Source organism: Ostrea edulis, chromosome 6 (genome assembly GCF_947568905.1).
Source record: "Ostrea edulis chromosome 6, xbOstEdul1.1, whole genome shotgun sequence".
In the NCBI taxonomy this organism is placed as follows: domain Eukaryota; kingdom Metazoa; phylum Mollusca; class Bivalvia; order Ostreida; family Ostreidae; genus Ostrea; species Ostrea edulis.
Window position 1 is genome coordinate 26079878 of NC_079169.1, and position 72089 is coordinate 26151966.

General features: G+C 36.1%; 2 protein-coding genes across 3 annotated transcripts; both read right to left on the bottom strand.

Annotated features, from left to right (window-relative positions):
* Nucleotides 1-1821: 1821 nt before the first annotated feature.
* On the bottom strand, nucleotides 1822-39282 carry LOC125683012 (uncharacterized). The gene is made up of 8 exons (XM_048923673.2): nucleotides 39171-39282; nucleotides 36804-37040; nucleotides 31860-32090; nucleotides 17428-17493; nucleotides 16952-17149; nucleotides 13172-13390; nucleotides 5336-5521; nucleotides 1822-3595 (listed from the first exon to the last, which is right to left on the bottom strand). The coding sequence occupies exons 1-8, from the start codon at nucleotides 39238-39240 to the stop codon at nucleotides 3321-3323; spliced, it is 1482 nt and encodes a 493-aa protein (XP_048779630.2). The 5' UTR covers nucleotides 39241-39282; the 3' UTR covers nucleotides 1822-3320.
* Nucleotides 39283-53419: 14137 nt separating this feature from the next.
* On the bottom strand, nucleotides 53420-70598 carry LOC130047378 (uncharacterized). 2 transcript variants are annotated; one of them, XM_056142186.1, is made up of 8 exons: nucleotides 70457-70598; nucleotides 66444-66680; nucleotides 65287-65517; nucleotides 63050-63118; nucleotides 60413-60613; nucleotides 56003-56221; nucleotides 53953-54135; nucleotides 53420-53876 (listed from the first exon to the last, which is right to left on the bottom strand). In XM_056142186.1, the coding sequence occupies exons 1-8, from the start codon at nucleotides 70512-70514 to the stop codon at nucleotides 53584-53586; spliced, it is 1491 nt and encodes a 496-aa protein (XP_055998161.1). In that variant the 5' UTR covers nucleotides 70515-70598; the 3' UTR covers nucleotides 53420-53583. The 2 variants fall into 2 exon arrangements, with proteins under 2 accessions (XP_055998161.1, XP_055998162.1); XM_056142187.1 differs by lacking the exon at nucleotides 53953-54135 and having other exon boundaries at nucleotides 70457-70592.
* Between the last annotated feature and the right edge of the window lie 1491 nt (nucleotides 70599-72089).

Consider the following 72089-nt stretch of genomic DNA (forward strand, 5'->3'; position numbering starts at 1 on the left):
AATAACGTATTCAAAACTTTTAGTGAAACAGAGTAAAGTTTTGTGCAAATATGATGCAGACCTAATTGTCTTTTGACACAAGGTAAAATTTAATTAAGTGTGGCATCGTGTATACTTGGTCTTTTATATGAAAGATGTCCATAATGGTGGTAATCAACTTCTCTATAACATTGCAATTCCCCAGACCATTCTAGGCCTACCTTGTTCACGAGGGCCAGTATTGATTTGAAACTTGTGTCACGATATTTTTTTTATTAAATGACCCCATTACTTTCCCCCGACACAAATCAGCTCACAAAGGTTACACTTAACTGTGTAGAAAACGTTAGATTGACAGAAACTACGTCCGGTGAGATTATTAATTAAAGAACTAGTGATCAATATATTACAGGTTTCACAATTTTTCACAGACTGTTTTGAGATGGACCACATGTGGTACGAAAAGGAATCATCAAATATGTGTTTTCATGAAACATGGCAATCTCTGGTTTTGGTATTTGACTTTTCATTTGTATCCCAAACCGACTGTACATATGACAGATCTTTGATCTTTCGAAAGATAATCTGAGGGACACCAACCATTCTGTTGGAGCCTTTGCCCCTTACAGACTCCACAGAGTGACACATTCCTATACTGGGCGACGTGTCAGCCAAAATTGTCTAGTTATTGTTTATATTCAAGGAAGAATACATATCGAGCGATAAGTATCCTCGGGGACAGAGTGTCCACCAGCAGAGATACTGGCACAATGGTTGAATGAAAAGGTGAAGATAGCGAACAGTGATCAATCTCATAACTCCTTTTAAGAATACAAAATTAAGAGTGGAGCAAACACAGACCTGTTGAAAATATCAAAGGTGGGATCAGGTGCCTAAAAGAAGCACTAGGCATTCCCTGTCGACAGGTCACACCTGCCGTAAGCCCTATAGGTAAACAGATTAATCCGTAGTCAAAATCAGTGTGCCAAGCACGGCCTAACAATCGGTATAAGACACGTCACACAGGGATAAGCCCGTTTGGGCCTGTATTCTGTGATACCATAAATAGAGTTATTTGTGATTTGACCCAGTGACAGGATGTTCTGGTAAATTCGATCATTATTACGACTATAGAGTTTGCGAAAAGCTGACTTTAAACGAGATTGTTAAAACCCTTGCACCATCAAGTTGTTTGTCAGTAGCCTGCCTCGATTTAAAAACTGACTATACACAGAAACAAGCTGTATCTGATGTTGAAGTGCCCGTCGTTGTTATCGTTAACAGGGGCAGATCAAGGAATTGTGGTTACGGGGGGCGCCACTTTATGAGGTGCTGGGTCCAGGTCGAAGCCCTGGTGGGGGTCCAGGGGGCGAAGCCCTCGGAAGCTCCTGGATTTTACAGATTTTATGGCGCTTGAAATATTTCTCCAATAATGTCATTTGTACTATTTTCTATCATTTTAATAAGGTGAAATTAATAAAACCACCCAAATTTTAAGGGTTTTTTGGAAAAAATTAGGTTCTCCCAATAAAGTAATTCAAGAAATCAAAGGATTTTGTCATTTATTTCTCCGAGAGTGGACGAAATTATTGCTTCTTTTATCGTTTAGTACATTTTCCGAAACAAGATACCGCAATTTACCTTAAATTTGAAAATTTTAGGGGGCGCCCCCTCTAAATCCGCCACTGGTTAAAGCTGTACGTGTATATGTGGTCCGTATATCCCCTCTGATGAAATTTAAGATGTTATTTCATGCAAATATTGCTATGCCTAATAAAGTTTTGAACTTTCTCCTAATCGCAAATCTGAAAACGCTTTGCCAAGAAAAGAAATAATTTCATAAAAAAATATTTAATTTTGGGTACACAATGAAATACAAATATAACATATTCAGGCAAAATGTAAACATGGCAAGTTGTCGTTATTTCGATGAAGAAATAAATTGCATTTTGCGGACAAAGTGTTACGTGATCTCTTTCCCTCTATTGTAATGTAAAACTTATACGGTACCAACTTTGATGCACCAGATGCACATTTCGACAAATAATGTCTCTTCAGTGATGCTCAACCGAAATGTTTGAAATCCGAAATAACTATGAAGTTTTAGAGCTAAATATAGCCAAAACCAGCTATAAGTATTAGATTAGTCATGCCGGTGTCAAAACTGGTACAAGATGTAGATTGAAGGTGACACATAAACATGTAAAGTTTATTATACCTTTTGACACAGCTAATAACTTTTCACCTCCATAGCAACTAGGCCAATCACAACCGTAATTGACACAAAGCATCATTGGCAAAAGAAAATTATTTTTCCTGTTCCAAGGGAAGATGATTTAGAAATAGTGAGAATATGGTGAATACAGACTTTCATAGAGTGTATGAAACGGTGTAAAAACAACCAAACATTTAATATTTTTCGTCAATAGAGACGGCTGTCATGTAAAAAAAAAAATAACTGTTTGACCACGTGATATTTTAAACTGTGAAATGACATTGTGCATAACATACGTTGTACAGCAGATAGTTTATGGAAGTCTATATCTTGGTTATATAGATTTGTTAAGTATGAGAATTGTTTATGGAAGTAGATTCTTGGTTATATAGATTTGTTCAGTATGAGAATTGTTTATGGAAGTAGATTCTTGGTTATATAGATTTGTTCAGTATGAGAATTGTTTGTGGAAGTAGATATCTGGGTTATATAGATTTGTTAAGTATGAGAATTGTTTGTGGAAGTAGATATCTTGGTTATATAGATTTGTTCAGTATGAGAATTGTTTGTGGAAGTAGATATCTTGGTTATATAGATTTGTTCAGTATGAGAATTGTTTGTGGAAGTAGATATCTGGGTTATATAGATTTGTTAAGTATGAGAATTGTTTATGGAAGTAGATATCTTGGTTATATAGGTTTGTTAAGTATTAGAATTGTTTATGGAAGTAGATATCTTGGTTATATAGATTTGTTAAGTATGAGAATTGTTTATGGAAGTAGATTCTTGGTTATATAGATTTGTTAAGTATGAGAATTGTTTGTGGAAGTAGATATCTTGGTTATATAGATTTGTTAAGTATGAGAATTGTTTGTGGAAGTAGATATCTTGGTTATATAGATTTGTTAAGTATGAGAATTGTTTATGGAAGTAGATATCTTGGTTATATAGATTTGTTAAGTATGAGAATTGTTTGTGGAAGTAGATATCTTAGTTATATAGATTTGTTAAGTATGAGAATTGTTTATGGAAGTATATATCTTGGTTATATAGATTTGTTAAGTATGAGAATTGTTTATGGAAGTAGATATCTTGGTTATATAGATTTGTTAAGTATTAGAATTGTTTATGACCCGTACCGGACTTGTCTGTAGATCATTGGCAAGTCACTACATACAATCGTCACTAACACAAATGTGATCATTCCCACTCCTAGGATGGACCCCACCCCCTTCGCAGATGGCCTCTCGTCCTTGGCACTGGTCTTTGCTCTCACTGCTGAGGAAAGCTGTTTTTGGTTGACTTCCAACTCCTTCTTCATTTCTGCGATTCTGTTTTGAAGGACTTCTGGATCGTGGATGAAGTTTTGTGATCTAATCCTGTCACATGGGCACATGCAAGCTGTTATGAGTAAAAAAAAGTAAGACTTTTTAAGATCATCTATACTCTTAAATGAATCGGAGCAACACTGAGTGTACATTTAAGCCATTCAAGACATAGTATAATAGGTGCCTTGACGAGGGAACGTATTGTGAACGTGTGTTGCTAGGTCCTGCATGTGCTCAATGACTTCAACGAGCACAGCTCTCTTTCGATGTACAAATCAAAAACCCAATGCCCAAGAGACAAGTAACCCTATTGATATCTATTGTAACAAGTTCAAATAAAATATGACGACCCAGAGTGGAATTCGAAGGGTAGTCCCCTCAGTTTGAATCTCTTGACAACTACATGTACTCCGAAAACAGAACTATCTGGACCTGACTGACAAATACTGGTTCGATCGCCGGTGTCACATCGCTCAGATTGAACAAGAGGAAAACCAGAGAATCGGGAGACCTTGGTTTAAATGTTTGCTTTACCCCTTTCCCTGGCATTTGTTGTGGTTGACCTGTCCCATTCCCAGAAAAGGAGGAAAAAATCGATATCCTCAGAGTGTAAAGGCAATAAAGTAATGTCCAAGGCACAATGTGAACGATGTCAAGACTGTGTGTAGGTGATATTATACTTTCTCTCCCTTTCTGTCTTTCTCCCCTCTCATCCTCCATTCTATTGCTCCCTCTGTATTTTTTCCTCTTGTTTATCAGAATGTTATCTAGAAATGAAACCTCAGAAAGCATATAATAAAGACATCCTTTCGAAATCGACCGTTCTCATTTACATGCAACCTTTCATTATGTACAACGAAAACAATACTACGAAAGCTGATTTGTGTCGAGAAAAACAAAGTGACTTTTCTTATGAAAGATGAAGATAACGAACAGTGATCAATCTCATAACTCCTATAAGCAACACAAAATACAAGTAGATAGTTGGGACAAACACGGACCCCTGGACACACCAGAGGAAGGATCAGGTGCCTAGGATGAGTAAGCATCCCCTGTCGACCGGTCACACTCGCCGTGAACCCAATATCCTGATCAGGTAAACGGAGTTATCCGTAGTCAAAATCAGTGTACCAAGAACGGTCTAACAATCGGTATGAGACACGTCAGACAGCATTTGAGTCAATGATAGGTTGTATTGGCAAACTAGATCGTTATAACAACTATAGAATTTGCGAAATGCTGACTTTAATTGAGACTGTTGAAACCCCTGTACCATCAACTTGTTTGTCAGTAGCTTTCCTCGATTTAAAAACTGACCATACGCAGAACAAGCTCTTGCGTATCAAATCAGTTCAGAGATATAAACACCATATGCAGGTGATAATAGAATATTGCTGCATGAATATGGAAAGTTGACTACGGAGAAGCTGAAATCATCCCGTTTGTCATAAAGTTGAGTTGTTAGTTTGCAGTAAATATCTACTTTCAATAAAATATCTAAGTATGAAGCAGAAGTGGACGACCCTGTGGTGCCTTTTATTTCGAGCTCACATGGATATATCGAATCGACATATGGATGAAAGTTGCCAAATAATGAATTGGCGGCCACCAGATAAAATTCTTTTCTGTCAAGACAACAACAGGCTTTCAAACATTTTCACCGAATGACGTTAAACAATATACAATAAATCAATCACTCAATGACATCTTTAATGAAATGCAAATAGACGTATGCACACTGAAAAGAACATGATAAACACTTGATGGGGAAGTCCCTGTAAGGCCAACTAGCATAATATGACCAAATACTTACGTTTACAGACAGGCTGTTCTCCTGTCCAATCACCACTCCCGTTACAAACTCTGGTTAGATTTCCAAGAACGTGTCGATGGTTTTCTTTACATGTGTATGATACAATATAGTCCTCAAAATATACCGTGGAGGAATTTGTTGTACGGGTAGTAGTGCTGTTCTCATGAGGGGGATCTTGACAGGTAACTGTTCAAAAATAAATGTATTTTTATAACATTTTCTATTTGATATCATATTGTCATATTTCACACATTGTATTAGAAGGAATAACTGCATAGGAGGAATTTATGGAAAATAGTTTTCCAAAGTCAGGTTGTTTTTGTATTTGCTATTGTTTTTTGTAGTTTATTCAACATTTTAAAGACTGGGGTGTTATTCAACTTTTCGTCGAGGAAATGAATATTTTTATTCTACTACGGAGCTGTTTGTGTAACATGTACAAAGTACATCTTTCCATTAGGAGATGTACGCCATTACAGATGAGGTCAACACATAAAACCCTCAATAAACCTCTTGAAGCAACAGCGTTGGTTTTTTTCCCTTTACGTCATGGAGTTTATTGGAAATTTAGCATTGGTATACCGTGGTAGAATAAACAATATATGGACATCATTTCATAAACAATTTATGCAAAGTTTAAGGTTACACTTCAGACAAAATGTAATCACTTCACCACATTATATCACATCGTATGTTGTATACGTAAGAAAAATGTTCGCCTGATATCCTTTAGCTGTCTAAGTAACAGAACTTCCTATTTTCTTTTCCTAGAGAAAATATGGGTAAATGTATGATGTTGGTTAAAAATATTTTTTTTGTCTTCTTTAATATAAATTTTTCAATATTTATGCTACATCCCTGCGTCATAAAAATGCTAATTCGGGCATATATAACATTTCGTCTAGTTCCATGACTACTCAGTTTAAATATCAAAGTTGATATAGCTTGAAGAACCTTACATTAACGTGTTCAAAGGCTGTTTGTTTCATGTTTTACAGTGCATCATTACAAACGTAGAAAACTTTTTGTTTCCATTATCAAAGAGAACACATTCTCTCATTCATTTTTGGTACTTTTCTATTTCTTAAATAGAGACGAACTTTTGACGTTACTATAAAATACATTAAAGAATTGGTTAAAATTTATAGAAGCATGAGACTGGTGCAAAATAAAATGATTTGAAAAAATTTCCCCAGCCCTAACAGCATGCATCATGTTGATTTAAAAAAACAACCCATCTTGTTAAATAAAAGTTGGTTTCCCATACTAATGACAGGTCCGTGGTTCATTTCACTTGTATAGTATAAACTTCTCTATCAAAAAAGAATATTCATTATTACAATTTACTAAATCCAGGTATATTGATTATTACAATATTCAAAACATCAAACAGTCTTGGTGTGTTTTGGGTGCCCGGATACGTTTAGATATTGTTTGCAAATTGCTATTTTGCTCTCACGCTCAGAGTCACTTTCACATTTATTTTTCGCTAACTGCGTCTGAATCAATAAGTCTTCCTCATTTGACTGAACAGTGTGATATCAAGTCTATGGACAATTAGACAACCTTCACTTTATCATGTTTATAAGATTACGATGGTTCGTGTACTTGTCTAATTTTGACACTATCTGCTTATCAATAAAATTAATTTCAAACACCAGTTGTAGTCCTCAAATGTTTTGGAAGGTTAGAATAGATCCTCAGTACCCCTTCCTTGTCGTAAGAGGCGACTACATGGGGTAGTCCTTCGGATGAGCCTGCAAAAACCGAAGTCTCGTGTCACAGCAGGCGTGGCACGGTAAAGATCCCTCCCTCCTCAAAGATCGTAAGCGCCGAGCATAGGTCCAATATTTGTAGCCCTTCACTGGCAATGGTGTCGTCTCCATATGAGTGAAAGTTTTTCAAGCGGGACATTAATCATACAATCAATCAATGTTTCTTTTTTAGAGGGGGGGGGAGTTGCAAGAGGCCGTTTTTCCTTATCCGATTTCAAGGTTTCCAGGTGACCAACACATTTCTTTGAGGATCCTCAGATCTTTCTGTTGAATTCTGTAATACTATCTGGATGTGGTTATTTTTCCTCTGGCAAATGAAAGGTGAAGATAACGAACAGTGATCAATCTCTTAACTCCTATAAGCAATATAAAATAGAGAGTTGGACAAACACGGACCCCTGGCTATATCAGAGGTGGGATCAGGTGCCTAGGAGGAGTAAGCATCCCCTGTCGACCAGTCACACCCGCCGTGAGCCCTATATCTTGATCAGGTAAACGGCGTTATCCGTAGTCAAAATTATTGTGTCAATAAGAGTACCGCAAACGGTACAACATACGCCCATCGGACAGTGAAATTCAACCTGGAAGCAGATTGTGCACTCTGAATTGATACAACACACATTCTGAATAGAAAAGCCTTAAAGTAGGTCATGGTTCACCAATCTTTCTGACATGTGAACTGATTATATATTTCTCTGAGAGTGAGGTTGTGACAAAATGTCAGTGCAATATCTATCTATGATGATAAAAAGTCCAGGAAACCATTTGATCTACTTTAAACCCTAAAGTAGGTCATGGTGTACCAATTAAATTGAAATGTTTGATTGATTGTATATTGTTTAACGTCCCTCTCGAGAATATTTCACTCATATGGAGACGTCACCAATGCCGGTGAAGAGCTGCAAAATTTGGGCATTGAGCAGGGAGGGATCTTTAATGTGCCACACCTGCTGTGACATGGGACCTCGGTTTTTGCGGTCTCATCCGAAGGACCGCCCCATTTAGTTACCTCTTACGACAAACAAGAGGTACTAAGGACCTATTCTTACCTGGGTCCCCAAGGGATTGAAATGTTTGAAATGTGAAATGGTTGAAATGTGAACTGATTATGTATTTCTCTGAAAGGGAGGTTGTGACTAAATTTCAGAGCAATACATGTGACCATACAAAAAAAAATAATCTGGAAAACCGTTTGACCTAGGTACGTCTACCCCTAAAGTACTATAGGTCATAGTGCGCCAATCCAGCTGAAATGCTAACTGCACTTGTCTTCCTCCGAGAAATATATAAATATCAGGGCAATATCTGTATCCGTAATGAAAAAAAAGCCCGGAAAACTGCCTGACCTATTTTCAATCCAAAAGTTTTTTGATAAGGTAAGCGGAGTAATCCGTAATCAAAATCAATATGTAATGATCGGTCTAACAAGTGGTATGAAATATCATAATATTCAAAATTAAGGATTATCTCCCTCATGCATAGCTCTTATCCTTAGACGAATTTGACTCCACTTTTTTGGCACACTGTTTTCCCCTATAATAGCTCTAAAACTTCATTGTTATTTCGGATTTCAAACATTGTGGTTGAGCATCACTGAAGAGACATTATTTGTCGAAATTCGCATCTGGTGAATCAAAATTGGTACCATGTAAGTTTTACAATACGCCAGACATCATTCGATTTAAGGGGACCGAATGCAGTTATTTCTGCCCCAGAGATTTTTATGAAATTTTTATCATTGATGAGTTGTACTTTCGACATTTTATTAAGAAAATAAAAAATGATTTTGCCCGTACAGTATTGTGTAGGGGTCGACTCAAAGTATCGACCCCTTTATTATGGGACCTAATGGGATTTTCTTCTATAATAAAGAAGTTTTTAATATTTTTCCTATTTTTGCCCTAGAGTTTTCAATCTTTTCAATATATGTGAAAGTCCTCGACATATTTGACAATATAATGAAATAAAATCAACATGTCCCCGTTTAGAAAGACCAAGGGACCATCTCAAAGTTTCCTCCCTGAGACATTTTTGGCTCTCATAAAACACTATTAGGCAAAATTTTGAAGACGAAACCCTATAATTTTGTTTGTAACTTCCTCAATTCATAGGGACTTACCAAATCTATCAAAATAATCCATTGGGTGTGTATCATTGTGGAAAATGAAATCAGAAAATTGATTAGGGAACGTTTCAAAGTTTTCATTTGAGAATCTACTTAAAGTTGTAACTTCTGCATACATGTATATCAACAATGCTATATTAATGAATAAGTCATTTGTTTCATTGATTAGATAATTTCATATTTAAATTCCTTTTGTTTTGCAATGACTGATAAAATAAGAATATTATGGTGTATACGGTTCAAACGGACTATCTCAACGTTTAATTTCCTTTTCAGCCACCTAGTTTTCTTTGTATTATTCATCATTATTGGGCCAAATTTGTTGGATGAAAGCGCGTATCATTTTGTTTCCAATTTACTCAACTCATAGGAACTTACTTATGCTCTTTTAAAAATCTATTTTTTTCAGATTTAATTCGTATTAACTTACGTTTAATGCGAATTAAATTCTTCATGTGAACGAGGCATAAATTAATTCGAATTAAATAGCGTTCACACGGCGGTAATATTTAATGCGAAGTAAACTAATGCGCATTAAATTCGTATGCATCTCTGTTAACGGGTGCGCGAAATAATAGAATAGACTATGTTATTGAAAATTATTTTTATAGATATTTTACTGAATATTGTGTAGATACAGAATTCTTTGTTCAAAACGTTATATAGGCCTACATGTAGTATACTACATGTTTACAATTTACATACATAACTGATCTACACATAAAGAGTTTTTTGTCGTATTTATTTATATGCTCCCAAGAAATTGTTATTTCCTCTGACAACCAGCATTCAATCTAGACAATATATTGTTTCTTCATGGGCCCAATTTTAAAACTTCGGAACGTCTTTTTCACCATTCCGCTGACTATTGTTGTGATGTAATTTTTAATTACTAATACGTATTATTAGTCTACTATGACGTCATATGGTATAAAAATTAACATTATATATCTTTATACATATAACCATGATAACGATATTGTTAAGTACGTGGATCGAATAACATGAACAGCTAGGGGAAAATATACATGTATATAGATGAGTATGATGACACATATTATCAATGATCTGACTTTATCTTTGCATGGGACAAAGGTCGACATCGAACTTTTTTCTATAAATAATTTCTTTTTGTAATGATCCCCATGTGTTCAAACCACCGGGAAATATTGTCTGACGTCGACTGCTCTGGTCTTCTCAAGTTGTAAAACCACTTTTTAAAAAAAAATTCTTATCATCGTTAGAATTTACTATATTTGAACATGAATGAACAGTCTTTTAGTTTATTTATTTAAAAAAACCCATGGTATTTGTTAAAATATCTACAGTACTGTAGAGTTCACTTTTTACGACTTCATGAAAGTGAAACGATGCGCGTTAACTGCACAGAATGCGAAAATTCGAACTGTACTCGGCCTCGTTAACGGCAGGTTTTATTTGTAAAGTATATCGTTATAACGACCATAGAACTTGCGAAATGCTGATGAGACTGTTGCAAACAACTTGATTCAAAATGTGATCATATGCAGAACGTGCTCTTGCGCATTGAATAAGTTGAGAGACATAACTATATGCAGATGATAATGGAAAGTTGACGATGAAGAAGCTGAAGTCATGGCGTCGGTGGCCGAGTGGTTAGACCGTCAGACTCTCAACCGAAAGGTCGTGGGTTCGAGTCCTGGGCGCGGCAGGGCTGACGTTGTGTCCTTGGGAAAGGCACTTTACATGAATTTCCTCACTCCGACCAAGTGTAAAAGGGGTACCTGGCTATAGACAGTGAAAGATATTGTTAGAATCTTAGTGCTCTAGCGCTTGTAATGACATCTTGCACTGTATGCTTCCTAGGAGGCTGAGAAAGTTCTAGATTGATATAACGTCTGCCGGGGTAATAATGTACATTGATCATTGTAAAGCGCTTTGAGCAGCATACGCTGGATAAGGCGCTATATAAAACCAATCATTATTAATATGTTTTACGGCGTGACCATGTTTGAGGGCGAAGCAAACAAGTTTTGGCATTAGTATCTATATCCAAAACAGAACAAAAACAATCCGAAGTTAGCACGAGGACGGAACTGTATCAAAGCGTCCTAATTTTGGATATTTGATCCGCCTATATATTGAACGCGGGAAATATAACGCAATTGATGTAAACAGTACATTGTGACGTCATATTCAACGTCGTTATTTAGCAAATTTACAAACATAGCGTTTGAACCACAACAACAAACATGGCGTTAATCGTGGAGTGATTATATATGATTAAGAAAATAAGAGTTACATGCTTTTACGAATTTTATGTAACATCTCAGAACGACGTGAACTAGGGTAGACGAGATTCAAAATGGAGAAATACATGTCCACGCGCTAATATTCGAATCGACGCCATTAGTACCAAAATTTTCAAGTTCCATAGGTATGGTATAGTTTTTCATTATTTTCCTATATTCTCCTTTTAAACATGTATATACGTGTTACCTATAGGGAGAGCTTCGCTCTCACGGCCCTTCGGGCTAGGAGAACTAGGACGGGCCGTGAGAGGGCTTCGCCCTCTATTATTATTATACCGTTTGTCAAAAAGTTGAGTTGTAAGCTTGACGTTAACATCTTTATTCAATAAAATATTCGTGTTTGAAGCATATATGGAAGACTTTGTGATGTCTTATGTTTCGAGTTCAATAGATGAAACGTCGTCGAAATATCTAAATGTCGAGTTAAAGGTCACAAAAAGATCTTGCTTCTTCTTGCCTCGGAAGAGTATAAAAACAGGTTAACTAATAAAGGACACAATTGGTGTCCATGGGAATTCCAACAGACTGTTGGAAGACCTGATCATCAAAGACTATGTAGATACTGTCATTGAGGAACTCCAGCATTTTAAAAATATCAATTTCAGAGCACTTGTGTGTAGAATAAGTGGTATTTAAAAGTGGTATTTTTGGATGACTGATCACAATATATGAATGAGAGGCTAAGAAATGTGATCAATCTCATAACTCCCACAACGAATGCAAAATAAATAGTTGGGCAAACACGGACCCCTGGACATATCAGATGCGGGATCAGGTGACTAGGAGGAGTAAGTTTCCCCTGTTGACCGGTCACACCCGCGGTGAGCCGTATGTCTTGATTAGGTAAACGGAGTTATTCGTAGTCAAAATGGGTGTGCCAAGAACGGCCTAACAATCGCTAAGAAACACGTCAAACAGCATTTGACCCAATGATACACTGTAGGTTGTACGAGCAAACTAGATGATTATAACGAACATAAAATTTGCGAAATGCTGACTTTAAACGAGATTGTTGAAACCCTTATAACATCAACTTGTTTGTTAGTAGCTGCCTCAATTTAAAAACTGAACATACACAGAACAATCTCTTGCGTATCGAATTAGTTAAGGGAAAGAAACACTATATGCAAATGATAATGATAGGGCTAATTTTCGCACTCTTATTAATCTTCTGACATATTGAGATAATGTAAAAAAAAAAGTTTGCATATTATCAAGATTACCCCAATATAACAATCCATTTCACATGCACGTATATATTATGTTACTGGTTGTCAATTGTTGTTACCTTTCTCAATTTTTGTTTTTGCCTCTCCGATTATTCTTTGTCAATGTATGCTTTTCCACTAAATGTCTCATGGTCACTTACAAAAAAAAAAAAAAAAAAAAAAAATCAACGTCCCATTACTCGAAAAGATGGAAAAATCCTTGTCCCCTGCATTTTGCACCTGTCCTTTTAGTCCACATATTCTGACTAGTCCTTACATGGAATGATTTATGACATCTTTGAATTTGACTTCAGTGGAACCTTAGACTGTTGCAGAGCATTACAAATGAACATTTTCTAAACAAATGAACATTTTTCAACGAATGATTTTAACCTAGCCATGTAATTATTGTTAATGTGAATTTTAAATGTTCTAACCATTGCATACAGGATCTTCACCCGACCAACTTCCCAGCTCCAAACACTGACGCGTTAGATTCCCGCTGGTTAGAATGTAGTGTTCATCACAGTCGTAAACACGTGACTTTAGGAAAGCAGTAAATGGATTACTGGCGTTTGGTTGGTATTCTACTCCCAAATCTTCGACGACACCATTTTTGAAAAAAGCGTTTGCATAGATTTCATTTAAACATCTACCTACAAAATAGAATACATTCTGCATCAAACAAGCACCTATTTGAAACAAATTTCACTGAATGAAATTCCTTTAGATTGTCTTTTGCAAAATGTTATTGAATAAAGAATTTGATTTCACACAATTAAATTAAAACCAACTTTAGGAACAATTTTATTTGGGTAATTGAAATTTTTGCAACCATTTATACAGATGCATAATATAATATATGTTTAAATAAAGACGGACGTTTCGGATTTGGTATGCTTAACCGGTTACAATGGCTCTGTTAAGGCCCTTTTATACTGAGCGCAAAGACGACCGCGTTCGCATTGGATTGCTTAACTTAATTTTGAATGATGTTGTTTATACTGACGGCGAACGCGAACGCGGCCGAATTCATGTTCGCGCGGAATACCGCGGAGATAGCCTCCAGAGAGAATTTTTGGGAAAAGACCGCGCGAACAATTTTCATTAGCCAATCAGAATGTGAGGTCAAAAGTCATACTCGTCTGTGACAATTCAGGCTTCATCATGCCAGGTGACAGAAAAGAACAACTCATTCTCTTAATCGAGGAACATCCAATTATTTATGATAAAAGCCGAAAGGATTTCAAAGATATTGAGAAGAAGAAGCTCGCCATGGCCAAAACATAAATGACCTCGTGTCATCTGCGAATTTCCACGAGTATCACTGCTTTCAATACGAACAATGAATCGCGCGGAAAGTCGCGTGAAAACTCGCAGTGGTCGCGTTCGCGTTCGTGTTCGCGCTCAGTATAAAAGGGCCTTAACGGCACGTTTGGTTGCCTTGGCGCGTTCGGTCGCCCGGCGACGATACGAGCGGCAAGTTTGGTCGCCAATGACCATTCGTGCCGCACGTTTAGTCGCCAGCGACCAAACTTGCCGCACGTATCGTCGCCCGGCGACCGAAAGTGCCGTGTGGTCGTCAATTTTAGGCCATACCCGAGCACGAATGGTCGCCACTAACTTTGATTTTATTTTGCATGTTCATGTGTGTGTGTGTTCATTTGTGCGTTTTTGTGTGTATTTGAGTGACGATGTGAGTGTCTGTGCGCGTGTATGTTTGCATGTATGTGTGTATGCTTTTATACTTTTAACTTTTATAAGGCACTTTATGAAAGAATTTTTATCAGATATCTCATATATTTTATAAGATATCTTATAAAACATATAAGTGAGTGACACCTGTGACCTAGATTGTTCTAAAATTCGTATTTAGAACACAGTTGTGATTCTCTCTATTATTGAATTTGGTGTGAAAGAAAGAGAGATATTACAGGGGGGGGGGGATTGGAGGGGCAGCGCGGGGATAGCTTTGACATGTTGAGAGTAGGCGTCTATAGAGGAATACTACAGTTTTGTGGGTATATCCATGCCATATTTTGTGTACTTTCTCCGCTTGTAGGCATACACTTTTAAGCCACACTCCTCCTGGGCACCTGATCACACCTCTGGTATATCCAGGGGTCCGTGTTTGCCCAACTCTCTATTTTGTATTGCTTATAGGATATATGAGATTGATCAATGTTCGTTATCTTCACCTTTCATTTATGAAATGCAAGATTAGGCCTATTCTCTGCACACCTGAAGCATGTCGAAGGCTTAAAGAGCTGTTTCGAATCGGAATAGGATGTGCTGTGATTTTTAAAGGGGACGTCCAATAGCATCTGGTTGCGAATCGAAGGCTACTAGAAAGCGCCACATCTCTCTTAGCTATTACCCAACAATTCAAAAGACTCGTTGTTCTGTTTGATCAAACCGGAAGAAATTGAAGAAGAATTCGGAAAAGAAGGAGGAGGAGGAGTATTATAAGGGAGAAAGAGAAGGAAGGGGAATAGGTGCTGGAGGAGGAGGAGAGGGAAAAGAAAAGCAAAGTTAGGACTGGGGGCATGGATGGCGACCATTGGTACTCGGGTGTGGCCTAAAATTGACAAACAATCGTGTCCACCCTCACAACACGTTCGGTCGCCCGGTTACAATACGTGTGGCACGAATGGTCGCCGGCGACCAAACATGCGGCATGAATGGTCGTTGGCGATCAAACGTGCCGAGGCGACCAAACGTGCCGTAACATGGCTCAGTGATGAGAATTTTCGTTTCGTGTCTGGGAGCCTTGACAGCGTCCAACTTAAGACATAAAATAAGTAGTGATTGCTCCCTCTCCAGACTCACAGCATTTAAAATTAATAATTGCTGGTCTTTCGGATGAGACCTTAAAAAACGGAGATCCTGTGTCGCGACAGGCGTTAGCACGATAAAGAACCTTCACTGCTACGACCCAGAGCGATAATCATTATGATACATATAGGTTTAAATTTGTGGCACTTCATCTCCAACAGCTGACGTCTCAATCTGAATGAAAAATTCTTGAAGGGACGTAAAACAAACTGGGCGCCACCAGATAACTGAAAAACTGTTGAGTGTGGCGGAAAACATCAATCAACCAAAGTCCGTCTTTCTGTTACAATTTTTTGTTTGGGATATATTGTTGTTTTTCTTGAACGGATTTATTTCAAAATTTTGTATGCTATTGTCCATTATTTGTGTGTCACAGTTTTGAATTTATAACATTGTTGTGGATGCATCAAAATCTTGTTTGAGCTATACGTGTAACCTTACTCCCTTTGTATGGAAAAAATTCACTCTCTCTATAGCCTCAATCTAATTAAGATTAGATCCTATGATCCGCTCATCATCACATAGTGTAGCGATAGTAGATGAGCGGATCATAGGATCTGATTTTGATTAGATTGTTTATAGCCCGAGTGTGGAGTTAGTGAATCGGCGTCATGTCGCCATGGTTTAAATAACAAGAACGTATGGATTATGCCCTGGATTCTCTTGCCTTGAAGTGACTTCAAAGTTCAGTATGTCGTTCAAGAAAGACAAATGCTTGGGTCAAGGTAATATTACTAAGTTCAAGGTCAAAGAACTGATATTTTGAAATTATTCAAACTGTAACTTCTATTACGTCCTCTGTTTGGAATGACTTCAATTTACATATGATAATTTCCAGGGGTTGCCATGATTTTGAACCATGGTCTTGATGTTGAGGTTACTTCGCGATGCTGTTGGAATTGTGACTGGAAAATAACTGGATACAGCACTAACCCCTGAAAAATGACTCCAAACTAAACGTGTGTCATGACCTTAACCCAGTGACATAATGGCATGTCACCCATGTCAAGGTTGTTGGTGTAAGATCATGCTCGATCTAGAACTTGAAACAACCATATCTTCACGTGTTTGTTGACAATCAGTTCATCGGCGATGGAAATTACATCTGATTCTACTGCGTTAATTGTCGTGTGTAGTCTTGCCAACTCTATCTATGAATTATTGAATTGATTCCGAACATTTTGTCTGTCTAATCAAGGAAAACAGCCAATTTGTGTATACACTGAAGAGCAATGATTACCAGAACTGATTAATAGCCTACATAACTACAGAGCATGAAATAAATGGCTGTCTAATAATCACAGGTCTGATGAAACGAGTCAAATTTTACATGTGGGTAGTAACTCAGTTCCTGCTCTTGTCTTATTGTGTTTATACCTTACCCTGGCAATAGAAACTCAGTGATATGTTTTGCATGAATTTGGGATCAATTGTGCATTGTTGTTTTCCGTCACAGTCCAATAGCATTGTAAAATTTTCGTGTTCCACTAAATCCGACATATTCATGATGGATAGGTAGGCGTCATCACAAGTGAGTGCCAGGGATCCTTTGTCAAAGACCACACTGGTGTTCCAAAGAACTGCGAAAAAATATCATTAACAGTTGATTATCACATAGTTAATTACAATGCAAAAACTGTATGGCATAGATCCAGAAAAAACAGGATGCACTATTAAGAAATATTTACTATATGACTTTAAAATTTGAGGAAAATGATACCGATTCGTATGAGATATTGAGAATTCAAAGGTAAAATATTCATGTATTCTGTTTTGAAAGAAAACTTTGTAAGTCGAAGTTGGCTTTTGATCAAAATTTTACACGAATCGTTGAACTCACATTAAAGTAAATACATACCGGTGGGATTTCCGTCAATGGAGGTATTGGTGCAAGCACACCCACTGATGTCATCTTCAACGCAGCCTGAAAAATATATAGGCATATCAATATTGACGACTGTTTAAATAATCATGTTATACGCACTGCTAATAATTCTTTCCCCAGAGGCTTATTACGCAAACTTCAACTCGGTCAACACTCGGAAAATAGTTGCTGCATCACGTGACAATTAAATAATGTCATGGGTCAGAATGTATCCATATCCAGCAAATATCAATACATGTAATAGAATTTCAAAGATTCGACAATTTATTTATATTTAAGTGAAAACAATACTAATTTATATAGTAATCAATGTTCACGAAACAATGTCCTTTGTTTACTGCTAAGCCGAATTCACACACGAGAATAATCCTATTCAAATAGTGCTGTCGAAATCGGCCGTGAAGTCTAACCCCAGTAATGTAATATCCAAACCAATTTTGCAGACTCCTTTCTACCACATTCATACTAAAACAAATTTCTAGAAAATTTTATTTTTCGACAGTAAGACAATTTGAGTGAACAGATTACGTAACCTTTTCATTGAACTCTCCTAAATATTGTTTTAAGAGCTTGTCTACGAGAAAACCATGCAAAATGTGATGGAGGCAAGGTTGTCAGATTAACAACATATTTTGAGTGTAATAAAGTACATCAATATCAAATACTTTGGCATATTTTTTTCGGGGGTGTAGTCATTGGATAGGGATTTGCAGCCATGTTACTAAAAATAGCACTTTTGTTCTGACAAAAGGGTTAAATTATGTATATTTTACCCTTTCTATTTAAAAATTCTAACAGGTTATTGAAAATAGATTTTTAAAAATTGACACAGTTTATAAAACAACTGGATATGCATATTCATATTGTTTAGTGGGAATCTAAAATTTTACTTCCGTTTAAGTGCACAAAGGTAACAAATTTGGCACGATTCCAGATTTTGATAAATTGCAGAAAATGATAACTTTTGAATCAACTAGTAGTCAAAAAGTAACGCTTTGATTTATTCAAAATTACTTTCATCTTATAGAGAAGAAGTATATTTACGATATTTCAAAAATCTGTCTTTGGACTCTCGATTATAGTAAATATATTAACACTTCAATTTGGGCATTTTTTTTCTGCTTGTAGAGCTTTTATTCTGGTAGCCACCTAAACCTGTTTGCCATGCATGGTCCTTGTTATCTTACTAAGTCTTATATAATTTTATGATTTCACATCAGATGACCAGAAGTATGTATCAACCATTTTTTGTTGCTATGGGTCCTGGTTGCCATGGTGACAAATTGCAAAATTTGAAAAAATAATGTTTCTAAAAAAAAAATAATATGCATCGTATGAATAGTTCTAATTTAACAAAATTGATATTTGTGTACTTTTAAAATGCAATTAAAATTTCATGCCAATTTATATGCTATATATAATAAATTCTTTATTTAGACAGGATAGCACGATTAGTACAAATGACTAGTTTACATTGTGGTCCTACAGAGACTTAAATATACCACAAGCAATTGGATCATATTTCTTCATAGATTTGCTTTTCCCATGGATACAATAAGGATAAATCTATTTTTTAAAAATTTGACTGGTTATTGAAAACATTCTGAACTAATCAAACTCAATCGCAAATACTAAGCCAGACAGCAATGTAACTTTTGAAAAGTTGTATGAGAGTCACAATATTGATATTCTAAAACATATAAAATTGTTGCCATAGTAACATTTAGACCAATTTAAAGACTGACGTGCTTTAAGTTCAAAGGGAAAACTTGTGTGAAGACAGAACTTAATAAATATCTACAGTATAATACCCCAAATCTTTATCTTTTTCCTCGGGACAGTTAACACGTCATATGAAGTTGTCAGGTACAATATATTAGATAAAAAGTACTTTGTGGTTAGGAATTTTTAGATGTCATCAAACTTTAACAAATGAAGTACCCAGAAAAAAATTGAGCAGCAACCCTTAAACAATGAAAATAACATGCTTAATATGTACATAAAAAGAAGAGTTGTCAGATGACTGTACCTAACCGCTTGTTCAAAAGGTTAAAAGTTTTTGAAAAATAGGTCAAAGTCCAAGGTCGACGTTGACAGTTCTGGTAACAAAAGAATTAATGACATCTATGTTTGAAACATCAAAGATCTATCACTCTTGGTTCAAAAGATATAACCAAGATAAAGTTTTTGAACAGTACCTCAAAGTTCAAGGCAGAGGTCGTTAGGTCAAACCAAAACAAAGGTCTCTTCATGGGGCATCTATATCTGTAAAATATCAAAGCCTTATCCCGATTGGTTCAAAAGACATAGCCCAGGTTGAAGTTTAAAAAAAAAATAGGTCAAGGTCACAAGGTCGAAAGTCTTGGTACCACATCAAAGATCTCTTCATGGGGAATCAATAAGGGATATATTAAAACCCTACCCCCTTGGTTTAGAAGATATAACCCAGGTTAAAATGTTTCCTTAAAGTGGCGCCGACGCCAACACTGGGGTCATTACAATACATGTAGCTCTCCGGATAGTCGTCCCGGTGAGCTAAAAGGAATGTGTATGTTCTTTTCTTGTCTTTCTTTTGTTTTTTATTCTTACATGTAGCGTATTATTCTACATTCTAAATCCATGCGAAAGGGTTCGAAGCAGCCATATTCAATACCGGAAATTAATGATTATAAACATTATTTTGAGAGGAGAGGGTTGGTAATGGTAAAATGCTCTTAGATAGTGAATGATCTTGTTAAAATCATAAAATAATCAATAATGTTGAATATATCTAAATACAGAAATATTCTTTGCATTCGCACTCCACTTCCAACACCATTACACGTACAATGAAATATAGCTTAAATACCAACTGACAGTAATCACATAAATTGCACCGAAGATGAAAGTCAGATAATAATAACGTCCGAATTCGCACTAAAGTAAAGAAATTCGCTTGTAATAATTGGAAATATAATTTGTAATGAAATGTATTGTTTATACCTGACCCGGCTGGTATAGTCTGTCCTGTCTAAACACATACAGTGTAGCTAGGTGGAGAGGCCCCGTAGTTGGCACTCATCACCAGGGCGGAGGGTGTGGGTGGGTGGCAAATTTTTTATAGAACCTACCAACCTCCCTAAAAATTACTTTTAACACAACCCGAAGCTCAAAATCCTTGATAATGATAATAATGGGGGGGGGGTCCAAGGATTTAATTCATCAGTTCAAGCTTCCATTTCAATTGTTTATTGATTGCCATAAAAAAAGTAGAGGGGGTGGGGTGCTGATTTAGCTAAAGAGACCTGATCGAAATAATCTTCGGTTTCCCTGTCAGTTAAATGATTTTTCCAAATTTTTCCCGATCAATTTCTCATGATGAACAAAGTATAGTGACGATCCAAACTCTACCTACATCAATGACTTTAAGAAACTACATTAGCATATACATATACGTAATACCATCAGTTTACAATATCTATATATTTGTTGTTGGTAAAATAGAGAAAGGTGTAAATTTTCGCATGTTGAATCGTAACCTATGATTAAGCATCAAGTATGTCATATTGTTACATTGAGCACTGAAGAAGAAAGATACCGAGCAAACTGTTACAATATACATTCTTTGAGTTCACTTTATGCATTTTTATTTCACACTTTTCTTATTTTGTCCTGTCCTCATTACTTAGTGCATATATATAACTAATAACAAATTTTTGTCATCAATCATGATGGTAAATACATTTTGCAAATTCGGGGAGGGGGGGGGTGGCTGCACTAGATCCTCACATGCTCCATCTGGACTGACTATAGATGCATATTTTCTTGATTTCCTCCATATAACATCTAAGCATTCTCGGTTAATGCATAATTATCAAGGAAAGAACGCTTTCAATTCTTCAATGACAAAATGTCTGACCACTGTACTAGTTTGCAGTATAACAGGACGAAGTACCGGATACTTTTTAAACCCTGCCAATATTTAGAAATTTCTGGATTACATTCACAGATACTGTTATGTCTTTCACTGATATCACATAAACATGATGTACAAATTCTCAAATCCCATTTCAAGTTGAAATCATAACATTCCATAATATTGCTATCATTTTGTACCTTCTACGTATGAAGAGTGCATCAAAGGGGAGGTAATTCCAGCAACAGGTCTATTTCATTAAAAGACCCCCTTTTTCATATAAAATAGTAGATTACTGGGATTTATTTATCAGATAATGTTAAATCTACCAATAAAATTAAATTTCCAAACAATTTATGCATCTAATATCACAAATTTTAAATCTTTAATCTTTTAAAAGATAATTTTAAATGCTTAAAAATATTCATTTTTGTCAGTTTTTAAATTTTAATTGCAAATGAACGGCCAAAAGTCCAAAGTACAATTTTTTATATTTTACAGACAAGGATTTTATATCAAAGTATTATACACTTTTAAAGAAATTTAAGCATTACTTTTGCAGCAACACCTATTTCAAAATTGACCATATAACACAAAATGAAAAAAGTTTGGCACAATGCCAAATTACAGGCTCCATGTAATCTCTATATGGACACTTATGATGTCAAACATGATTTCTCCATAAGTGGTTTACATGGAAATATCATAAAAAAAATCCATTCTTTTCATAAGCCTTCAGAATTTATTTGCATTTTTGAAAAAATAAAACCCTAATATTTAAGGATTTTTCTTGTGTTCAAAGACTAGTCCACGTGTAAATACAGAATGCGCTGTTACTAAAAATAGAAACGACCTATCAATAAATTGACCTCAAATTATAATTATTCCAACCATATACTCCAATGATATAAATGATTAGAAATGATATTGATGACCACCATTTCCTTCATTTTTATATATTTGCATGGTTTTCTCGTAGACAAGCTCTTAAAAATAGAGCGACTGGAATCTTGTCTAGGTCACCTGTTTCCATATCTAGTACACACGTACAACACAACACCTCCTTCAAAAGTTTAAATGACAATGACTGACTTAATTCTTCAAAATGCAAGACCTGAATGCAATTTCACCAAATCAAAGCAACAAAAATGCAACAGATATAAAGTATATAATAGCATGCCTTATATGACTAAAAATAACCACTCTAAAGCGCTGCACACAATAAAAATGATACAGCATGTTATAAAAGTAGTAAAAGGAAATTACAATAGCATTAATACAAATGATTTTAAAACAATGCTAGCAAAACATCAATAAAGTGAAGTAAAATTACTAAAATTTAAAACGTGCTGTGCATTAAGAAAGTTCCACGCCGTACAATCAAATGATATAAAATACAATTGTTGAAATAAACATACGAATGTACACTTGAAAAAGTCATGTTAGAACAGATGATAATGAAACCATTAAATAAATATTGCATGTAATTGAGGGTAACATTGAAAATTTTCACTCCGAGAAAACCATTGTCAACCGAGGTGTAGCAATGGTTTCTCGAGGGGTGAACATTTTCAATGTTACCCTCAGCTACATGCAATATTTGTTTTATTATACTGAATGTTACATATTGTATATAAACAACAAAGCAGAAAGACTTACGTCTGTTGACATTTGATCACTGTCATACAATATTTCGTATATCAATGCGGGTATTTGTGTTTATTAAAACGCTCAAACGACGTCGTCTAACAATCTACGGCGAACCGTACGCGCATAAATTGGATGCATGTGATAATTTTTTATATCACCCGTTGTCACCTAAATATTCTACAGTAACATAACAAAAGTAACTTTCTGCAAGGTTCACAGTTAAGTTTGCTTTAACCATTATGTCGAAGAACGCACACATGATTCGGAGATGTTCGTCCTTGTGTCGCTGTAAATAGTAGCATCATCGTTGTAGGCTTCACATCCTTGGAGGTCATGACGAAGGGAGTCAATCATCCTATGGAAGGTAATTTGGGCATTACTTTGAACTAGAACAGTCCATTGAGAGTCGCAAATGCAGAATTTTGTTTGCTCTTTCAATTAAAAGCCAGTAACCTTCAGAATGTCGAATTTACTGGCAAATTTTCCGATTTTGTATATAAAGTCATCAATTCTAGGAATCGGATATGAGTCTCTTTTTGTGACAAAATTCACTTTTCTAAGGTCAGTACACAATCCGTAAGTATCATCAGGTTTTTGGTACGAGAATTCCGATTACTTTAACTTTGTTCAGTAATATCATAAACAGCATATGCTGCACGTCCGTTCTTCAATATTGCAGTTGTAGTGGATTCAGACGATAAGCAAAGTGTCACTCACTCACTCGTATTAAGCCGCATTGGTCTTTTTTGGAACATCCAGAGAGATTGAAGGATAATCAGTCATCAAATGTTGAACTTGTTCTTTATGGTGAATATTCAAATGTCCTAGCTTGGCATCAAAATTGGCTATACTTTTGGTGTTCTTCAAACAGACATTCTGAATGAAACCCTTTTCACTAATCTCCATACTGTTGTCATTTTGAGTTTAGTCTTGAAATGTCTAAAATTGGCCAAAATAGAAACTGATTTCGGTCACATTGATCAAAATATATGCATTTTTACGCAGCCTGGTTTCTTAACTACATAATTCACATAACTAAGATTGCTTTCAATTTCGTAAGAGTCATAATATCTGGTCTGTAAAGGATGACCAGGAACAGGCATATATACAAGAACCTTATCACGTGGTTTAAAATATTGTTTCTGACATCTTTATCATACCATACTTTCATTTTGTTATGAGAACTGTTGAGATTGTCATGTGCCAATTTACAAGTATTGTAAAGTTTCTCTTTGAAATTAGATATAGCATGTATAGTCTAAAAGGTTAACATGGCTAGTTTCAGTCAACCACTTTTCCGTTAACAATTTCAAAGGACCTCTAACCATATGACCAAACACAGGTTCAAAGGAAATGAGTCCAACATCTTCCTGAACTGCTTCTCGTGCAGGAAAAAAAGGTTAACCCCTTCATCCATATCATTATCATACTGGTAACAATAGTCCTCATCATAGTTTTAAGGGTCTGATAAAAGCGTTCGAGTGTCTTCTGAACCTCGGGATGACAATGGATTTATACTACCAAACACTTACCTCATGCACTATCTGTTGAAACAACTTCACCTAAAATTCGAGGCTTGATCTGATTGAATTGCCTTAGGTCCTCCCACAAAGTTGAAAAACTGCTTAACAACGGTCTTTGCCTTAATATTTCTAAGAGGTATGTTTTCTGAGAATCGAGTGGACATATACATAAAAGTAGGTAATTACCGGTTCCTCACCCAGTCTTAGTCAAAGGTCCTACATATTCCACAAATATTCCACTAAAATGTTATTAAAAAGCTGGAATGGGTAAGAGGGGAAGGCGGGATCTTCTGATCAGGTTTACCTGTCATCTGACAAACACGACACGAATCGCAAAATTCATAAACACCCTTTCTCAACTTGGGTGAATAGGAATTACTCAAATTCCTGTTGCAAGTCTCCTGACATCTAAGTGACTTTCCATGAGTGTGTTGTGAGCCTAAGGGGTGAGATCAAGAGATCGATGTCGGGGGAGGGGGATAAAAACTCCCGTAAGTTTCTGTCACACGACTTCGATTACACTTTTGTGGGGAAAAAAAACATAAGTCAAGTGACTATTCAAATTTTTTTTAAATATTTTTACATTTTAATGAGCATTTAATGGTTTTAATGTGCACTTTCATTTGTTAATAAACAGTAGAACAGAGTGTTATTTATACTCGTATGCTTTTACTTATCACTCAGTTAATTTCAACATTCATCATATTTAGTTTTAAGGGGTGGGGGTGTCTTGGTTAAAACTATGTGAATTTAGTTTTTTGTCCGACACTGAACCTTTAATCTCGCCCCTAAGTCATGACGTCCCCATGAACTATTACTGGGACCTCTATCTGGTGAACTACTACTGGGACCACTGTCTGATGAACTACTACTGGGTCCACTATCTGATGAACTACTACTGGGTCCACTATCTGGTGAAATACTACTGGGACCACTATCTGGTGAACTACTACTGGGACCACTGTCTGATGAACTACTACTGGGTCCACTATCTGATGAACTACTACTGGGTCCACTATCTGGTGAACTACTACTGGGACCACTGTCTGATGAACTACTACTGGGACCACTGTCTGATGAACTACTACTGGGACCACTGTCTGATGAACTACTACTGGGACCACTATCTGATGAACTACTACTGAAACCACTATCTGATGAACTACTACTGGGTCCACTATCTGATGAACTACTACTGGGACCACTATCTGATGAACTATTACTGGGACCACTATCTGATGAACTACTACTGGGACCACTATCTGATGAACTACTACTGTCTGATGAACTACTACTGGGACCACTATCTAATGAACTACTACTGGGACCACTGTCTGATGAACTACTACTGTCTGATGAACTACTACTGGGACCACTATCTGATGAACTACTACTGGGACCACTATCTGATGAACTACTACTGGGACCACTATCTGATGAACTACTACTGGGACCACTATCTGGTGAACTACTACTGGGACCACTATCTGATGAACTACTACTGGGACCACTATCTGATGAACTACTACTGGGACCACTATCTGATGAACTACTACTGGGTCCACTATCTGATGAACTACTACTGGGACCACTGTCTGGTGAACTACTACTGGGACCACTATCTGATGAACTACTACTGTCTGATGAACTACTACCGGGACCACTGTCTGATGAACTACTACTGGGACCACTATCTGATGAACTACTACTGGGACCACTATCTGATGAACTACTACTGGGACCACTGTCTGGTGAACTACTACTGGGACCACTATCTGGTGAACTACTACTGGGACCACTATCTGATGAACTACTACTGGGTCCACTATCTGATGAACTACTACTGTCTGATGAACTACTACTGTCTGATGAACTACTACTGGGACCACTATCTGGTGAACTACTACTGGGACCACTATCTGATGAACTACTACTGGGTCCACTATCTGATGAACTACTACTGTCTGATGAACTACTACTGTCTGATGAACTACTACTGGGACCACTGTCTGATGAACTACTACTGGGACCACTGTCTGATGAACTACTACTGGGACCACTATCTGATGAACTACTACTGGGTCCACTATCTGGTGAAATACTACTGGGACCACTATCTGGTGAACTACTACTGAAACCACTATCTGATGAACTACTACTGGGTCCACTATCTGATGAACTACTACTGGGACCACTATCTGATGAACTATTACTGGGACCACTATCTGATGAACTACTACTGGGACCACTATCTGATGAACTACTACTGTCTGATGAACTACTACTGGGACCACTATCTGATGAACTACTACTGGGACCACTGTCTGATGAACTACTACTGTCTGATGAACTACTACTGGGACCACTGTCTGATGAACTACTACTGGGACCACTATCTGATGAACTACTACTGGGACCACTATCTGATGAACTACTACTGGGACCACTATCTGATGAACTACTACTGGGACCACTATCTGGTGAACTACTACTGGGACCACTATCTGATGAACTACTACTGGGACCACTATCTGATGAACTACTACTGGGACCACTATCTGATGAACTACTACTGGGTCCACTATCTGATGAACTACTACTGGGACCACTGTCTGGTTAACTACTACTGGGACCACTATCTGATGAACTACTACTGTCTGGTGAAATACTACTGGGACCACTGTCTGATGAACTACTACTGGGACCACTGTCTGATGAACTACTACTGGGACCACTGTCTGATGAACTACTACTGGGACCACTGTCTGATGAACTACTACTGGGACCACTATCTGATGAACTACTACTGGGTCCATTATCTGAATGGTGAAGATAAGAACAGTGATCAATCTCATAACTTCCACAAGCAACACAAAATAAAAAATTGGGCAAACACGGACCCCCGGACACATCAAAGGTGAGATCAGATGCCTAGGGGGAGTAAGCATCCCCTGTCAACCGGTCACACCCACCATGAGCCCTATATCTTGATCAAGTGAACAGATTTGTCCGTAGTCAAAATAAGTGTGCCAAGAACGGCCTAACAATCGGCATGAAACACGTCAGACAGCATTTGACCCAATGATAAGTTGTATTGGCAAACTAGATCGTTATAACGACCATAGATGTTGCGAAATGCTGGCTTTAAACGAGACTGTTGGAACCCCTTCACCATTAATTTGTTTGTCAGTAGCCTGCTTCGATTTAAAAACTGACCATACACAGAACAAGCTCTTGGGTATCGAATCAGTTGAGAGATGTAAACACCATATGCGGGTGATAATGGAATATTGCTACATAAATATGGGAAGTTGATGATGGAGATGTTGAAATCATCCCGTTTGTCATAAAGTTGAGTTTTAGTTCGCCATTAATATCTACTTTCAATAAAATATCTAAATTTGAAGCATAAGAGGACGACTCTGTGGTGTCTTTTATTTCGAGTTCAATGGGATATATTGAATTGACATATGGATGAAAATTATTATTGTTAATAGATAATACGTCGTCGATATATCTAAATGTCGAATTGAAGGCCACAACAAGACTTTTTTTCTTCTCACGTAGAAGTTTTTGAATAAATTCTGCTTCATAGGAATATAAAAACAGGTCAGTTAACAAAGGTGAACTACTACTGGGACCAATATCTGGTGAACTACTAGCCATACTTTATGTGCGGGGATGATGCATGTAGGTGGTCATCATTTTAGCATAAGGATTCAGTCTTTCAGGTAGTAGCACTTTCCGACTTTGTCGGCTTCTTTCGGTGGAAATGCATAAGGATCCCGTCTTTGGTGTGGAAGCACTCACCGACTTTGGTAGCCTCTTCTGGTGGAAGTGCCCTTTTACTAAGTTGAATGATATCAGGGTCCTTATTTTGCACGGAAAATAACTGCTCTTAGCTGAGGATGTCTTTGCCTTGGTCTAAATGCGGATTGGGACTATTATAATTTCTGAATTTCGACGGAAAATTACTATTAAATGACTGATCTCACTTGCTTCCATAACCGGTGAACTGCCATGAAAGTAAAAAAGAAATAGGTGTCAATGAAGTAAATTTCATGAGATGGCTGGAACGTGGTCAGTCTCAATTTCGCGTCTTCTGACTATCCCTCTGGTAACAACACAGGTTGGATATATTTTTTGTCCTCATCATCGGATAAGATTAGATGTCATATTCTCACAAACTATGGGATCAGGTACATATTTGGTACCAGATAAGTCGTTGCCTCGCAACAAAGAAAAGTCTTGAACAGAAAGAATAGGTCAAAGACTTACGATAATCGGTCCAGTAATTAAATCTGATTTCGGATAAATTCTATGTAGGGGAATATCAATGACGCCTAGCTTCACCACTGTAATAAAAATGATTCACCACCAGAAGTCTCCTCAGACTAAGACAACACAATCTCCAATAACAAAGTCTGGGCTGTGATAATATCTCTCAAAATCGGAACAGATTTAACCTCACTTAAGTGTTTGAGTGAAAAGAAATCTCTGAAACAAAAAAAGGTTCATAATTATCCATAGAATCGGACTTTGAACCCTGAACATGAAGAGTGTCAGAACAATTTTGTAAATGCCTTATAATATATGGCTGTGGTTTGTCAAGGTCAGTTTTTCTCTTAAGCTTTACGAGTACATTGACTAATCAGATGACATTTTATCTTACACCAAGTACTTGTAGGAAGTGATCCTACGCTAGAGAAACCTTCAAAACGTCGCGACCTTGGACCGATCGTAGAACCACTATGAGGTGGAGACTTGAGGAAAGGGAAGACTGAAACTCTGAAGCACTCTTTTCTTCAGAGTCTGAACCTTTAGAGGTTTTGCCAAAATGTTAATTCAATGAGAGTGCGACTCTTTGTAATAATTGCGACTTCCTCATTATTCCTATCTTCTAAATGTGCTCTTCAACCATTGATAAAAAACTCTTAATTGAAACTTTAGTTCTGTCATTATTTGTTTTGTAAAATCGTGTTTCAAAAATTTCTTCCTGTAAACGTTTTTCTGTAACCTTAACTCTAATCTCTAGTTTTTCATTGACGATTTTAAAATATCTTCCCTGAAGTCTACAGTCATCCTTTATCAAAGCACCAAAAATCCTAAATGGTCGGCGAGGCAAGAACATCTGTGTCCGAAAACATATTGATTTCTGCTGGTTATTGGATTCAATCACAACAAAGAATTGTGAGTGTTGTTTCTCACATTATCACCAGTGTGAGATCGACTTTACCCATGTGAGATTTTTCTGTCTCACACTGCTGCGACGTCATTTGATTGTGACGTCATATATTTTCTATGATTTACGTTATACGGTGAAGATTTACGTTACACGGTGAAGTAAAATATTTTGCAGTGCTTCCTTTAAATTTTAATGTAGTATACATTCTGGTGGACAACCTTGGGTTTTTTAGTTTACACTTACAGTGTAAACCATTTTCGGGTATGATCTTTCTGCCTATCTAATTAGTTTTTTGCATTGAAGTTCAAATGAGGATTTTCATAATTTAAAATTTTCTCATAGCTCATAAATCTATGCACTAAACTGTAGGTAAAATGTGAGAAAAATAATCCTTCATTATTTACTTGTGTGGGATAAGGAAATCCCACCTCTGGAACAATATTCGCCGTCTAGGACTCGGCACAGCCTCGTCCTAGACTGCGAATCTTGTCCTCTCGGTGGGATTTTCCTATCCCACACTTGTACTAATGAAGGATTCTATTAATCTCAGTCAACAACTGAAATTCAAAATTTTGCTGACCATTAGAAATACCTTAGTTATGCATTGTAAACATTAAAAATGGGGAAATCGTGTTTTACAAGAATCGTGTACAAAGTGTTGGCAGAGGTTTGCGTAACGCACCCTTTGGCAAGAGAATTATTGCTAATCCATATAATCGCCCTTTAGAGATATCAATTCTTCATAAATGGTGAATACGCAATAACATCAAAACATTGACGTCAATCTGACGAGTTACTTTTAAGTGACAAGCACAGAGATTTCTCGAGAATTTCTAAGAATGAGATGTCATTTAAAAGACAAAAGCTAAATTTAATGTTAATGCTTTGGACGACAAATCAAAACTTTTGAACTATGCATGCCACTCAAGGCTGTGACAGTGAGAATTCTTTTTAGTGCTAACGCCTACCGTAACACAGACCTCCGTTTCTAAGGTCATTTCCGACAGACCCGTGAATTTCACTTCTAACGCCAGGCGCTTCGTACAGGAAGAGTCACTACCTCTAGACGACTTCCAATGTTCTTTCTTTCTCCCATGTATAATATTCCAACCAATCACGTCCATCATTTGAAAACTAACACATGCGCAGTGTCATTACAAGACCAACATACATGCATTGCTACCACACTAACCTTGTAGAAGGCAGGGTCAATTTCGTAGAGTTCAAATGTCAAAATGCGTCATACAAGAGTTGAAATTCCCCGTTTGATTGTAACTTGGGTAGCCCGAGTTCTTGCTCGGGTACGAACGGAAATCACCATTATCGAGAATCGAACACATGCATCTCGATTGCGAAGCGAACGGCCTGACTATTAGGCTACCAGTTAAATGTAAATATACACTAATATGTGTTATTCAGTTTTTCTGCACATTGATGCGTACTATCAAGTCAATGGACTTCGAAAAATAAACATTGAATGTTTTGAAACAGCTGACAGCATACTACAGTGTCCTGTATTAATGGAACTGAGACGGTACCGGTATATAATGTTCACATACAATTGCTGTCAAAATCGTATAGAAAATATACACACAGTATATGTATATGATTTTTCATATGCTCTTTACTATCATATAATTAACGACTGATTTACTCTGTATATAACATGATGACGTTTTATACAATACAAGTGATGTTATTGATCAATATTACACCGACTCGTTCTTATTGATCAAATTGAAAATGTTCAAACTTGGTCGTGGGGATCCGGGTTAGAATAGATCCTCAGTACCCCTTGCTTGTTGTAAGATGCTACTAAATGGGGTTGTCCTTCGGATGAGACCGCAAAAACCGAGGTCCCGTGTCACAGCAGGTGTGGCACGATAAAGATCCCTCCCTGCTCAATGGCCATAAGCGCCGAGCATAGCCCTAAATTTTGCAGCCCTTCACCAACAGTGGTGACGTCTCCATATGAGTGAAATATTCTCGAGAGGGACGTAAAACAATATTCATTCATTCATATCATGCAAATTTGGTCGTGAATTTCGAGAAGGGAAAGCACTAATTTGGGATACAAAATCAATTAATGAAGGGTCATACAGCAATACCACTATTAAGCATTGTTTTCTGATAATAACAAAAAGACGATTACCGTAAATTTCCACCTCACATGGCTCAATGATGGCGTGGCTGGTGGTGGTAGGGTTGGAATGGTTGATGTAGAGATACACCTGAACACCGCTGTGACCCGCAGGGAATATGATGGTGTTCTGTTGGCTTGGACTTGGTTCCTCGTCATGGTACACAGGGTCAAGATGGATCAAGTCACTAGCGTTCACTGTCTGATTTGTTATGAAGAGGTAATAACCAGCATGGCGGACAACTATAAATGGCACAAGTGAAAAGTTTAGTGCATATTCAGATGAGGAATTTTAATGTCAAACTGTTATATATATTTTTTTAAAGTAGTCAGTTTCTTTGTGGGAAGTTGCAAGCGGAAAGGCTCAGCCTAAATGGTTAAAAGGTACTAGACGCTATTTTAAAAAAATCATTTTATTGTTTCATATTCTCTATTTACTTCGTGACAGGTACAGAATACGAGTTGAACTCTCATTAGGATTGGAAGTGCGCAAGTCTTAAAATAAAATGAGATAATTAGGTCTGCGTAAGGAGTTCGTTTCCCGACAAAGTCTAAATTTAGTACGTACCTTAGAATGGCAATATTCAACTAGATATTGTTTTTATGAAAAATACATGCATCCCCAGTTCCCAAAATTGGAAGTGCTCCAAATGAAACCTTCTCGCCTTAATGTACTGTATGGTATGGAGGAGAAAGCATGAGCAGGAACATAGACATTATGAACTCCGATAAACCCCGTAGGAGAAGTGTTCACAAACTATTTTACACCCTTCACCCCTCAGATCCACTATAACTTTAAGGATAACAATTGGATCCACCTGTCCCTACAATATGCATATCTGCAAGTGGCATTGAAGTATTGTACAAAATTTGAAGTCTATCGGATAAGCCATATAGAAGAACTGTTCACAAGCTATTTTAACATCCTCCACCCCTCTTAGATCCACTATAACTTTTAGGAAAATAATTGGATCCTCCTGTCCCATAAATACGCACACCTACAAATGGGAATAAAACATTGTGCAAAGTTTCAAGTTTATACGATAAGCTATATAGAAGAAGAATCATTCACAAGATTTTGTGACAGACAGACGGACGGACAGAAAGTACAAAAGCAATATATATCCCCCTGAAAGAGGTACGCAGTACGTTAAGTAGTGTACAGTAGCAAGAGATAGTTTCGAATTATGTATCAAATTTCTTTTTCAGTATAAAAATGAGATTTATTATGTTTTTGACGATAATTGTTCACTCATATTATTTAATGAAAATTATACATCACAAATTACGAGTGCTGAAATGTGTAGCAATGGAGTAAAACACATGTTGTTATCATGCAATAATAATTAAAAGTACAAATGAATATATATACCTCCTATTTAATGCTTATAAATACTTTAATGGCCGTTCAACATGACCCTTTTTAAGCTTAAAAAACAAGATGGGTTTGTGAAATACTGATGCCCCCATATGTCAGCAAAGTAATTAATTCTGGTATTAAAAGAAAGGCCTTGTCGCAAGGAATACACATTTGAAAAAGCCGTAACACTAAGCGTTCAGAATGTATGACCAAGGTCAAAGTTTTTTTCAAAACATAGTTCGAACTCCAAGGTAAAGGTCATGAGAACAAAAATTTTGGTACCACAAAAAAGGTCTTGCCTTACGAAATACATGTGTGAAATGTGAAGGTCCTGGCACTAAGCTATCAAAGGGTATGGCAATCTAATTAAAATTAGATCTTTGATCCGCTCATGCAATCGCTACACACTTGAGCGCATGAGCGCATCAAAGATCTAATTTTAATTAGATTGAGGGTATGGTCAAGGTTAATGTTTTTTCAAAAGTAAGTCAAATTCCAAATTGAAGGTCATGAGGTCAAACATTTTGGTACTATTTTAAAAGAAAGGTCTCATCACAAAAAATACACATTTTAAATATGAAAGCCCCAGCACTAAGCATTCAAAGCATATGGCCAAGGTTGTGGACAGACGGACAGACCATATAATATATATGTCCTCTAATCTCCGATTACAGGGCAAAAAACGTTACATATACACATCAAAACGTATCGCAACACATCATTTTAGCCTAAAATGAATTTCACACTATAAGATGAATTTCACACTATAAAATGAATTTCACACTATAAGATGAATTTCTCACTATAAGATGAATTTCACACTATAAGATGAATTTCACACTATAAAATGAATTTCACACTATCAGATGAATTTCACACTATAAAATGAATTTCACACTATCAGATGAATTTCACACTATCAGATGAATTTCATACTATAAAATGAATTTCACACTATCAGATGAATTTCACACTATAAGATGAATTTCTCACTATAAGATGAATTTCACACTATCAGATGAATTTCACACTATAAAATGAATTTCACACTATCAGATGAATTTCACACTATCAGATGAATTTCACACTATAAGACGAATTTCATGAATTTCACACTATAAGATGAATTTAAACTTCATACTAAATAGGTTATTTTCAGTATTTAGTGTCACTTCCGTTTACACGAATGACGGACTATATGCGTAGACTTTGATGTTATGGTAGAGCTGGCCACTACTGATGCAGTGTCCTTTCATCTAATGTTTGATTTGGCGGTGTCCTTGAGTGAGCTCGGCGAGCAATGATGTCCTAAATGTGCTCCTTAGGGTTCAAATCTGCACTTCGAAGCAGCCCATGGCAGTATGGTAACTGACTCTCTCTCACAGAACGAACACGACGTGGTCTTGCATTGTCAACAATGAACACTGGCCTTGGTGTAAGAGGGTGATTGTCAAAATGAAGCACAACACTTGCAGCAAGAATGTCTCTTTGGTAATTTTTGTATATTAAGGTTGTCAAAATCGGCCCTGTTTTCAAATGTCATCATATTCAATATGTAGGGTGCCGATAACCTGTTGCTGTCAGAACACATTCAGTTTTCCTTATATCTCATGTAATTTTCTTTTTAGAATAGATTAACCATGATAGCATTGTTTCTTACAAAAAAAAAAATCGCAAATAACGTCATGGTTAACATAAATATCGCTACCTTTTCAATTAAATGAGTTAAGAGTATTTCCATTCCTAAATGAATTGAAAAAAAAATCTATGAAATAAAGGAAATTTTTATCTGGTTTTAATTAACTGTAGAATTACAAACTAAAACACTACTTTGTCAAACACAGCGAAAATGATTTTTATCGCTTATGTATTTACTCCAGCTGAGACTACAATGCCCTTCCTCACAAATACATGAAGACGAAGTTTAGAACAAACAGCTATCATTGTTGAGCCAGGTATTTTATACAAAAAGAAATATGCATTATTACTGAAGTTGTCGGTAGATTTAGAATTAGAGATGAGGGACTACATGTAAATAGGGACCTCCGTTTGTTTGGTCAGGGTCTCTGTGAGTATTCGCCATGGTTGCCAATCTTACAGAAAATTTCGTTTCCTTTTCTCTGTAACATTTAAAAATCTACATTTGGGAAAGAGACTCCTTTCTCTTTCAACAAACCACGAAAAATGTGTTTCCAAAATGTCCACTTGTTTTGGTATACTACAATGTAGATAGTTTTGTCCGGCCTTTACAAAACCAACAAGGATGAAACTGGACTATCTCCAGGCATTCTTAATCTACGGAAATACTCAACTCACTCTAATAAAGATACCTGTAATGGTTTGCAATAGTGGAATACATGTGTAGAACCACGTGAAGGGTTGTTTAACTTGGAATTTCCTAAACGTCCAAGAATACCCTGTTTTCAATATCTCTAAACAGATTAAATTAATTGATGAAAGAGTCGTTTGCATCTTTTGTTTGCTCATATTTTTTTCCTCCTCCCCTCATTGGTTTTGAATTCTAGACCTAAATTATAGAATTAAGTTCAGACAACCAAAACCTTTGCCTGTTTCATTTTTATATGATTTAAATCGTAAACCTACATTTGATTTACACAACAAATAATGTCTCCGTGTCGTAAAACTTTACCTGATAAATAATGAATATTGTCTCTGGGCCGCAACTTAAACTAGGAAGAATTGTTTTAGCACACTAAAAGTGATTTCTCCCCTTCCATTTTCCATAGTTCTTTAAAACATCTTTAAGGGATCATCTTATGGTACATAGCATTCCTCTATATGCACATGAGCTTCAAACAAGTTGATGGTATGGACAACAAACATGCCCAAAATTCTATTATTTTACCTTTACGTAAAAAGTTAAGGCCAAAGGTCATGAAAAATGGCATACAACACTCTGTTTTGTAATATACCAACATACCTAATATCAAAGGCCTAGCCTAAAATTCTATCATTTGACCTTTACGTAAAAGGTCAAGGTCAAAGGTAATAAAAATATCATATGACACACTGTCTTATGGTATACCCACATACCAAATATCAAAGGCCTATGTAAAAAAACAAAAAAGTTATGGTTCGAACAAAAGAAAAGCCCAAAATTATATCATTTGATTTACATAAAAGGTCAAGGTCAAAGGTCATCAAAAATGGCACGCGTCACTCTGTTTTGTTATGGTATACCCACAGCAAATATCAAAGGCCTATGTCAAAAAACAAAAAAGTTATGGTTTGGCACAAAAGAAATGCCCAAAACATTCTATTAATTGACCTTTACATAAAAGATCAAAGTCAAAGGTCATCAACAATGGCACATGACACACTGTCTTATCCTGGCATACCCATATACCAAATATCAAAGGCCTAAATGTATGTCAAAAGACAAAAAAGTTATGGTTCGGCACAAAAGAAATGCCCAAAACACTCATTATTTAGAAGCGGAAGAAGAAGAATTCACACTAAAACAATATGTCTCCCTTCTGGGAAGGAGAGACATAATAATGTGATACGTGCAATAAAATAAATATGTTGACCTCCAAGATAATTTTGTGTGCGAATGTATTCCGTAATTTACTCACAGACCTCCCTGAAGACAAGGTTGACCTTGAAGATCTTTGAGATGGACTTCAAGGTGACCTCCCACCAAGCTTCTCTATAAGCTTTAGTATCATCTGAGTTTGCACAGTCCAGATGATGGACATAATATTTTCCATCCAAGGCTTTTTCTGGCGTAGTCTTGGAGATGCCACTATACACGTATATTGTCGATAGAGAGGTTCCCATTCTATGATGCATCCCCAAATTGCAGATTTGACCTTCAGTGAAACAATTAAATATACAGTGAAAGAAATTATGGAGACAAGTCAGGGTACTTTGAAGCACCAGTAACTTAAGTACAGTATTTCTAGGAAGTTTTATTTTAGAATTACAGATTGCATGGTCTATGTGCATATATAAATGATTTGACCACATATTGATAAGTGGTACATGTATGTGCTCATAATCATTCTCCTACGATTATTGCCGAGATCAGAGAAAATGCCGCGTTGATTATTCCCCAATATACACCGACTACTGTAGAATCATTTAAATTCGTGGGGGCCAATTTTCGTGGATTTCTAAATTTTTACGAGTTCGTGGGGACGTAATTTCGTGGATTTATATATTTGTAAGATTCTTGTATACTAGTTGTCTTTATTCGTTGAGGATGTAAATTCGTGGGTGAGGGGTACCCAGGAATTCCACGTAAATTGAGCCACCACGAATTCTGATTCCACAGTAATCATTAAATTATCAGAACAATGATACATATACGCATAAAAAATAAATAAATGGGTTTAAAATGTCATACTTATTGAGAAAATATCGGATGTCTTCGACTTGATTAGATGTTTGTTATTGCCATAAAACAGCTGTTAAATGTAGACCTATTTTACGGCTTTCCGGCGAATCTTCCTACTATTTCTACACTTTCTGTTTTGCTTTTACGACAATAAAACCGTTAACTGACTATCTTATTTCAAGTCTATGAGGGGGTTTATTTTCTACGAAAACTGTAATTTTTCCACTACACAAAAATGTAAATTTCATTATCATGATCTACAATGCGAATATACCGAATTGTACGCATCTCCATTTCCAACCGTATCAGTTTGTTTCTCCTTCACTTGAAAAACCAATCAATCGGATAAGAATATCTACAATCCATCTACTCTCCATTACCTTACCCGGATCACATCCGGTGTACCATGTGTCCATGGTATTTTCATGCGTCTATTCATTCAATAGTATATAAAATTTGTCGAAACGCTTTCAACATCATTAATGAGTTGCATATTTCAAGGAAGAGATCACACATTCGAAATGAATTAACTGAATATTTTATTTTTCTATAAGGTGTGTTAACATGAATATATTGTATGTTGGCATAACTATCCCCCGCATGTTGACCTTGTGTGATGAAAAATAATTTGCAAAGAAATACTGTACCACCATAAATATTGCAGTAACCACAAGCAATTCAGAGTCATTCCTACCGTTCTAAGCAACACTAAACTAAATCCCCATCCCTACCGTTCTAAGCAACACTAAATTAAATCCCCATCCCTACATTTCTGAGCAACGCTAGATTAATTGCCTGTGATATATTCGTACATGCTAATTCACTATTTTTTCTTTGATCTCCAGTTTCTGACTAGGGAACATTGCACTACCTGGTAACTCTAATTTCAGTAGTGCTGGAGACCAAATCGTATGAAAAGTGAGTGACTGCGTGTACTATTGAAATACTATAGAAGTTCTTAATGGCCCTGTTTGTCATGTATGGTGTCACTCTTTATATCTAGGTATTCGAGGAAATTTATTTTGTTGTTGTTTATTTTCATATCTTAACAGGTACGTAGCATCGTTTTCCAAAACAAAAAAAAAGTGGCGCGGAGGAAGGGCAGCTGAGGAAAAATCCTAAATGTGTAAAAACTAAAACGGGTAGTTCAGGGGGAGGGGGGGGGGTTCATTCTTAGTACATGACTTCAACTCAACGACATTTCACTATTAACATAATATAATATTATATAGATATTCACTTTTTAGAGCATGACTGAGTCAGTTGTCGTAATATTAAACACTTACAATTCAATACATTCACTTTGTAAGACTACTATGGTTAAGTCAGTTGTCGTAATATTAAACACTTACAATTCAATATATTCACTTTGTAAGACTATGGTTAAGTCAGTTGTTGTAATATTAAAGACTTACAATTCAATATATTCACTTTGTAAGACTATGGTTAGGTCAGTTGTCGTAATATTAAACACATACAATTCAATATATTCACTTTGTAAGACTATGACTAAGTCAGTTGTCGTAATATTAAACACTTGCAATTCAATACATTTACTTTGTAGAACATGTTTAAGTCGGTTATATTGATATTAGATACTTACAATTCAGTTGTTTAATTATTAGAATTCCAGCGACCAGATGTGCAACGCTTCGCTCCATTCTAGGTATCATTGCGCCGATTTCGATTCACGTTTAATAATCAGCAATTCATCCGCTCTATCTCGTTCCACTGCGTAAGTAGGGGTATCATGAATTAAATATTCAGGCGTGTCATAAATAATATTAGATACTGCGATAAATTATTGATAAATTTCAAGACAAAATTAATGGTTGTGCCACATTTCAGATTAATAATTGAGGAAAAAATCTGTAAACATGAGCCGTGCTTTCGGCATTTTCCTCCTCATATACAACAGTAGCCATTCTGAAATAATCTATAGTGTACAATAAAATTATAATGGCTAAACCTATAATACATCGTATTGATTATTTTCATGCTGAGTCGTCTGATATGAATGACAAAGACGTATATATATATATATATATATATATATATATATATATATATATATATATAAAGCACTAAATAATCACAACTAGGTACTGAAAATTTTCGCCCCAGCACGGGGTCGAACCAGCGACGTACGAGTGGACTTACGCACTGGGGTTTGACAATCTTGCTAGGCGGTGGGTGCCGTACGTCGCTGGTTCGACCCCGTGCTGGGGCGAAAATTTTCAGTACCTAGTTGTGATTATTTAGTGCTTTATATATTAATTAATTGATTTTCACATGTATCGTTTAGATCCTAGGGGTAAACGTCAGGTTGGGTGTTATAATTGTTTGTTTATGCTTTATATATATATATATATATATATATATATATATATATATATAGATATAGAAAGTCTCGAACTAATAATCAAGACATGGAGTTTATGTCTGCACAATGCATGTGTGCAGCAGATGCATCTATCAACCATACTGGTAATAATACGGCCATTGTTCAGTTATCACGTTATTTTTCACTTTATGATAAGAATGTGGATAAATGTTATCATGTCGATGACTTTCCATGCAATGCAATTGTCAAGTAAACGCGAGCTATTTCAAATGTCTATAATGAAGGAATCAAGCTTGAATATGTTTAAATCAACATGAAATCAATCAGTGAATCTGCAGTAATAACTATTTGTTTGTTTGCTTTACGTCCCGTTGAGAATTAAACTTTACACACTGATTTGACACCGGATTCCTCCGTTTACCTTTTCACGATATAGGGCTCATGGCGGGTGTGACTGGTCGACAGGGTATGCTTACACATCCTAGGTACTTGATCCCACCTCTGGTATATCCAGGGGTCCGTGTTTGCCCAACTCTTACTAGTTGGTTTTTTTGTGATTGATCACTGTTCGCTATCTTCACCTTTACATTCACCATATCGAGACTTTGCTTCAGGTGAAAAGCCACGATTTTAGTTACCTACTTCTTCACGCGATACTGACCCAAGTCTAAGGTTTTATCAGAAATGCCATCTACTGTCTTTTCTAAGTGTTTGGCGAAGGAGCTGTCACTTACTATTTTTATATCTTAGGTCGGATACGGCCAAGGCATGAGCAGGGCTCGAACTTATGACCTCCCAGTTTTTTCCACTGAACCACTGCAACAGATTTTATAATTAATGAATATGCTATTCCATGTTGTAAAATGAATTATTACGACTAGGTATAAAACTCTACTGGGCCACAGTAGGCATTGAATCGTTAAAGATCCCAGACTGCTACGGTCCTCAGCACCGTGGGGATCGGTTTTAGAAGAATAGGTCCTCAGTACTCCCTGCTTGTAATAAAAGGCGACCAAATGGGGCGGTCCTTCGGATGATACCGCAAAAACCGAGGTTCTGTGTCAGGTGTAGCACTATAAAAATCCCTTCCTGCTCAAAAGCTGTAAGCGCCGGGCATAGGCCTAAATTCTGCAGCCCTTCACCGGCGTCTCCATGTGAGTGAGTGAAATATTCTCGAGAGGGACGTTAAACAATATACAATCAATCAATCAATTAACTGGCTGCCGTCACTTAATTTATCTGGCGGTCGCCAGTTATTGCAATCCCTGTAATCTCCCTCTCCAATACTTAGTAATATGTATGTGATATACAATTAAGAGCATTATTGTTTTCCTATTGTGCTGTCAATATAAATGTTCACGATATCAAATGTCGACAAATTCGCACACGAGCAAATCTTCATAAAGTGAACTGAACTGAACTTAATGTACCAACCTATCAGGAACGTAGAACCAGGGTGCTGACCCTTCACTTTTTTCACAACGTTCATTTTTTTTCATATGCAAACTTAATTATTTTCACATGTAAAATAAGATTAATTGGCGGATTGGCCACCATCCCATTCTTTTTGTGGTAGTAATTAATGGTAAAAATGTGATAATGAATGAACTGAAGGACGAACGGAGCCTCCTCCCTCCAATTTAGGAGTGAGAAGTTTGGACAAAAGAGAAATGTTTAGGTTCCTTTTCTGCTTGTAGAAGACAATTTCTCCTTCGACTGTCCCTACACTTTGAAAAACGATCCTATGTGTTTGTGCACTATTCTAAATCTTTAAAAATAATCACCCAGGTATATGAATTAAATTGTTTTTGAAATTGGCAGCCGCCATGTATAAATCAAGTGGCGGCCGCCATATTAATTAAGTGGCGACCGCTACATAAATGAAGTTAAATGAATATTAATTATATACCCTGGCACCTATCGAATTTCGTAAGACTGCACTATTTAGTGCTGACATGATCAAAATAACTGGTTCTGCAAGTTTCAAAGTGGCATTAATTTCTGCATGAAATATTCATGAGAAAATGCTCTCAAACAACTTACTCATCGAACCTGTCATTATCTGCGACAGTTACAATAACAGGTTTCTATAAAACTACGAAATAAAAAAAACCTATAAATATCATTTTTCATAGGAGATGGTCCCATTCTATTCTTGATATCAAATATTTATTTATTACGACTTTGCGTGCATTTGGTAAACAATGTAAATTATTCTCCAAATGATGTCTGATATTTCTTTCATTGTTAATGCAGTCGGTACATGTAAGAACGTTATTGTCAGGAGACAAACATCACTTTACAACACAGTGTTATATATGTAGGCGTTATCATTCTACAGTACGGAGTTTGACCTGCCGCTCTCTGAACCGTTGCTACAGATATGAAGTAGCATTGCTGCATTCTTAATTATGAGTGAATATAACAAAGTATCAAACGTACAATTCCTATAACGAATACAAAATTAACGAGTTGAGCAAACACGGACCCCTGGACACACCAGAGGTAGATCATGTGCTTAGGAGGACTAAACATCTCCTGTCGACCGGTCACATTCATCTTGAACCTTATGTCTTGATCAGATAAATGGAGTAATCCGTAGTCAAAATTAGTATGTAAAGTACAGTTTACAGTCGGTATGAAACACGTCAGACAGCATTTGACCCAATTGTATTGAATTAGATCGTTATAACGAAAAGTTTGCAAAATGCTAACTTTAGAAAGCCCTGTAACATCAATTTATCTATCAGTAGCTTGCTTCGATTTAAAACTTGATCATACCCAGATCAACCTCTTGCGTATTGAATCAGTTGAGAGGTATGTTGCACTGAATTCAGGTCTAACACCGCTATTTTCTTGGCCTCTCATCCATAATGATTCAATCTAATCTACATCACAAAGATAGTATTTAGGTGTGTAACATCAAAACTGCATTGTGATTATAGACTTAGAAAACTAGGATTGAAACAAAGCTGTGTGGTATTTATTTCAAAGTGTACAGAATTACCTTTAAAATGCACATAAATTTCATATAGGTTTTACATGGAGTATGGATTTCAATCATAGATATAAAAATGTTGTAACATGTTGGTCATAACTTGAAGGATACAGACCAGAAATTAACTGAAGTCTAAGCACATCTATAATAATTTGTTAGTTTACCAATACAACCTATCATTGAGTCAAATGCAGTCTGACTTGTTTCATACCGATTGTTGTTCTTGGCACACTGATTTTGACTACGGATAACTCCGTTTACCTTTTCAAGATATAGGGCTCACGGCGTGTGTGACAGGTCGACAGAGGATGCTTTCTCCTCTTAGGCTCCTTATCCCACCTCCGGTATATCCAGTGGTCCGTATTTGACAAATTCTCTATTTTGTATTGCTTATGGGATTTATGAGATTGATCACTGTTCGTTATCCTCACATGTCATAGAGAATACCGAGGTGTGAAAAATACCTGCAAGTACATGGGGCAACAATTCAGTAAAACATTAATTAAAAAAATTGCAAAATGTAGCACTTTAAACAACAATGTAACAAAAAGGAAAAAATGAGATGAAAATAATGAGATTTGTAACTTCACTAGACAAATTACCGAACAAAAATGACAAAGTTAACAAACGTTTCTCAGGAACTTGAATCTCTCAGCAGATATAACAATGGAGAGACAAATTTTAAGTGATAATTATGAAGAACTCCAGAGATGTTTAAAATGAAGTAAAAATGCTGTTTAATCATACATGTATATTCATTTATTAGATAGGACGAACACTTTTTTATTACACATCTGATATAGGAAAGCAACTTTTTTTGTATTCTTAGGAAGATAGTTTTTAAAAAAAAAAAAATGATAATACGGAATCATTGAATATTGACCGGTCCCTGAGAAGTATTTGATGTTTTTATTTCTCTTAAATAAAAACTCGAAACACTTATAGTACGGTATTGTAGTAACAAAATACACAGCTTTACACAGATAAGACCACCGATGATCTCTGACCTCTGAAATCTGAACTGGACACGTGACTGTCACTTGATTTATAAATTGAATATGCAATAGAAATGGCCGAGTGACTGTTCTTGTAAACACTGATTTAAAACCAAATAATTTTAGTTAAAACAGGTGAAATAATGTATGACATGCCGTACAGCCTCATGGATATGTACCTGCGATAATTGTTTTTAAAAAGTGGACAAAATTTGACGAAAATAGTGCCATACAACTTTAATTGGGTAGAAATTCGAGTGCAATTCGTAGAAATCAGTACAGATTGGAATGACGTAGTCTGCTATTAATCACAAAGGAAATAGAAATCAGTCGTGCCCTGTATGCAATTTCTCTGCATACCAACCAATGTGCTGCAAATTTAAATCTATATCTGCAATAGAAATATACCAAATGCTTGCTAGACATATTCTATCTGATTTGGACTGGATCACATCATCTAAAATGGTAATATATCGGATACCTGTTTGCTGCAATTGCCCAACACTTGACTACATACTGATTTGTGGTCTATACAGAGCCATTTTATAATATCTTTTTTCAAAATAAAAATTAATATCATTTCAAAAATGAAAACACTAATATAATAATTGATATTCCTTGATAGGAAACCAATTAACATATGCACTGTGATGTACCTTAAAGTAGCTTTGTCATTTTCTTCACAAGTCGACTTCTTCTAAACCCCTGGTTCACTTTCATTCAATTGACCTCGAATCATCTTTAATGAAGGGGACACAGTTGGAAAATAGGGTTTTAAAATATTCATATCCACAACTATTGGACCGAAAAAGTAGAAAATTCCATATATACTGAAGACTGTAACCTTAACCTTCGCGAACAGTCGGAATTCATAGTTTCTTTAGAGTTCCTCTAAGAACCACATGTCTACAACAAATTTAAATTTGTTCAAATCATGACCTCCGATGGTGAGAGTGGCACCAAACTTAAGGCTTAAAATTCAGCGTAGCAATATTGTGGGACTTAAATGTCCTCTTATTAAGAACCACAGGCCTTCAGCGTGTCAAATTAATAAACAAACTTTCCCTGGTACTTGTAGCACTATGACTGCTGAAGTGACAGTTGAAATTTCAGTTTTATCGGGGGGAAATCTGTATTTAATCTTCTCAAGAAATGCAAGTCTACAGTTGTTCAAACTAATATACAAGTATCCTTATGAAATTTAGATTTAAGTTTGTTAAAGCTATAACCCTTGGGAAAAGTGGGGCCAGTATTGGGGTTTAGAATAACGTTTTGTGTAGGGTTACATCATATCACATGGGAACAAGGCAAGACCACAGATATGGTTTAAAGTTACATGTACACGAACAATTTTCAAGAAACACAATTCCACATTTTTTCAAACTAAATATGCAAGCATCCTCAAGTGTTACAAATTCAAGTGTGTTCAAACCAACACCCTCTGGACAGGATGAGGACCAACATTGCAGTTCAATTCACATCCAGTTTAATATGATCATACGAAAAGATCCGTTAAAAATCTTCTGGTAAAGATGATTGTTTTATAAATATATGAAGTAAAACTATGGTGTTTTGCGGAGTTGTACATATTTTCTGTTGATTAAAGATATTACTCCATATTGATCCCTTATCATTTCTGAATTGCCATTGAAAAAGAATAGATAACTGAGTGATAATTATAAGAAGTTCGGCACTATGTGGTAAACTGATTTGGGTAAAATATATAAAAGACATTATTTATAATTGTGTATTTCATATTAGTCGCCAAGAGTGGATCGGAGGCTCAAACATTTGAAAATAATCAAGCATTATTAAAGTTGAATTTTCCTAAATACTGAAAATCTATATGAACTATTTCATGTAATAGCTGAATGATTTAGCAAGAATCATGCGGAACATATGTCTATGGAAAGACAAAAATGCAAGATTTTGTTCCTACTAAGGGCCTCGTTTGCCTCCAAGATCTCTTCCCTAACAGCAGGTACCTCCATCTTGGGAGTCTCAGGCAGCCCCTAGACCTCTGCCCTAACAGTAAGCACCCTCAACCTGGAGGTCTCAGACAGCCCCTAGACCTCTGCCTAACAGCAGGTACCCTCAACCTGGGAGTCTCAGGCAGCCCCTAGACCTCTGCCCTAACAGCAGGTACCCTCAACCTGGAGGTCTCAGGCAGCCCCTAGACCTCTGCCCTAACAGCAGGTACCCTCAACCTGGGAGTCTCAGGCAGCCCCTAGACCTCTGTCCTAACAGCAGGTACCCTCAACCTGGAGGTCTCAGACAGCCCCTAGAGCTCTGCCCTAACAGCAGGTACCCTCAGCCTGGAGGTCTCTCTTTAACCTTTTCCCTTTCCTTAACATCCGCTTATCGTTAGAAATCAAATTGATTAATCACTTGATCATGTGATATATATAGTTGTGTTGCTTACACATAAAGAGCATAAGGCATCACCGCAATATATGACGATATGCATGTTGTCTCTCATTTTAAAAACATGATTTTTAAACAACAATTACAAATCTTAATAATGTTCTTTTATAATGTCCTTATATTGACTGAGAAATCATTCAATTATACGTAGTCAGTTACATTTTCAATATCAAACAAACACAGAAAACAACAACAAAGGTGACGTTCATTATTAAACTGTGAAGAACTAAATCAATAACACGCTGGTAAAAAGTTTTCAAGAGGGAAACAAACCTCGAGTGCACATTAAAATAAGTCGTAATTTGTCATCAATATGAGAAAATCAATTAATGAGAGCAATATTACACCTAGTAACACAAGGACTGATAACTGATGTGAACTCGGAATGGAAGAGCGTCGGTGAATTGAAATAGTTTATATTGATAGGAACTCGATCAAAACAGATAAGGTGAGCGAAATTCTACTAGGAAAAATATTATTCTGGGCAGATGATCGAATGACAAAATTTGCACATTGTTTGGATTTTTTTTTTTTTTTTTTTTTTTTTTTGATATCAGACATTATCAAGTATATATACAGTAACTTGGGTTACATTTACAGAAAACATGACCCATCTAATCTGATATACGAGGGTTGTTTATAATTAAAATTCTTTTGTTATTTAAAAGCATCGTTTTAGGGGAGGGAGGACAAAGTTTCATGATAATATATTTTTTCATAATGACATAAACCGCAAATAAAAACATGTTCGTAGCTGTCGGCGCACAAACCATTTCCATTACATGACGTCATTTACCTTCAGGATTCTGCGGTTTTCTTTTTTATGACATCACCATCTTCGATTCTTACGGAAGCCGATAGGTACCAGGGTATAGAATTAATATACATTTTAACTGGCGGCCGCCACTTAATTTATGTGGCGGTCGCCACTTAATCCAACTGGCGGTCGCCACTTATTATCTGGCGGCCGCCACTCAATTTAACTGGCGGCCGCCACTTTTTATTTATGTTGCGACCGCCAGTTAATTTGTATTCAACCTCTCTCTCTCTCTCTCTCTCTCTCTCTCTCTCTCTCTCTCTCTCTCTCAAAATGAAAGGGGTGCAATCCCTGTAATCTCCCTCTCCAATACTTAGTAATACAATTAAGAGCATTATTGTTTTTCGATTGTACTGTTAATTTACAACTCCATCTAAATGTTCACGATATAAAATGTCGACAGATTCATGCACGAGCAAATCTTCATTTGTACATGCCTGTAAACCGTATGGTTTTGTGCTAACAAACTGAAATGAACTTAATATACCAACGTATTAGGCACGTAGAACCAGAGTGCTGACCCTTCACTTTTTTCTCAACGTTCTTTTTTTTCATATGGAGAGTAAATTATTTTCACATGTGAAATAAGATTAATTAGCGGACTTGTCCCCCTCCCATTCTTTTGATGGTAGTAATGAATGGTAAAAATGTAATAATGAATGAACTGATGGACTGAAGGACGAACGGAGCCTCCTCCCTCCAATTCAGGAGTAAGAAGTTTGGGCAATAGAGAAATTTTTAGGTTCCTTTTCTGTTTGTCAACGATTGTAGAAGACAATTTCTCCGTTGTTTGTCCCTACATTTTGAAAAACGATCTTATGTGTTTGTACTATTCTAAATCTTTCCAAAATAATCACTCATCAATACGAATTATGATTGATTGATTGAATATTGTTAAACGTCCCTTTCGAGAATATTTCACTCATATGGAGACGTCACCACTGCCGGTGAAGGGCTGCAAAATTTAGGCCTATGCTCGGCACTTATGGCCGTTGAGCAGGGAGGGATCTTTATCGTGCAACACCTGCTGTGACACGGCACCTCGATTTTTGCAGTACGAATTCAATTGTTTTTGAAACTGGCAGCCGCCACGTATGAATTAAGTGGCGGCTGCCAGATAAACTAAGTGGCGACCGCCAGATAAAATAAGTGGCGACCGCCAGATAATAAGTTTAATGAATATTAATTCTATACCCTGCCACCTATCATCTTCCGTAGATTCTGGTGTTTTGTTTGAATGAAGATTAAATTAAGGTAATTCCACCCTTTTTAGAATTATAGGTTCAATCTTATATTTGATTGTTGATTCTTCAAGAAATATATCTTAGTAACAAATAAAAGTAATAAAATAAATGTGTTGCGGTATTAATGAAATTTTAATCAATTAGCATGATATACAGCGTCAGAAAATTGCAATTTTCATTAAAAAGCATTATCAAACTTTCACAAAAACTGGTTGTAATGATGTAATAGTATTCATAACAATTTCATGAGACTGTTTCTTTAAAAATTACGCAATTTTTTTTTTAAATAAAGGAAAATCGCATAATGGACTTGATAAATAAGTTAATAAAAGCAGAGTTATTGCCCTTGGATTCAATATTTTGAAACATATAATTGATTATTCGTATAAGACTTTTGAAATATTTTATGGTTAACAAGATTTTTCACACTAACCATTGAAAAAGACTCCGACAAAATTTACGTTCCTGTCATGTATAAAACTTGTTATATCATTGACTTTGCAAAATCTTATGACGTCACCGGAGGGTGGAAATACCTTAAGGCCTACGTAATATCTATTATTTTTCGTGCACCAAGAATGCCGTTGACGTCGTCAAATCGCGAATATTTCATTATAGGTACGTTTATAAATGACGTAACTTCTCTGCCGTTTATGACGTCCTGCGGTTGTAAAACCAGTTAACATCGATATGAATTTGAATGCGATATATTTGATATGAAACTATTTGTTTTCATCTAATGGAGTGGTAGAAAGAAAATACCTACTTATTTTTGTACGTGCGCCAACAATGTATATGTGTCTCTTTTTATTCAGTAACATGAAAGGTGAAGATAACGACCTACAATATCTACTTCATCTTTTCTATTACTTATTTCAAATTATATATTTTTTGCTTAGAATAAGTAAAGGTTTTCTTATGTTAAAAAATCTTTTGGATCTGATGCGTATTTCGAAAAATCATTAACATTGTCTACGACTTTATGGGACAACCTATATTTTTAAGAAATAGATACTATAATGTGCTATTAGAATATATAGAACAACATTAATGACTTTCTGTTGAATGGAATACGGAATTAAAGACATTCAATAATTGACAGACATATAGAATTAGCAATGACAAACACGTTTCCCCTTTCTGCTTCTGATTGGTACAAATGGTTAACATGGGCTATACATGTAATTATTATTATTATTGTTCTTCAGAATAATGCAGTCAATTTCATTGGTCGAGGGCTGGTCACGTGCGGGGGGACTATTCGTGCAGGGTGACAACTGTGTTTTCTCCCTTTAGACAATACAGTTTTAATGGCGCAAGCAAGATAACTAGTACTATCACTCTGATAGTGATGTCAGTGTCAACATTAACAGTCATAAATAACTATTGAGAAGATAGATATGAAAGGCGAAGATAACGAACAGTCATCAATCTCATAAATCCCACAAGAAATACATAATATAGAGTTGTGCAAACACGGACCCCTGGACAAACCTGAGGTGGAATTAGATGCCTAGGAGGAGTAAGCATCCCTTTCCGACCGGTTTCACCCGCCGTGACCTTATATCTTGATCAGGTAAATGGAGTTATACGTAGTCAAAATCAGTGTGCCAAGAACGGCCCAACAATCGGTATGAAACACGTTAGATAGCATTTGACCCAATGATAGGTTGTATTGGCAAACTAGATCGTTATAAGACCATAGAATTTGCGAAATGCTGACTTTAAACGAGACTGTTGAAACCCCTGTACCATGAAGTTTTTTGTCAGTAGCCTGCCTCCATTTTAAAAACTGATCATAAGCAGAACAAGCTCTTGTGTATCGAATCAATTGATATATATATATATATATATATATATATATATATATATATATATATATATATAAACACCATATGCAGGTGATAATGAAATATTGCTACATAAATATGGGAAGTTGACGTTGGAGAAGCTGAAATCATCCCGTCTGCCATAAAGTTGAGTTGATAGTTTGCGTTGATGTCTATTTTCAATAAGAAATCTAAGAAGGAAGCGGAAGTGAACGACTTTGTGATTTTTTATGTTGAACTCACAGGGATATATCAAATTGACATATGAATGAAAATTATTATTGTCAATAGATAAAACGTCGTCGATACATCTAAATGTCGAATTGAAGGACACAGCAAGAGGTTTTTTCTTCTCACGTTGAAGATTTTGAATAAATTCTGCTTCATAAGAAGATACAAACTGGTCAGCTAACAAAAGAGCACAATTCATGCCGATAGGAATTCTAACAGACTGTTGGAAGACCTGATCACTACAGACTAAGATTGATTGATTGATGTTGTCCGCCACACTCAACAATTTTTCAGTTATCTGGCAAGACTAAGAAGATATTATCACTGAGGAACTCCAGCATATCTTTTATTTCAACTTTAGAGTACTTGTGCGTGGAATCAGAGTGGTGTTTAACAAAGTAATATTTGGATGAATGATATTTCCTTTTTAACTCACCTGAGCTGAAAGCTCAAGTGAGCTATTCTGATCGCCTGTTGACCGTCGTCTGTCCGTCCGTCCGTCAGTTTGTAAACATTTTACATATTCAACTTCTTCTCCAGAACTAGTGAGCCAATTTCAACCAAAACTTGGCCAAAAGCATCTTTAGGTGAAGGGCTTTCAAGTTTGTTCAAGTGAAGGGCCATGTCCCATTCAAAGGGGAGATAATCACAAAAATGCAAAAATAGGGTGGGGTCATTTAAAAATCTTCTTCTCAAGAACCACCGAGTCAGAAATTGTGAGATTTACATCAAAGCTTCCTGACATAATGCAGATTCAAGTTTGTTCAAATCATGTCCCCCGGGGGTTGGATGCGGCCACAATAGGGGATCAAAGTTTTACTTGCAAGTTTGTTCAAATCATGGCCCCGGGGTTGGATTGGGCCACAATAGGGGATTACAGTTTTACTTGCAAATATATAGGGAAAATCTTTAAAAATCTTCTTCTTAAGAACCACTGAGCCAGAAAAGCTGATATTGACATGAAAGCTTTCTGACATAGTGCAGATTTAAGTTTGTTCAAATCATGGCCCCGGGGTTGGATTGGGCCACAATAGGGGGTCAAATTTTTACATACAAATATATAAGGAAAATCTTTAAAAATCTTTTTCTCAAGAACCATTGGGCCAAAGAAGTTGACATTTACATGAAAGCTTTCTGACATAGTGTAGATTCAAGTTTGCAAAAAAGATGGCCTCCAGGGGTAGGTTGGGGCCATATTAGGGACTAAGATACTACATGCAAATGTATATGGAAAGTCTTCAGATATGGGCCAAGGTGACTCAGGTGAGCAATATGGCCCATGGGCCTCTTGTTCCACTTTTGTTGAAGAAGCAACGGTCTATTTCCAACCTAATCCACATACGAAAGCTTTCTGTCCTGTTAATGATAACTGTCTCAGACCTGTGTTTTGCTTTGTTTAACGTATGCATTTAATAAATTATGACATTGAGTATAACATATGCATATTGCATGTAGTTGAGGATAACATTGAAAATATTAACCCCGAGAAAAACATTGTCAACCGAGGCCTAGCAGAAGTTGACGATGGTTTCTCGAGGGTTGAAAATTTTCAGTGTTACCTTCAACTACATGCAATATTTGTTTCATATACTGAATGTTATATAAATAGCAAAACAGAAAAACTTACGTCTGTTGCCACTTGATCAATCACTATCATGCGATGTTTTGTATATCAATGCACGTATTCGCGTTTATTAATGATAACTAATTATTAATGACAATTTTATGATATCACCCGTTGTTAAGTAATGTTACCCGTTGCTAGATACCATCAGCCTTATCCGTATGAGTTGTATCTCGTTCAATTTTAACCCCTTTTCTCGCATAGTTTGTCAAAATTCTGAGTCTACCCATTGTACGCTTTCATTCACTAGACATGCTGCATTGTTAAGTGTCTGCGCGCATGCGTCTGCAGACCGAAAGGAGGAGTCTCAATGTAATTTTTCAGGGTCGTCAAAAAGTATTAATTTTTACGTTTAAACGATAATTTTCAACATTAAAAATGTGTTATATTTGCAAAGTTTATATTTCTATGCAACAAAATTTGAGAAAGTTCTTCGAAAATTGTAATTTTATTATTTCCCCCCCGCAAAACCAGCTGTAGTGTCTCTTTAAATTTTCCTGTAATCGAAAATGAGGTCTATCGAAAATTTATGAATATAGATAATCAATGAATATAGATAATAATCATAGTTATAAGATTGATCACTGTTCGTTATCTTCACTTTTCATAATGCAAAAAATTACCAAAGAGCAACTCAGATTGTCTTGGCTCTTTAGCATATGGAAAATCGTTTTGTTTTTCTTTTGTTTTTTTTTTTCTTCTTTTTTTTTTCTTTTTCTTTTTTTTTTTTGTAAACAATCTGTATATATCATAATATATGTTCAATATATGCATACCAAGGATCATGTAGGAATACAGACAAGTTTTTTTATAGAGAGGAAGAGAAAGAGAGAGAGAGAGAGAGAGTTGTTTTTATTTTCTTATTTTAGTTGGGTTTTGTTGTTGTTGTTGTAGTAGTAAACACTAGCTACATATTTATGAAATAACAAATATGAGTTACCGGTCTCGTTTTTCAAGAGTTTGGCCGAGTTACTTATGTGATAGAGCATCCTTACACGGTCGAAATAATAAAATGTTTAATTTACACCCTTACATACATGCATGTTTAACGTTAATAAATGTCAATATATCCGAATTAATTAAGATGGCACAGACAGCTTTCCATTGCTGAAATAAATCTCACAACTTTGCACTTTTAAATGTGTCCCTTATGGCCAGTCATATTTTAGGTAAGTTACAGGTTTTTCTTCATGGTTCACAGAGTAGTTTCATTATTTATTGGTAAAATATCCTTGGTCAGTTTGAGATTCAAGCTGACTTTGTGATATTGAGTTGAACTTCACATCTAGATATGTAAAGGACTGAATACATGGAGGTTAGCATGAATTATCATTTTAAGATAATTTTTATGATGAATTTATTGATTCATTCATATTTTCCTGTTACAGAACAATAATGAACGTCTAACAGCAAAGTGCATGTCTAAATCATGTATAGATTGTGAATTTTTAAAGCAATTAAATTATTACGTACAGAGGATGTTGTACGTAAGTTGATAAATCACCTTTCTTTAACGTGTACGAGAGGCGTAAGGTCCAAATCGGACTTGTCTGTACATCAATGGAAGGTCACTACAAACGATGATTACCAACACAGCCGTAGTAATTCCTATTCCAGTGATGAAACCAAGATATTTCGAAGACTTCCTTTCGTCTTTTGCGCAGGTCTTCGTTCTCACGGTTGCGGAGAGGTCTTTTCGGTGGACTTTCAATTCATTGTTCAGTTTATTTATTTTCTTTCGAAGGACCTCTGTGTCTGTGATGAAATATTGGGTCTTTACTCTATCACATGGACATTTACAACCTGAAATATGAAAGAGAATTATTATACAATATACCAACATACGATGTGGATTTCAGCTTTTTCACAACGTACTTACGTCTACAGACAGGTTTTTCTCCTGACCAATCACCACTACCGTTACAAACTCTGGTGAGATTGCCATGGACGTGACGATGATGTTTTCTGCATGTGTATGACACACTATAGTCCTCAAAATATATCGGAGATCTTGACTGACGGATAGTAGTGCTATTGTCATGATCTGGCTGCTGACAAGTGACTGTGGATATTCAATTAATTGTGTTGTACACTATTGCTTGTACATGTATTGTAAAACCTAAAATTTTCCATATTCCTTAATAATATGAATTTTCATTGTAATAGATATGAAAAATATCATACAATTGTATCGTCTCTGTCTCTGCACAAGTATAATGTATTGTTGATGATATTACTCTGTATGGTTCAAAGTATATGATAAGGTTTGTGCCCCCCTTCTCTTTTAAAGAAGATGAACATATTCTTTTGCACCTTTCGATCGGTAAACCACATGTCGGCTCAATATTTAAAAAACATTCACTTGATCGTAAGCATATTTCATTTGTGGATTGGTTATGAGTAGAAGATGACCCATTTTGATTTAAAGGTCAAAGGTCACTGATTGCAGTGCAGCACTTGTAAAATTAGTGTCCGCTCAATATTTTTGATAACCCTTTGTTTGATAGTAATGATACATGTATTTCATACATGGGTTGGACATTGGTAGTAGACGATCCCTATTGATTTTTAGGTCAAAAGGTCAAAAGTCACCGGGTGCAATACAATACTTTGTACAATCGGTGTTCGCCCAATATCTTGAAAACTCTTTGATAGTGATGATATTCCGTACATGGGTTGGGCATTGTATAAGATTACCCCTATCGATTTTCAGGTCGATGGTCACAGAATGCAATGCATTAGTCTGTATAATTGGTGTCCGCCCAATATTTTGAGAACTCTTTCTTTGATAATGATGATATTTCATACATGAGTTAATCATTGGTAGTAGATGACCCCCATTTATTTTCAGGTAAAATGTCACCGGTTGCAATGCAGTACTTTGTACAATTGGTGTTTGTTCGGTATCTTAAGCACTTGATAATCCTTTGTTTGATAGTAATATTTCATTCAAAGGTGGTCATTGGTAGAAGTTGACCCCCATTGATTTTTAAGGTCAAAAGGTCAAACGTCACTAGGTGCAATGTAGTACTCTATACAATTGGTCTTCCCAATATCTTGATAATCTATTGCTCGGTTGTTATATTTCATATGTGGGTTAATTATGAATATTAGATGGCTCCTAATGATTTTCAGTGTCAGAAGGTCAAAAGTCAGCAGGTGAAATGCAGTACAGTAAACAATTGGTATCTGCTCAATATCTTGCGAAGACCTTTCTTGATAATGATGCTATTTCATGCATGGGTTGGACGCTAGTATTAGAGAGCTCTGATGATTTTCAGTTTAAAAGACCACCAAGTGCAGTGAGGTACTCCGTGCATTTGATGTCAGCAAGAAGGGTAACTATGCAATTGATGTATGCTTGACCTTCAAAGAAGAGGGGAATATTCCACTTTTAACAATTCATCATACTTTGACGAAATATGATAAAGAAGCAACACAATGACAGCTTACTCGTGCCCGTACATGTAATGGCCATGGCGCGTTCTTGCTTTGACTGTGGTAGTGTAAACATTTTTACGAGTACAGATGACACAACTGAGGGGACATATATGTTTTACAAACATTTAGTGGTAATGGCGATCGCGTCAAACAAAATTTGTTGAACGTAGGCAGTGAATGTTCCATTGCCATGCGCTCCGTATTGAAAGCATTTAACAGGTATTTCGGTTATGACCTTTAACACGGAGGACCCATCTTACTGTAACCGTTGGCATAATAAAGAAACCTCATTGCTCCGACCTAGTGTCACATAACCCACAGCTAGTGACGTTGAAGAACCCTCATTACTCCGACTCAGTGTCACCTCCTCCCCCCCCCAGCTAGTGACGTTTCTATTTGAAGGAAAATTTCTCAAACTGGACGTTAAACAACATACAATAAAAATGACTATTAAAGAATTAGCATTAATCAGATAAAACATATCTTACAATTGCACACTGGATCTTCCCCCGACCACCGGTCGTGCTCCTGACACTGACGCGTGAGATTTCCGCTGGTTAGGATGTGTCGTCCTTTACAGTCGTAAACACGTGACTTTAGGAATGCAGTAAATGAATCGCTGACTGCTGGTTGGTATTCAATTCCCAAGCCTTCTACCACAGTACGGTTAAGATGAGAGTTTGTGTAGTTTTCATTTGAACATTTATCTGTAGAGAATGTAATACTTCGACACAAAGAATTTCTTACTGTATGAAACATTTTAGTTATCCTTCCTCGTGTACTAGAGGTATTACGAAATTTCATCTATATGTATGGTGAAAACAATATGTGCCCTTGTGCGATATAAAATGTATAGATACTCCTACCATAAAACTTGAAAATTGAAAATGCAAATTTAAAATAATCTTCAATTCAGGGAAATTCTACATTACGTATCAGTCAATATAAGAATCATTCATATATACGAATAAGAATATTTTTTTCTCAAATGCTCAAGTATTACTGATTTTACTGTGATTTGTAGCATTGTTCTTCTGCAACCTTTATTGCAAAGAGGTCACGAGGTATACAATACATTTATTTAAGAATACTTCTAGAGAAAACAAATAATTGACCGAACAGTTAAGAAAGATTTCGATATCAAAATCACTTAATAGCTTAAATTTTGAATACATATGTACTATTGCATCATGGTATGTACATGAGGTATTTTCTGTTTACTTCTGGTACATACCATATGCTCAATTACTGTACATTTCATACATTGTGTACCTGAGACTACAGTCTCATCCGAAGGACTTTTCCTCATAAATACGATGCAGATGTGAACAATGTCAGTATGAACCTTGATGAATATAGTACGTCTATTTTAACAACAGGGAATTCAGACAGAAAAGAAAGTAGAATGTCAATTTCAAACAATTCGAAAATAGTTTCAGTTTCGAAAATACTTGAGGTCATAATCTGCGACGCTTCACGCCGGAACATTTTTCATAAAGAATGCTTGCGTAAAGCGATGCAGTTCATGCCCTCGTGTTTTTTTTAAATGAAATTGATTTCTCGACATTATGCAGAGAGAGAGAGAGAGAGAGAGAGAGAGAGAGAGAAAGAGAGCGAGGGGGGGTCAAACCGGATTTTTAATAAAGAACATTTCTGGTTCTGATTGAAAATTGTCTGATTTTCTAATATAACCGTGCCAAAAAAAAACCACCCCAGTGTTTTATGTTGTATACTGACTGAACACTGTCTGATTTTACCTACCCTGACAATAGAACATCAGTGTTTTATGTTGTCTAGTAATATTGTCTGATTTTACCTACCCTGACAATAGAACATCCGTGTTTTATGTTGTATAGTTACTAAACATTGTCTGATTTTACCTACCCTGACAATAGAACATTAGTGTTTTATGTTGTATAGTGATTAAACATTGTCTGATTTTACATACCCTGTCAATAGAACATCAGTGTTTTATGTTGTATAGTTACTAAACATTGTCTGATTTTACCTACCCTGGCAATAGAACATCCGTGTTTTATGTTGTCTAGGAATATAATCTGATTTTACTTACCCTGGCAATAGAACATCAGTGTTTTATGTTGTATAGTTACTAAACATTGTCTGATTTTACCTACCCTGGCAAAAGAACATCCGTGTTTTATGTTGTATAGTAATATAATCTGATTTTACATACCATGACAATAGAACATCAATGTTTTATGTTGTCTAGGAATATTATCTGACTTTACCTACCCTGGCAATAGTGTTTTATGTTGTATAGTTACTAAACATTGTCTGATGTACCTACTCTGACAATAGAACCCGCATTTTATGTTGTATAGACTAAACATTGTCTGATTTTACCTACCCTGGCAATAGAATATCCGTGTTTTATGTTGTATAGTAATATAATCTGATTTTACTTACCCTGACAATAAAACATCCGTGTTTTATGTTGTATATTTACTAAACATTGTCTGATTTTACCTACCCTGACAATAGAGCATTAGTGTTTTATGTTGTATAGTTACTAAACATTGTCTGATTTTACCTACCCTGACAATAGAGCATCAGTGTTTTATGTTGTATAGTTACTAAACATTGTCTGATTTTACATACCCTGACAAAAGAACATAAGTGTTTTATGTGGTATAGTAATATTGTCTGATTTTACATACCCTGTCAATAGAACATCATTGTTTTATGTTGTATAGTGATTAAACATTGTCTGATTTTAACTTCCCTGTCAATAGAAAATCATTGTTTTATGTTGTATAGTGATTAAACATTGTCTGATTTTAACTTCCCTGTCAATAGAACATCAGTGTTTTATGTTGTATAGTGCCTAAACATTGTCTGATTTTACCTACCCTGGCAATAGAACATTAGTGTTTTATAGTTACTAAACATTGTCTGATTTTACATACCCTGTCAATAAAACATCAGTGTTTTAGGTTGTATGCAAGGTGAAGATAACGAACAGTGATCAATCTCATAACTCCTATAAGCAATACAAAATAGATAGTTGGGCAAACACGGACAAGATGGAGTGGTCCGGTGCATTAAAATGCTTGTAAAGAAGTTGGTTACAACCATTATTAATTTGAAATCTGTGCCCCGATATTCTTTTATTAAGTGAACCCTTGGTTTGTCCCACATAAATTAAGCCACACAGGTTACACTCAATGGTGTAGACAACGTTAGAAGATTTACAAGTCAGATAATCAAAAGTTTTGTACAGAAACTAGGTCCAGTTAGATTACTACTAAATGAATTTTTAGTGATCAGTATATCACAGGTTTTGCAATTTTTTGCAGAAGATTTTGAGGTTGAACACATGGGGTCTGAAAAGGAATTATAAAAAATATCTCTTAAAGGAACATAACAGTCTTTAATTTGGGTATAAGAATTTTGGTTTCTGTACCAAAGCTGACAATCTGACGATTTTACATAAGACAAATCTTTGATATCTCGAAGGATAATCCTAGGGACACCAACCGATCTGTAGGAGCCTGTGTCCCTTATAGACTCCACAGAGTGACACCTTTTTATACTTTTTATATTGTTTCGTTATTGTGTATATTCATGAAAGAACATATATCGAGCGACAAGTATCCTCGGGGACAGACTGTCCACCAGCAGAGATACAAACTCGGTGGTTAAATGCAAGGTGAAGATAACGAACAGTGATCAAACTCATAACTCCTATAAGCAATACAAAATTGATAGTTGGGCAAACACAGACCCCTGGACACACCAGAGGTGGGATCAGGTGCCTAGGAAGAGTAAGCATCCCCTGTCGACAAGTCACACTCGCCGTGAGCCCTATATCCCGATCAGGTAAACGGAGTTATCCGCAGTCAAAATCAGTGTGCCAAGAATGGCTTAACAATCGGTATGAAACACGTCAGACAGCATTTGACCCAATAAGTGGTTGTATTGACGAACTAGATCGTTATAGCGACCATAGATTTTGCAAAATGCTGACTTCAATCGAGACTGTTGAAACCCCTGTACCATCAACTTGTTTGTCAGTAGCTTACCTTGATTTAAAAACTGACTATACGCAAAACAAGCTCTTGCATATCGAATCAGTTTAGATATATAAACACCATATGCAGGTGATAATAGAATATTGCTACATAAATATGGGAAGTTGACGATGGAGAAGCTGAAATTATCCCGTTTGTCATACAGTTGAGTTGTCAGTTTGCCGTTAATGTCTACTTTCAATAAAATATCTAAGTATGAAGCAGAAGTGGACGACTCTGTGGAGTCCTTTATTTCGAGCTCACAGGGATATATCAAATCGACATATGAATGAAAGCTATTATTGTTAATAGACAAAACACGTCATCGATATGTATAGTTACTGAACATTGTCTGATTTTACCTACCCTGTCAATAGAACGTGAGTGTTTTATGTTGTATAGTAATATTGTCTGATTTTACTTACCCTGACAATAGAACATCAGTGTTTTATGTTGTATAGTTACTAAACATTGTCTGATTTTACCTACCCTGACAATAAAACATCCGTGTTTTATGTTGTATAGTTACTAAACATTGTCTGATTTTACCTACCCTAACAATAGAACATCAGTGTTTTATGTTGTATAGTTACTAAACATTGTCTGATTTTACCTACCCTGACAATAGAGCATCAGTGTTTTATGTTGTATAGTTACTAAACATTGTCTGATTTTACCTACCCTGACAATAGAGCATCAGTGTTTTATGTTGTATAGTTACTAAACATTGTCTGATTTTACCTACCCTGACAATAGAGCATCAGTGTCTTATGTTGTATAGTTACTAAACATTGTCTGATTTCCATACCCTGTCAATAGAACATCAGTGTTTTATGTTGTATAGTAATATTGTCTGATTTTACTTACCCTGACAATAGAATATCAGTGTTTTATTTTGTATATGGGAGCTGCTATTGAATGAACAATGTTGTTTTCCATCACACGCTTCTAGTATTCGTAAAAATTCATCAACATGAAAATCCGACATATTCATGATGGACAAGTAGTAGTCATCACAAGTGAGTGAAAGCGATCCTGTTGGAAATACCACATTGGTTTGCCAAAGATCTATCAAATATAGAATTTCAAAATAATTGATCATTTCCCTTAGCTTCAAATTTAGAACATACCTTTATTTCATTGTGAAATTATATTTTTTATAATTTTACATATACATTTGTGAGAAATACACAATCGAAATTCTAAGTAATACAGTAATAAAAAGTATTTCAAAGGTAAATGACCCATTGACTGCATTGCTCACCTAAGTATATTCCAATGGGAATGGAAATTTCAAACCCCTATCCTGAACACACACTGACATCTTCTAAGACCAGCTTAACACTACATGACGATGCTTATATATCAATCAGGTTTGCAATATACCCTTCAGGTTCGCAATATCTCCATACTTTATTTCAATGAGCTACTAAATGCAGTGTAAAGTTTAATTCAATTAGATAGTAAACATCTGGTTTTTAGACATCAGTCAGATCTACAGTCTTGAAGTTTTATTCCCCACTTGCCTCAGCAACATCTTTGGTGTCTTCCTTATAAATCATTAGGTATTATATGAAAAGTGAAGATAACGAACAGTGTTTTCCAAAACTCATCCACGATAAAAAGAAAGGTAAATATAACAAACAGTGATCAATCTCATAACTCCTATAAGCAATACAAAATAGATAGTTGAGCAAGCATGGACCCCTGGACGAACTGTTATTTCGTTTTCTTAGAGTCATCGATTCATGTATCTAAATGCAAACAAATTATGAGGAAAAATTTATGTGTGGAAACATGCCTATACCATCACGATGAACACAGAAATTGCCATCTTAGAAAAGAATGTAAACAGTTTTGATATAACATCTGGCATTAACAACATTTGAAATAGAATCATTCAAAAGTCTATCCACCATCACAGACGAATTTGTTCCATCTAAAATGAGCAACAGTCGATTTAACCAGCAATGCACAAACAGACAGATTTTAAAAAACTCGGTCGACTAAAATGCTTCACGAAGGCAGTTGAGAAATAATCATCAAAGGGAAAGAGACGATACCAACTGTTTAAGAAGGCAACGAGAACATACTGTTAGAAAGACTATAATGATTACATATGATCAGGTGCCTAGGAGGAGTTACACCAATTGTTTTTAAAGGATACTAAGAATTTGCAGCTAATAACAGACCAGTGTCCTTAACATCTGGTTTTGCAAAGTCATGGAGTACATCATTTGCAGTAGCATCATGCAACAATGTGATCGACTGAACGTCCTGACAGATGTGTGCTATGACTTCGGGAAGAAGATATCCTGTGAAACTCCACTAATCAGTACTCTCCAGGATTTTGCTAGAAGTGCAGACAACAAGAGACAAACAGATGGAATGATGCTATACTGCTAGAGTTTTCAAAGGCCTTCCTTAGGGTAGTCAGTAAAGAATGTCTGCATAATCCCATCATTATGGCATCAGAGGAAACACCCATACCTAGATATTTGACTTCAGGAATGAAAAGGAACATAGAGTTGTACTAGAAGGTAGCGCTTCGAAATCAGCATCATTTAAATCAGAAGTATCACATGGCAGTGTCTTACGACCTCTCTTATCCTTATTATTGATGAACGCTTTACCAGAGTATCTGTCGAAATCATCAAAAGTGAGACTCTTTGCTGGTAATTACAGCCTCTATTCGGAAATAACATCACCTTCGAATGCAAGCAAAGTTCAAGGTTCATTACAACAATGGAAGAAGGATTAGCTCATCGAATTTTACTCACACAAGTAAGATATTCTACATATCACCAGTAGACGATCTCCATATAGAGTCCCGTATACTATACATAACCACCAATTAAAAGGAAGGAAAATAGCAAATCCATCAGAAACTATCTTGGAACCACCATGTAGGACAAGTCTGCCATAAAGCTAATTCCACCTGAGAATTTTTGCAGAATAATATTTCCAAATGAACACCAAGACCCTGAATTGCACTACTTTAGAGCGACCTATCATGGCGTATAGAGAGGAAATATAAGCGACATAAAACATGTTAAAGACGCCCAACAGTAGTGGGGGGAGATGATGTATAGGATTGTGAACACCCTAGTGGTCCTGTCACCATCATGTCGCATACCCACTGCTGCCAACATTAAGGTACACACAAAGAGATTTCCTTGAATCATAAGCAAGCACCTCGGCATACCAAAACTCCCCTTTCTTGTCTCAATACGTGCATGGAACTCCCAGTCATATATGCCACAAGGAATCTCTTTGTGTGTTCCTTAATGTTCGCAGTCATAACCTGTGACGCTCTCTCTTTCACGAACGAACGAATGAAGGATCGAGTTATCCATCAATTCAACCAGATACAAAGGAAAGCTTTCTCTCGAATGAAGTCCATATATACAATATTCTCTATTAACCTACACTTGTGGAATCTACCAACACCTGCACCAGTCTAAAACAGTACGACAATACCTTACAGACGTTATCAAGACTCACCAGGACCCTGTCCACCTATTGTTGCATTTGCGCAGGCGCATGATTCATTGACGTCTCCCTCAACACAGCCTGAAAAATACAGGCATGCATTCAAATGAACATCAGTTTCAATAAGTCCTTACCTTTCCTGTGAACCTATGTCATTGAAACGGGTATGACATGTGATTTTTATATCTCTAGTAAAGGGCTGATGTCCAATGCCCTGTGAACAAAACAGTTTGTATTGGGTTTTTTTGCTACTTCTTTTGCTCTGAATTTACATAACTTAGAAATGTAGGGAGTCTACAGATTTATAACATTTTATCATTTTTTTCAATAACTTAGACACCTGAACGAAAAATCATTATAATTGCATTTATTATTTTCTGATTTTTTCCCCTTAAATTTCTTTCAAAGTTAAAATGGTTGATAAAAGTACATGAAGCAATCATTGCAAAACAATTTCGCTGGTTATGATTTTTCTGCAAAGCTAGCTACCTTCATTACCCGATAAAACAACAAAAAGCATTTTAATGTTTAAATGTAAGCACTTTTTTGTATTCATTTTTAGAATATGAATTTGTTTTGAACGGAAAAACTATCATAAACGTGATTCTGTGTTTAATGCCATATCCTAAGCATCCGTGATTTTTATTTCAAATGTTGGGCACTTGGCAAAGGAACAGTCGCTACTTATGTTAAACGTCTTAGGTTTAAGGCGGCCTCGGGACCAAGAATCAAACCCAGAACCTCCCAGCTGTGAAGCATCGCCCTAACCACTAAGGCTACCACGACCGGTACAGTACCCGGTACACTCGTGTACATTGACAATATTAGAACAGCTGTAGCTCTTTTCTTTACTTTCATTAGTTGCAGTTTCGTTCCATTTATTCCGTAGGTATGCCTTTTGGAATAATTCATACGCAAATCGTTCCTACACAATTATTAATTTTGATATTTCATCCCAACTATATGAGTTCCATCGGACCGAATGTAATTTTTCAACATCATCCTTCAGAATACTCATCCTTTTAAAAAATACGATGTTCAATCAAACCTTTAATATTTTAGCAATATTACAAATGTAGGGTAGGCAAATAGCCAGGAGATTGATCATGCAACATTCTGACAACCATCGTGGGATTGTCGTATAAAAACCCAAGACAATTGCAGAAAGAATGCATGGTGGTGTACCATTTAAAGTAGGATAATCGCAGAACTGTCGTCTATGTTGAAAATCATAACGATTTGCGAGTAAAATTACCCCAAAACTTTGCTAGGTTGGTTGGTTTGTCGTAAAAAAGACATAGGAAGCTTTGAGGCATCGTGCGGCAGATATACGAAAGTGTCCTGCCTACGACGCTGAAAAGCAAATAACATCATTTTCCATCACTAAACACCTGAATTCGTACAATATTTTCACAACTGTCCTAAGAACGTTTGTCATAAACATTAAACGCAAGCGACACTGAATCGTAGTGTCCATATACCTATGAAAGACCACGACTACGGGTAAGACGCACGTACTAACATAATTGATAAAGTTAAGACGAATTTGGTCCAGACAATTTTGAAAGAACCATTGGGATAATGATCGGAAATATAAACTATCATCAAATGCTGTCTGATGAAATGTAAAGATAACGAACAGTGAACAATCTCATAACTCCTATATGTTAGACCATTGTTTACATACTGATTTTGACTACGGATTGCTTCCTTTACCTGATCAAGATATAGGGTTCACGACAGGTATGATCGGTCAACAGGGGATGCTTACACCTCTTAAGCATAAATTCCACCTCTGGTATGTCCAGGGGTCCGTGTTTGCCCTATCCTTTATAGAAGTTTTGAGATGGATCACTGTTCGTTATCTTCACTTCATCATAGGGCGTTTTTACAATGTATAGCAATTACGAATACACAAAATTTATCAATTTCACGAAACTTTAAAATCATGGAAGATATTCAAATTGACCACTTTGCTAAATTAAATTTGAGTAGAAACACAAAATGTATGTACGAAGACGTAGCTCTGGGGTTTTGCTAGAATAAGATGGAGTCATGGGGAAAAGTCACCATAGATACGGGTAGACCTGCACAGCAATAAGACTTATACAATGTTAATTATTTTACAATGAAAAGTATTCAGAAAAAAGACGACTAATTATATATGGAAAGGACGGTTATTTGTTTATGGCCTGCTCTCCAATCCTAATTTGACTCAATGAAATATATATAAAATAGAAGACGATTACCGTAAATTTCCACCTCACATGGCTCAATGATGGGGGGGTCGGTGGTGTTAGAGTTGGAATGGTTGATGTAGAGATACACCTGAACACCACTGTGCCCCCCAGGGAATATGATGGTGTTCTGTTGGCTTGGACTTGGTTCCTCGTCATGGTACACAGGGTCAAGATGGATCAAGTCACTAGCGTTCACTGTCTGATTTGTTATGAAGAGGTAATAACCAGCATGGCGGACAACTATAAAAGACATGAGTGAAAGGTTTAGCGCATATTCAGCTACAGTAAGTGACACAGTCAGTGCAAAAACGATAGATTGGAGAATCTACGAAATTATGATAAAACACCTAAAAACCCAATCGTATTTTCCTATGTTAATGTAGCATTACATAGTGACCAATTTGGATTTGTTTGTTTTCTTGAAAATTTGACATGTCTACTAATTTGAAAAGAGCCAAAATAGTTCCTCGTTCTATCAATTCTTTATTACAAAACATTTTCAGCTGGTTTGGATTCATGCAAAACCACCTCTGAAGTTCAACTTGCGGATTGTATAGTTCAGATTCGGTTTTTAAACACTACATGTGTATATGTTTTACCAAACACTTAATTTCCCGGAATCCTTATTCATTAATGAATATTCATTCTTTAATGAATATTATTCTGGTCATTGAAAATGTTTTCTTTTTCAAATCAGTGTATAGAAAGTCCTTAAATACCATAAAACATAGAAAATTCCAATCGTATTTTCGTATGTAAATTTACATAGTGATCAATTCTGATATGTTTTCTTGAAAAATTGACAGGTTTACTAATCTGAAGAGACAAACATGCTCCTCGCTCTCTCCTCTTCATTACAAAAACATTCGATTAATGCAAAGGCACTTCTGAAGGTAAATTCGCGGGTTGTATAGTCCAAATTCGGTTTTTAAAAACTACATATTTAGATATTTTACCAAACATTTAAGATTTGTATTCTTGATTTGTTTTAGTTATATTCAAGCAAGCACATTACCTGCACTTGCATAAAAATCCTCATCCATTAATAAATATCCTTGAATGAATATTATCCTGGTTGTTGAATAAGTTTCTAATCAGTGAATAAAAGGTCCATAAATGCTTAAAACATTTAACAAAGTTCTTTTTCACTTGCAGAATATACTTACAATCTTCCCTGAAGACAAGGTTAATCTGAAAGATTTTTGAGATACACCGAAAAGTCACTTCCCACCAAGCAGAAGTGTTGGTATGTTCATCGTTTGAGCTGAAACAATCGTCCGAATGGATGTAATATGATTCATCCAAGGCTTTATCTGGTGTAAGTGGTTTTGAGTTTTGATAGGTATATCTCGAGGATGCTGTGGTTGTCTTCCTATACGACCTCCCCAAGTTACAGACTTCACCTGATGTTGAATGAAAACACGATATTTTTCCAAATTAAACATTTGACCTGACGTAGAAAGAAAACAAGCTAAATCCGATTTCACTTGTAAAACTGAAATATACAACTGGAAAAAATAGCCAGCTTTTCTTCTCTTAGTCTAAGTGTGATGATTAATTCAAACTTGATAAGATGACAATGCTCATGTTTGACGTTATTTTTAATGCTATCACTTTAATACCGCTAAAACACAACGTGTAAAAGTATTTATTAGGGGAATCCACCTTTCTATGGAAAGTCCTATTGATTTTCCTGCTGGCAAAAAATAATTGTCTTAAGACTTATCTAAAAATTTTATAGTTCATGGTTTAGTACTTCTTGAGAAACGATCGCACATCACTCTGTGTTATTGAACTTTGATCCCTTACGGAAAACTCCCAAAGAATACAGAGAATTACATTGCATGTTTTGACAGATGTGCAGCTCCGATCATGGGCACCGTCATCTTTAACGTATATAAATTGACACAAGTGTTATAGGAGAACATCGCTGACAGAAATCTTACAGTGTGTATTTGATTGGCTTAACGAAAGGTCATGCGGATATGACCCTCTATTGGGTTACTTCATATCCTTTTTAGCGATCTACGTGAGCCGATCAAAAGATCTGATTTTAATATTTGTGTCGCAACTGAGTCTATACAGAACACTCTGTACAGTACCAACACAATGTGGTCTGGCTAGAAACACTGGCCTTGGTCGAAGTGGTTGATTATCAAAATGAGGCACAACACTTTTGTGCATTAAGGTTGCCCCTAACTGTGATAAGATCCAGCTTACAGACATTGAAAACATAATCCCACACCATAACTAACCCCCCTACAAACGGCATCGTTTATACAATATTTCGTTCAGCATATATATGCAGTTCTAGGTTGCCTCCAAACAGGTATTCGCACCTGTGATAAGTATCAAAAAGCAACTCTCGTCCGACCAATGGACCAAGAGGTTAGGTTCCAATGTTGGCGAGCTTGACACCATTGCGTACCTCCTGCATTGTGGTCAGTCGTAAGCACCCCCTATAAAACAATCAAACCCGCCATGAGTCCTATATCTCGATCAAGTAAATTGAGTAACTCATAGTCAAATTAGTATGCAAAAACGGCCTAAAAATTCCTATGGAACATGCCAGTCAGCATTTGACTTCTTTGTTAATTAGAACGTTATAACGACCTAAGAATTTGCGAAATGCTGACTTTAAACAGGACTATGAAAACCCCAGCTGCACCATCAACTTATTTCTCAGTAGCCTGCCTCTATCTAAAAACTGATATGTAGAACATGATCTTGTGCATCGAATCAGTTGAGAGACATATACACCATATGCAGTTGATCATGGAATATTGCTACATAAATAAGGGAAGTTGATCGTGGAAAAGCTCAAGTCATGCCGTTCGTCATAAAGTTAAGTTGTTAGTTTGTCATTAACATCTGTGTTCCTTAAAATATCTAAGTAAACAGATGTGGAAGACTGTAGTGTCTTTTATTTCGAGTTCACTAGTATATATCGAATCGACATGTGAATGAAAATGAGTATTGCTAATAAATAAAACGTCATTGATGTATCTAAATGTCGAGTCAAAGGCCGTAGCAAGAGCTATTTTTCTTCTCATGTAGATGCTTTTGAATAAATTATGCCTCGTAAGAGTATGAAATTTTTTTAGTCAATAAAGAAGGACAATTCGTGCCCATGAGAATTCCAACACATTGTTGGAAGATCTTAGATTCAAAGACTACATAGAAGATTGTCAATTAGGAACTCCAGCATCTTTTTAATTTCAACCTTACAGTACTGTGCGTAGAATCAGAATTGTGTTTACGAAGTTAATTTTTAGATGACTGATCACAAGATATTAAGATTTCCGTGTTCCAGTTTTATTGAAGAAGCATCTGTCTATGACGTCAAAAAGTATAGCCTTTACTTTATTGTGAGTATTAATCGTGTAATGTTTTGAAAAGTCATACAGTTTGATGTTATTTATTTGGGAAAGGTGTCTTAATGACACACCTGCTTCACTCATTCCAGTAATCTGCTATCGGATAGCATTTCAGATTTGTGGAGAATCCATAATTTCAATGTGCAAGAAAACTAAACACAATTTGTGAAACTGTACAGGTACAGGTTGAATAAAGAGCTAAAGCACTGTGTATAAAACTCTTTTGGAAGTGAGTACAATAATCGCACTGTCAATTCTCGGCCAACAGAGTTGACAATAGATAATCGAAATTATTTGAGTTTATATAAAATAGTCCGTATTAATTTTGATACACCCTGTAGGTCGGGTCTACGTGACTTTAGTGGCTACATGGTACAAGTTAATTTGAATGCACTACGTCACACTCGGTACTCCCTGTGATCGAACCCATTCATTACACTTTTTCCATCCGAAGCACCCACCCACCCTCCCCCATTTTCAATTTGTATATACATGTTGTTTCCTCTTGGTTCTGCTGTTTCCTTCTCTTTCACAGGTTCGCAACAGATGAAGACTCCCAACAGATTACCTTGATGCAGTAAATGGTGAAGCCTGGACCACACCCAGTGTAACTGCATTGCCATTCGGGATGGAGTGCCTTGATACAAACTTTTTAAATGTTATCGTGAATTTTTAATTTTAAGTCAAATTGTTGATATTTGAGTCTAATTAATTAGACTGTCGCTTCTAAAACAGGGGACAATTTTCAGTACTAAAAGTCGCAGAAGTTAAAACAATTAAACTGATAGTGGGGCAACCAACGGGGACAGTTGGGGCCACATCCACCTCATGTCAGTGAGGGAATGCTACAGTCTGATGCATGTTAGGGGTTTATGTCCAACATGAAAATCTACATACCAGGTAGCACTGCAGGAGAATTAGAAGGGCGGGTCTCGCTTACCTCCTTAGAACTCTGTCGTCCGTTCAGGTCTGAGCACTGAATGTTTTACTCGCCCCCCCCCCCCCAGTGTATCCCTTACAAGTTAAGTTAAACTGGCTCACTGGGTGACTCCCCATTTACCCAACAAAATTTTTCACATGCGGCTGATATTGTCCATTTTAGTATATCCCGAATGTACCATTGCTGTTATATGAATAAATTGGCAAACGTTGCTTGTGTCTTTTATTCACTGTAATGAATCATGGACATGTTATTATAGCCGGTTTTTTGGATTTTATCTATCAGTCGGATTCTTTAATTACTTGAATACAGGTAAATTATAAGCAGAGGTACAAACTGAAGTAACTTTGGTGTTCATTATTTCCACAATGTTATAAAGTCACTGAATTCTGACACTTTGAAAAGCTTTGGTTTTATCTCGTAAATAGCTTGCAATTCAAAGCAAAAGAACTAGGTTGTTTAGGGCCAAAATCTGCCTGTTCGCAAAATGGATAATGCTCCTTAAAATTCTTTCATATGGTATATGTTTTCGTAAAATGAAAATCATATGTTGGTATGATATGTATAAATAATATAGATGTAAATTCAGCATAGCTCATGATAACGTTGCACCATTTTGACGTTACTTTGACGTTAAGTAATGATAAAAAGAATCTGTCTTATTCCGCTACATCTTTTCAGTTTTATCTAATAAATGTACACTATGATTTGTATTTGAAAAGTTTAATTATCTCTTTCCAAACTGTATATTAATTGCTGATTTGATTAAATGTTGCAAATAATGTTAAGAGACAAAAACATTATCAGTCCATGAAAGAGCATTTGAAAAAAGAATCACTATATGAGAAACTTGAATACTCACATTTAAGTTGGTAAGTCAGCAGAACCCCAATGACAAGATATGCTATACTTCGCTCCATTCGATGAGATTGTGGTTATTTACTTTTTAAGTCACAATTCAAACATTCCAGTCCTACTGGCAGACGTGATTGCATATCCACTTGCGAAATCTGAATGACGTTTGTTAAAATCAAAATGATTTAAACCACCAGGTCGATGATATTAAAAATACATGTGTCTGTAATATTAAAAATTCGTGCGTCTGTAATATTTGAATTACATGTGATGTATCATTTCTGTCTACTAATACATATTTTGAAATGAAAAAAAGATGACTATGTATGTACAAAACTGAATAGGTTCCAAGTAAACAGTATCTGACAATGTCAAAATATTACTTCAGTATTGATTCAATATTTTCTTTGAAATATGAACAGACTTCGACATTGTACTATCATACCTACTCATGTTAGCCATTGGATGACCCAGTTCTTCAAGTCATTGGACATACTTTAACTACCGAACCCCGTAAGGTTCCATGAAGATTTTTTTAAAATTATTCTTTGAATTCAGAACTTCAACCACGATCATCCCTCTTTTAGAAATATCTCTCTGAAGCAAATGTATAATTCTACAATATTGGTAAAACTTTCAAATTTTAATTCACATGAAAGTTTTTTTCTTCAAAGAAATGTTTGCTGAAACGAACCAACATTGTTCAAACCACAATACAAGTGAATACTAGTTGTTCTGTTTGACACAATCTACGATGAAAATTAATGACAAATTAAGATAAGTGTTCCTTAGAGTTTCTTCCTGTCGAGGAGCTTAATGATTTTCATACCTTTAACTGTAATTTGAATTAGGTCTGAATCATATTGAGTAAATTAAAAAACTCTGGTGCAAAAACACTCCTGTAAGCTTTCCTCTCTTGGGTGTATCATCTAGAAGAGAGTTGAGTTCATAAGAGGTCAAAAGCAAATATACGTAATATCCATATATTGTTTTACGTCCCATCTGAGAATTATTCATGTAGAGATGTCACCAGCGTTAGGTTAAGTGCCTCCTATAACCTATGCATAGCCGTAACAGTGAGGTTTCTTTTTACATGTATATCGTACCAAGGGCTAATGTGACATGGGACCTCGGTTTTTAAGTTCATAACCAAAAGACCTGTGACCCTCACTTCAAATGCTGAGTGCTTGGCGAAGGAACAGTCACTAGCTTGGCACGGTTTTTACATCAAGAGTTGAACCTGGGTCTCCCGGTTACTAAGCAATTTCCCTCGCCACTAGGCTACCGGGACTGGTTGTATTGATAAAAAGGTGACATTTCAAAATGTGAAATAAATGATATACTCCTACTTTGAATTCTGCCTAAATTAACCTGGTTTGATTTATTCCACATACGTATACTATAGCCTGGTTTCCAAACATCAGCATCATGTCTGTCATATGTTAAATATGAACATTCTTGTCTCTTTATGAACACGAAACATTAGTCAAATGCCAAATTTCCAAGAAAGAGAACGATTTTTCTAGATGGTAAAGAGAAACAAATATTTTTTGAAATATTTTCTATATCAACTGAGGTCATTGGGTCAAATGCTGTCTGATGTATTTCATTCCATGCCATTCTTTACATACTGATTTTGA

Bases quoted from the DNA above. Each gene is read 5' to 3' on its own strand.
- LOC130047378 (XM_056142186.1), bottom strand. From the start codon at position 70,514: ATGGAGCGAAGTATAGCATATCTTGTCATTGGGGTTCTGCTGACTTAC. The intron at 66,681-70,456 runs GTGAGTATTCAA...ATTCAACATCAG, and splicing joins GCTGACTTACCAACTTAAAT to GTGAAGTCTGTAACTTGGGG. The intron at 56,222-60,412 runs GTAAGTAAAATC...CATTCTCTACAG, and splicing joins ACTGATATTCTATTGTCAGG to ATAAATGTTCAAATGAAAAC.
- LOC125683012 (XM_048923673.2), bottom strand. From the start codon at position 39,240: ATGATACCTAGAATGGAGCGAAGCGTTGCACATCTGGTCGCTGGAATT. The intron at 32,091-36,803 runs GTGAGTAAATTA...TGCCATTTATAG, and splicing joins CCTTGTCTTCAGGGAGGTCT to TTGTCCGCCATGCTGGTTAT. The intron at 17,494-31,859 runs GTAATCGTCTTT...TATATTTTTCAG, and splicing joins ATGTGAGGTGGAAATTTACG to GCTGCGTTGAAGATGACATC.